This window comes from Osmerus mordax, chromosome 1 (genome assembly GCF_038355195.1).
Source record: "Osmerus mordax isolate fOsmMor3 chromosome 1, fOsmMor3.pri, whole genome shotgun sequence".
NCBI classification, from domain to species: domain Eukaryota; kingdom Metazoa; phylum Chordata; class Actinopteri; order Osmeriformes; family Osmeridae; genus Osmerus; species Osmerus mordax.
In genome coordinates, this window is record NC_090050.1 from 1098821 (window position 1) to 1159768 (window position 60948).

Sequence of the window (60948 nt, forward strand, 5' to 3'; positions counted from 1 at the left end):
CGGCTCGATTGGTCGTCGGCTGCCGCCACCGCCACCAGTGTCTGGACTCCGTGGGGGATTCTTCTTCGGGCGTTGGACAGGCGCCCTTTGATCTATATAATTCCCCGTGGGGTTCAAGCTCCAAACACCATAGTACATTTATTAGTCTGTAATAAACATCTTTCACTCATCCAAGGTCTCTCCTGATTGAAATAGGGTGAGGTGAAGAGTAGAGTGGGGGAAAAGAGGAGCAAAGAAAGACAGAGGTGAAGAGGGGATAAAGGGGCAGGAGGTGAGAGAGAGGGTGAGGAGAAAAAGGTGAAGGTGAGGGGGAGAGAGGGGGAGGAGAGGAGAAACAAATACATGTTATGTTTCTGTTCAGTCCAGTCCTGGTTTTGTGTGTGTCTGTCCAGTCTGTGTTCCAGGTCACATACCCCAACACACCTTGCCTTGCCTTCAAGAGTACTAATCTGCCTCTATCCCTGTGTACCACAGACATCAACAACTACCTAATTCCATCATCTACAATCTAGGGCTCCCTCCTCCCTCCCTCCTGTCTGGGACCCACAGACCTCACCATCACCCTCTGTGTCTGCAGTAGACCTCACCATCATCACCCTCTGTGTGTCTGCAGTAGACCTCACCATCATCACCCTCTCTGTGTCTGCAGTAGACCTCACCATCATCACCCTCTGTGTGTCTGCAGTAGACCTCACCATCATCACCCTCTGTGTGTCTGCAGTAGACCTCACCATCATCACCCTCTGTGTCTGCAGTAGACCTCACCATCATCACCCTCTGTGTGTCTGCAGTAGACCTCACCGTCATCACCCTCTGTGTGTCTGCAGTAGACCTCACCATCATCACCCTCTGTGTCTGCAGTAGACCTCACCATCATCACCCTCTCTGTGTCTGCAGTAGACCTCACCATCATCACCCTATATGTGTCTGAAGTAGACCTCACCATCATCACCCTCAGTGTGTCTGCAGTAGACCTCACCATCATCACCCTATATGTGTCTGAAGTAGACCTCACCATCATCACCCTCAGTGTGTCTGCAGTAGACCTCACCATCATCACCCTCTGTGTCTGCAGTAGACCTCACCATCAGCACCCTCTCTGTGTCTGCAGTAGACCTCACCATCATCACCCTCTGTGTCTGCAGTAGACCTCACCATCATCACCCTCTCTGTGTCTGCAGTAGACCTCACCATCATCACCCTCTGTGTGTCTGCAGTAGACCTCACCATCAGCACCCTCTCTGTGTCTGCAGTAGACCTCACCATCATCACCCTCTGTGTCTGCAGTAGACCTCACCATCATCACCCTCTCTGTGTCTGCAGTAGACCTCACCATCATCACCCTCTGTGTGTCTGCAGTAGACCTCACCATCATCACCCTCTGTGTGTCTGCAGTAGACCTCACCATCATCACCCTCAGTGTGTCTGCAGTAGACCTCACCATCATCACCCTCTGTGTCTGCAGTAGACCTCACCATCATCACCCTCTCTGTGTCTGCAGTAGACCTCACCATCATCACCCTCTGTGTCTGCAGTAGACCTCACCATCATCACCCTCTGTGTGTCTGCAGTAGACCTCACCATCATCACGCTCTGTGTGTCTGCAGTAGACCTCACCATCAGCACCCTCTCTGTGTCTGCAGTAGACCTCACCATCATCACCCTCTGTGTGTCTGCAGTAGACCTCACCATCATCACCCTATATGTGTCTGAAGTAGACCTCACCATCATCACCCTCAGTGTGTCTGCAGTAGACCTCACCATCATCACCCTCTGTGTCTGCAGTAGACCTCACCATCATCACCCTCTCTGTGTCTGCAGTAGACCTCACCATCATCACCCTCTGTGTGTCTGCAGTAGACCTCACCATCAGCACCCTCTCTGTGTCTGCAGTAGACCTCACCATCATCACCCTCTGTGTCTGCAGTAGACCTCACCATCATCACCCTCTCTGTGTCTGCAGTAGACCTCACCATCATCACCATCTGTGTCTGCAGTAGACCTCACCATCACCACCCTCTCACCCTCTGTGTGTCTGCAGTAGACCTCACCATCATCACCCTCTGTGTCTGCAGTAGACCTCACCATCATCACCCTCTGTGTGTCTGCAGTAGACCTCACCATCATCACCCTCTGTGTGTCTGCAGTAGACCTCACCATCATCACCCTCTGTGTCTGCAGTAGACCTCACCATCATCACCCTCTGTGTCTGCAGTAGACCTCACCATCATCACCCTCTGTGTCTGCAGTAGACCTCACCATCATCACCCTCTCTGTGTATGCAGTAGACCTCACCATCATCACCCTCTCACCCTCTGTGTGTCTGCAGTAGACCTCACCATCATCACCCTCTCTGTGTCTGCAGTAGACCTCACCATCTTCACCCTCTGTGTCTGCAGTAGACCTCACCATCATCACCCTCTCTGTGTCTGCAGTAGACCTCACCATCTTCACCCTCTGTGTCTGCAGTAGACCTCACCATCATCACCCTCTGTGTGTCTGCAGTAGACCTCACCATCATCACCCTCTGTGTCTGCAGTAGACCTCAACATTATCACCCTCTCTGTGTCTGCAGTAGACCTCACCATCATCACCCTCTGTGTGTCTGCAGTAGACCTCACCATCATCACCCTCTGTGTGTCTGCAGTAGACCTCACCATCATCACCCTCTGTGTCTGCAGTAGACCTCACCATCATCACCCTCTCACCCTCTGTGTCTGCAGTAGACCTCACCATCATCACCCTCTGTGTCTGCAGTAGACCTCACCATCATCACCCTCTGTGTCTGCAGTAGACCTCACCATCATCACCCTCTCTGTGTCTGCAGTAGACCTCACCATCATCACCCTATATGTGTCTGAAGTAGACCTCACCATCATCACCCTCAGTGTGTCTGCAGTAGACCTCACCATCATCACCCTCTGTGTCTGCAGTAGACCTCACCATCATCACCCTCTGTGTGTCTGCAGTAGACCTCACCATCATCACGCTCTGTGTGTCTGCAGTAGACCTCACCATCAGCACCCTCTCTGTGTCTGCAGTAGACCTCACCATCATCACCCTCTGTGTGTCTGCAGTAGACCTCACCATCATCACCCTCTGTGTGTCTGCAGTAGACCTCACCATCATCACCCTCTCTGTGTCTGCAGTACACCTCACCATCACCACCCTCTCACCCTCTCTGTGTCTGCAGTAGACCTCACCATCATCACCCTCTGTGTCTGCAGTGGACCTCACCATCATCACCCTCTGTGTCTGCAGTAGACCTCACCATCATCACCCTCTCACCCTCTCTGTCTGCAGTAGACCTCACCATCATCACCCTCTGTGTCTGCAGTAGACCTCACCATCATCACCCTTTGTGTGTCTGCAGTAGACCTCACCATCATCACCATCATCACCCTCTGTGTCTGCAGTAGACCTCACCATCATCACCCTCTCACCCTCTGTGTCTGCAGTAGACTGAGAGAGAGAGAGAGAGAGAGAGAGAGAGAGAGAGAGAGAGAGAGAGAGAGAGAGAGAGAGATTGTGTTGCATTGTTAACTGTGTCACCAAGTAAGATCCTTTTGACCCCTCCGGCTTCGAACTGATTGAATAACTCACTTTCCCAAAAACCTTGAGTCAAGACTGAGTTGAGCCAGGCCATCGCGCCACCAAATTGATTATGTTGTAGTTTAGAGAGAGAGAGAGAGAGAGAGAGAGAGAGAGAGAGAGAGAGAGAGAGAGAGAGAGAGAGAGAGAGAGACAGAGATGCATGCATGCCCAAACATGATGGGAGAAGGCAGAGGTTTGAATGAGAGGGGGGGAGTAGTAGAGGAGGAGAGAGGAGGTAAGGAGAGAGGAAGTGAGGAGGAGAGAGGGGGAGGAGTAGAGGAGGAGAGAGGAGGTAAAGGAGACGGGGTGAGGAGGAGAGGGGGAGGTGTAGAGGAGGTAAAGGAGACAGGGGGTGAGGAGTAGAGGAGGAGAGAGGAGGTAAAGGAGGAGAGAGGGGGAGGAGTAGAGGAGGAGAGAGGAGGTAAGGAGACGGGGGGTGGGGAGGAGAGAGGGGGAGGAGTAGAGGAGGAGAGAGGAGGTAAAGGAGACAGGGGGTAAGGAGGAGAGAGGGGTAGAATTTGATCCTGGGTAAGGTGTGTTGTGACTCGCACTTGAGATCCTTTTTCTTCACCTGAATCTTGACTGGAAGGAGAGAGAGAAACATATAGAGAATGTACACTGTGTATATGTGTGAATGTGTGTAATATTTGTACTGAATATGTAAATATATGTTTGTAAGTGTGAGTGGAGGAGAATGTAGTACACCACTGTGTGGTGTGTGGGGTGTATGTATGTATGTATGTATGTGTATGTATATAGGTTTACATAATAATAATATTATAGTATGTGTATGTTTGTAGGTGTTTGCTGTATACTGTACAGTATGCTTGTGTTGTCAATATTTGACCTATAATATCCTAACTTGCCAATAAAGCACTTACAGTTTTTCTCAATTGCTAAAACACTAAAACCCATTGGCTGAACAAAGTTCTCAGTTGCTTGAACTCATGTAGCTAATTGTGCAGTCTGTTGTCAATACCTTAAACCATTTCACATGGTAAAACACAATTTGCAGATCTCACATAGACTTTTCAGCAAAACTCTAAACACATTCTCATTCTCAAAACACATTCTGCACTCTAATGCACATGTCATCCATACTAGTAAACACAAATGGCAACAATCAAATACAAATAGAGAAAACATGTCATTGACAAAACACAACCACTCAAAATTGATTTAACTCGTTTCAAATTATGTGACACAACCAATATAAGCCAGTTCAGAGAGCAAACAGGTTGTTGAAGGTGGGAAAATATTGCTTGTGATGTCGACGAAGTGCTCTGGCCTGACCCAGCCCAAAGACAAGAAGAAGCACATTGATCACATGTTTACTCCTTAGATTTTTGTCCCTTTTACTGTAGTATTGTATACTGTAGTACAGTGCATTGTAGGCTGTATACTGTACAATGAACAAATTGTATGGCCCTGAACATTTATGGTGCTTTCCATTTGTTACAGTAACAGTACTGACTGCTCAATAGATTTTGACTGGTTGCAGGTTCATATCAACAAAGAACAAGAGTGAGTTGTGAGTAGTGAGATGCAGGGTACAGTACTGTATAGGGGTACAAGGAGGAGAAAGAACAAAAAAAATTGCAAAGAGCAAAGCAGAGTAGTAATTTCTGATACATTTAGAGCTACTATGATAGAACACATTGCATTTAGTTCTCACGCGGGGAATCAAGATTAGTGACGTCATTGTCCACCCCCACAATCCTATATTATCAGACCATTGCCTGGTCACCTTCAAAATGGACCTCTGCCAGAGCCTTGGAGGCACTAAGAATATTTCTATTAGCCGCTGCATAACCCCAAACACAGCTCTGGAACTGGCTAATATTCTACCCGCTGCACTAGAAGCACTTGACGTCCCAAATAAATCATTAAATGCTAAAACGAGGGATATGAATTTAGTTATTCAGCTATCCCTAGACTCTGTTGCCCCACTCAAACCAAGGAAAAGAAAAGACAAGAAACTGGCTCCATGGTATTCAGAGGAAACCCGCACTCTTAAGAGGTCCACTAGAAAACTAGAACATAAGTGGCGTACCACTAAATTGGAGGTTTTCCGCCTGGCCTGGAAGGACAGCCAAATGGAGTACAAGCAAGTCCTCATCAGGTCCAGATCAGAATATTTCTCAAAGTTGATTAGTAAGAACAAACACAACACTAAGTTCCTATTTGATACTGTTGCAAAACTCACTAAGAAAAGTACACTCTTGTTAGTTCAGATCTCTCTCACAATGAGTTCTTAGATTTCTTTGACCAAAAAATCTATGCAATAAGGGACAAACTACAGACTAGTCCTGGAGGAGTGGCCATCAACACTGAATTTTCCTCTATACCAAGCATGCTGCATGTTGAGGCACTCACTCACTTTAACCCTATTTCTATGGAAGCGTTCATCGAGCTGATAGACTCCTCGAAACCCACTAGCTGCCTTCTCGATCCCCTCCCTGCTAAACTCTGTAGAGAACTTCTCCCTATTATTGGACCACCCATGCTTAGTATTATTACAGTTTTTCTCAGTCGCTTTGGTGCATTTCTCACATCACTATTTACATTTGCACAACAGTTAGTTCAACTTCAACAACATGTAGTAATTTGTGCACATCATAGCAGCAGTTTCTCATTCCTTCCAACAAATTGCAAATGCGTTTGGACATGCATCAATTGCTTTCATACAACTCTCTGCTGTTTTATAACATTATCATTTGCTTATGTCATGTCAGTCAAAATTAACTATACTTGTGAATGCTGAATAGTCATTCTATATAAAACTAATAGTCCTCATTTCATTGTTTGAGTCATTATATACAAAAATGTTGAACTAGTTGTCAAAATCTGTCAAGCTAATTTTACAAAGTTAAAAGAAAATGTAAACACATTTTTTCCTGAAAATGTCTCCTAAATTGAACCATTTCTCTCAGGTGAATCTCAGCTTTCACTGATGAGAAGGAGTGTGTGAAGCATCAGTTGCAGCCAATGATAAGCCACTTCTCTACAATCACTGTCAGAGCTGAGTCCCATAAACCCCCACTTTAAAGCACATATGAACCAAGCAGGACATACTGTGTACCATTTCTACAATACCGTGACACAGAAATGGAAGGTCAGCCTCGAGGAAGAGGGGTGAGGGTGCGGGGAGGAAGGGGAAGGGGACAAAACAGGGGAAGAGGAAGAAGAGGCCAAGTACATAGGCGGATCCCTGATGTTGTTGATGCATGTTGTATTGCAATATTGTTTACCGTTGTGCACAGCTGTACCCAAAGGGAGTTTTGCAGTTTGTACTAATTGTTTTGAGAACTGCATTAACTGTTGTGCAAATGTAAATAGTGATGTGAGAAATGCACCAAAGCGACTGAGAAAAACTGTAATGAATCTATTGTAACTGGCCAAGTCCCCAATGATTTCAAACAAGCTATTATTAAGCCTCTTCTTAAAAAACCAAACCTGGATCCAAGTTGTCTTAGCAACTACAGCCCAATTTCAAATTTGCCATTGCTCTCCAAAATTTTAGAAAAGCCTGTGGCACAACAGCTCACTGAGCACCTCTCCACAAATCAGCTTTATGAACCTCTCCAGTCTGGATTTCGTCTCCACCACAGCACTGAAACTGCATTAGCCAAGGTAGTTAATGATCTACTGTTACGCCTGGGACACACTGGCTGCCAAGCGCCTGGACGCGCCGCGCAGCGCCACGATCGGCTACGATCGGCTACGACTGAGCAAAAGCTGTTCACACCAGACGCGCATTTCTCCGCGCCGGTCACCAAGCCTTTCTGCTACTCTGAGCTTTCCTTTACGCTGACATGGTACATAAACATGGCATTGGCTATATCCCAGCATTGATCCTTATCTACGTTGTCCTTGTCAAATTGTTGCTGGGGGTCATACAACTCCCTGTGCTTTTCAACTTTGAGAATTCATTTGATGCTGATTTAGAAATCGACTTGGGGGTTCTCTCTCGATAGGCTATGTCTGCACGCGTGTGTGTTGTGTGCAACGCGTGACAACTCGTTTCTCTCAAGCAAACAAAACAACTACGGGCATGCTAGCTCAACAGATCAATCCGGTTATTTTAATTCGTTTTCATCAGGATAACCACACGTAAAGGACGTTCGTTACCAACATTGTGTAATTATAAAGTCTACAACTTCACAAATGTGCACCGTAGTCTACAATTAATGGAGTAAAATCTTAATAACATGTTTTTTTATTCAAATATATCAACTAATATGGTGTATTTCATCATCCTGCAGCCGATTTCACCAACCGTCTCTGGAGGAGGGGATCCCTCTCTGAATTGCTCCTCCCAAGGTTTCTTCCATTTTTTCTCCTGTTGAGTTTTTCTGGGAGTATTTCCTTGTCTTCCTTGAGGGTTTAGGTTGGTTGAGGGGCAGTTCTATGGGCGTATGTGAAGCCCTCTGTGACATGCTTGCGTGTAAAAAGGGCTATACAAATACATTTGATTTGATTTGTTGTCGTTCATCAAAAGACAATGACGGATAAATATGACATTTGTTTTGACATTACGCAAAAATGTACTTCTCCAATTGCTTAAGCACAATTTTGAAAACAGGGCTCACTTTGTCAAAACACAACACACGATTCACACAACTAGACACACAAGTAGCAGAACACCTCCAATCTTTTGCAAAATGAAACACTTCTTTCAAAACTATACAATCATGTATAAAAACCAACTGGACTCAGTTACACACTGTAGTGAAAAATGTAAAACACTTTTACACTAACTATTCTTTTCTAATGATATAACCTGCTTGATTTTGTCAGAGATATTGTTCCAGTAGAGCACGTACAAGTACATAAATATGTTGACCAAACACAACACACAAGACTAGTACTGCACACTGCTGAAAATATTTACTGTATTTCTCAACATTGTCTACGTAAAGGTTGCGTTTTGCACAGAATATCAGAACATATTTCAAATTGAAAACTGTATAGTAGGCTACATACTGTAAACACAGCAAATACATTTGTGGAGACAAATGAAAGTGTTCAGCAAATTAAATACAGTACATTGTTTCCATCATGGACTGCCGTGAATGTGTACAAAGTACTGATGTAGTGCATATAGTAGGCTACATGTTACTGTACTGTAGACAGTAGAGAATAGTAGTTTTCATCTGTGCTCTTGTTGAAATGGGCTCCCCCTCTCATCCTCACTCTCCCTCTTCCTCTTCCTGCAACATTACCTTCCATTTTTGATGAGGACAGGTACACTGACCGGTTGCCTTTTTATAGTGCTTACACCTGATTGGTATGTTTACAGTTTAGCACTTTAGTGCTTGTACACCTGATGCCTGTGTTTGATCCATTTGTTTACAGACGTAACATTTTACAAGGCAGTGTCTTGAAAAGGCAATTAAGGGACATAATCTTATATTTCTGTGTCTAATGTAGAAAAGTGTGTTTAGTGATTTGCAAAACACTGTGTGTAGTATTTTGCAAATAGTGTGAGGATGAGAATGTGCTTATAGTTGTGCAGGTCTGGGCTTCTGTTTTGCTCCTTGAGTGTCAGGTTTCACTAACTGTGTGTTATTTGACATTTTTGTGTCTAAGCAATCGGAAAAAACTGTATTGTGTGTGGAAGCACTAATCAGTGGTTCACAATGCAGCCATGTCCTCGTGCTGCCCCCTAGTGGTGCTACAGGACACTTGTCTCATTGAAACAATGTCAAGACTTTACAAGAGTTTAGGTCCTCGATGTGTTTCTTCTGGTATTGGTCACCTCTTCAGGGGCCCTAGCAGTAGACCAGCTGGACACAAATGAAGGCTCTCCAGCAGCCTGTTGGTCATGTGATTAGAGAGCTGGGGGAGCTGCTATAGAGCAGTCAGAGACACACCTGGTATGAATACAGCCTTGGAGAGGAGGGCAGGAAGTGATCAGTTCCCCCATAACCACCCAGGGTGGAGGGAGGACCTACATACCAGACGTAGGTCAACCAGGTGTTCCACCCTGGAGAAATGGAGAAGCCCAGTATTTAGTTGTGGCTGGGAGGGATCAGCCAGGGGCTCAGTATTTCATGAGTACAGTGGGAGAATTCTGAACTATATGATATGTGTATCAGTACTACAGGATTTAATTGAAACAATCTATGTTAAAGTTTGAGCAGGAAAAAGATGTAGCCTTCAACTTGTACCTCATAAACAAGGTAGAGCAGGTAAATGATGTAGGCTACACCTTGTACCTCATCAACAAGGTAGAGCAGGTAAATGATGTAGGCTACACCTTGTACCTCATCAACAAGGTAGAACAGGTCAATGATGTAGGCTACACCTTGTACCTCATCAACAAGGTAGAGCAGGAACATGATGTAGGCTACACCTTGTACCTCATCAACAAGGTAGAGCAGGTAAATGATGTAGGCTACACCTTGTACCTCATCAATAAGGTAGAGCAGGAAAATGATGTAGGCTACACCTTGTACCTTATCAACAAGGTAGAGCAGGTAAATGATGTAAGCTACACCTTATACCTCATCAACAAGGTAGAGCAGGTAAATGATGTAGGCTACACCCTGTACCTCATCAACAAGGTAGAGCAGGTAAATGATGTAGGCTACACCCTGTACCTCATCAACAAGGTAGAGCAGGTAAATGATGTAGGCTACACCCTGTACCTCATCAACAAGGTAGAGCAGGTAAATGATGTAGGCTACACATTGTACCTCATCAATAAGGTAGAGCAGGAAAATGATGTAGGCTACACCTTGTACCTTATCAACAAGGTAGAGCAGGTAAATGATGTAAGCTACACCTTATACCTCATCAACAAGGTAGAGCAGGTAAATGATGTAGGCTACACCCTGTACCTCATCAACAAGGTAGAGCAGGTAAATGATGTAGGCTACACCCTGTACCTCATCAACAAGGTAGAGCAGGAAAATGATGTAGGCTACACCTTGTACCTTATCAACAAGGTAGAGCAGGTAAATGATGTAAGCTACACCTTATACCTCATCAACAAGGTAGAGCAGGTAAATGATGTAGGCTACACCCTGTACCTCATCAACAAGGTAGAGCAGGTAAATGATGTAGGCTACACCCTGTACCTCATCAACAAGGTAGAGCAGGTAAATGATGTAGGCTACACCCTGTACCTCATCAACAAGGTAGAGCAGGTAAATTATGTAGGCTACACCCTGTACCTCATCAACAAGGTAGAGCAGGTAAATGATGTAGGCTACACCCTGTACCTCATCAACAAGGTAGAGCAGGTAAATGATGTAGGCTACACCCTGTACCTCATCAACAAGGTAGAGCAGGTAAATGATGTAGGCTACACCTTGTACCTCATCAACAAGGTAGAGCAGGTAAATGATGTAGGCTACACCTTGTACCTCATCAACAAGGTAGAGCAGGTAAATGATGTAGGCTACACCTTGTACCTCATCAACAAGGTAGAGCAGGTAAATGATGTAGACTACACCTTGTACCTCATCAACAAGGTAGAGCAGGTAAATGATGTAGGCTACACCTTGTACCTCATCAACAAGGTAGAGCAGGAGTAGACGGCCGGGCAGTTCAACCCAGTGCGCCACAAACAAAGAGGTGTTACCCAGATTAAAATATCTGTTTAACAAGGTCTTTAAAAACAACTCAGAAATAGTAGAGTTCCACTTCTACTGCAAAAAGTGTTAAATATACAAGCAAGACAACATCAAAGACAAAAACATTGCAGTGTGAAACTGTAGCGCTCCCATTGAAATCAGTTCATTGAACAGTGCAAGCTTTTTTATCAACATACCAATTGCACCTCAAATTCAGGCACCACTTTAGAATCCTCCGATTCAAAACAGCATGAGCTACAGACACCAAAGTGAACATGTCACCTTGGACATACAGTTAGGTCCATAAGTATTTGGACATTGACACAATTTTCGTCATTTTGGCTCTGTATACCACCACAATGGATTTGAAATGAAACAATCAAGATGTGCTTTAAGTGCAGACTTTCAGCTCTAATTTCAGGGTATTTACATCCAAATCAGGTGAACGGTGTAGGAATTACAACACATTTTATATGTGGCCCCCCCCTTTTTAAGGGACCAAAAATAATTGGACAAACAAACATAATCATAAATCTAATTGTCACTTTTAATACTTGGTTGCAAATCCTTTGCAGTCAATGACAGCCTGAAGTCTGGAACCCATAGACATCACCAGACGCTGGGTATCGTCCCTGGTGATGCTCTGCCAGGCCTCTACTGCAACTGTCTTCAGTTCCTGCTTGTTCTTGGGGCATTTTCCCTTCAGTTTTGTCTTTAGCAAGTGAAATGCATGCTCAATTGGATTTAGGTCAGGTGATTGACTTGGCCATTGCAGAACATTCCACTTCTTTGCCTTAAAAAACGCTTTGGTTGCTTTCGCAGTATGCTTCGGGTCATTGTCCATCTGCACTGTGAAGCGCCGTCCTATGAGTTCTGAAGCATTTGGCTGAATCTGAGCAGATAATATTGCCCGAAACACTTCAGAATTCATCCTACTGCTTTTGTCAGCAGTCACATCATCGATAAATACAAGGGAACCAGTTCCATTGGCAGCCATACATGCCCACGCCATAACACTACCTCCACCATGCTTCACTGATGAGGTGGTATGCTTTGGATCATGAGCAGTTTCTTCCCTTCTCCATACTCTTCTCTTCCCATCATTCTGGTACAAGTTGATCTTGGTCTCATCTGTCCATAGGATGTTGTTCCAGAACTGTACAGGCTCTTTTAGATGTTTTTTGGCAAACTCTAATCTTCCTGTTTGAGACTCACCAATGGTTTACATCTTGTGGTGAACCCTCTGTATTTACTCTGGTGAAGTCTTCTCTTAATTGTTGACTTTGACACAGATACGCCTACCTCCTGGAGAGTGTTCTTGATCTGGCCAACTGTTGTGAAGGGGTTTTTCTTCACCAGGGAAAGAATTCTTCTGTCATCCACCACAGTTGTTTTCCGTGGTCTTCCGGGTCTTTTGGTGTTGCTGAGCTCACCAGTGCGTTCTTTCTTTTTAAGAATGTACCAAACAGTTGATTTGGCCACACCTAATGTTTTTGCTATCTCTCTGATAGGCTGAAAAATCAAAGCAAACCTAACGATGGCTTGCTTCACTGATGGTGACAGCTCTTTGGACTTCATATTGAGAGTTGACAGCAACAGATTCCAAACACAAATACCATACTTGAAATGAACTCTAGACCTTTTATCTGCTCCTTGTCAATGAAATAACGAACTCCCTTTATGAGGGAATAACATACACCTGGCCATGGAACAGCTGAGCAGCCAATTGTCCAATTACTTTTGGTCCCTTAAAAAGGGGGGGGCCACATATAAAATGTATTGTACTTCCTACACCGTTCACCTGATTTGGATGTAAATACCCTGAAATTAAAGCTGAAAGTCTGCACTTAAAGCACATCTTGATTGTTTCATTTCAAATCCATTGTGGTGGTATACAGAGCCAAAATGATGAACATTTGTCAATGTCCAAATACTTATGGACCTAACTGTATATGATGGTGAAATATATCAAAACTTATCAAAACTAGGTGGAATTCTGTCAGATCCAAACAATTTGTCTTTTCATTTCAATTCTGACGGCTCACCTGTGTACATGTCTTCCACATGTTCAATATGGCCGATACAGCTGAATTTAAACAAGCTCCCTCCCAGAAGGAGATCTCAGAAGGGAGTGCTTGTGGGTCTTTGGTTTGGTGCTCAAGAGACACTCCTGTCCATTTTCTCTGACTCTTTGTTGGCCAAAACACTGGCATCCAAAGGTGTGTCTTGGAGAAAAACTGGAACATGTGTGAACAGCAAGTTTGTTGGACTATGTGGTTGTGTAGATGTAAAGGCAAGACCAGCCATGAAAAACACCACACAGTTGAAAGGGTACTTTGGTTGTGGCTTCTGTTTACATCCTGGTACTCCAGTAGAGAAACAGGTGAGGTACACTGTGCTGCTACAGAACATCCTGACAGAGTGGTAAAGAACATGCTGGAAGATACATAGCAAGCAGTAGAGAAACAGGTGAAGGTAGTCAGGTGGAGGAGAGCTGGAGGGAGATACAGGTGGAGGTAGTCAGGTGGAGGAGAGCTGGAGGGAGATACAGGTGGAGGTAGTCAGGTGGAGGAGAGCTGGAGGGAGATACAGGTGGAGGTAGTCAGGTGGAGGAGAGCTGGAGGGAGATACAGGTGGAGGTAGTCAGGTGGAGGAGAGCTGGAGAGAGATACAGGTGGAGGTAGTCAGGTGGAGGAGAGCTGGAGGGAGATACAGGTGGAGGTAGTCAGGAAGTAAATCAGACTAAACTGTAGAGTCTGATTCTCGTGTCTCTGGTTCAGATGGCCCATCTGTTACATTCCAGCTGTTACAGTGCTCTTGGAAGATGACACTAGTTTTATTTAGACTTGCTTCATGTAGAAATATTAAATGTTTTTATAAAAATTGTCTCTTTTGTAACTGATGGATTGTCTAAATGTTTATTATATGAATCTCTTCTGATAACCAGCCAGTTACTCCTCAACTGTACTCATCACTCCTGCTCATGTCTGATGTCTTATCAGTCTGTCAGCCTCTGTTCTGTAGAAACCATGTCAGGAATGAGGAAATGCAGTTGTTGTGAACATGTCCCTCCCTGTAACAGATGACAGAGCTAACCAGACCGGTTGAGGTAACAGAGGTCGTTTAGTCTGAGAACATTTGAGGCAAAGTTAACCCAGAGATGGACACTTGGTGAGACTGAGGGGGTGCAGTCTACAAGATGCAGTCTGTGTATATAGGAGAGGTCTACAAGATGCAGTATGTGTATATAGGAGAGGTCTACAAGATGCAGTCTGTGTATATAGGAGAGGTCTACAAGATGCAGTCTGTGTATATAGGAGAGGTCTACAAGATGCAGTCTGTGTATATAGGAGAGGTCTACATGATGCAGTCTGTGTATATAGGAGAGGTCTACATGATGCAGTCTGTGTATATAGGAGAGGTCTACAAGATGCAGTCTGTGTATATAGGAGAGGTCTACATGATACAGTCTGTGTATATAGGAGAGGTCTACATGATGCAGTCTGTGTATATAGGAGAGGCCTACAAGATGCAGTCTGTGTATATAGGAGAGGTCTACATGATGCAGTCTGTGTATATAGGAGAGGTCTACATGATGCAGTCTGTGTATATAGGAGAGGTCTACATGATGCAGTCTGTGTATATAGGAGAGGTCTACAAGATGCAGTCTGTGTATATAGGAGAGGTCTACAAGATGCAGTCTGTATATAGGAGAGGTCTACATGATGCAGTCTGTATATATAGGAGAGGTCTACAAGATGCAGTCTGTGTATATAGGAGAGGTCTACAAGATGCAGTCTGTGTATATAGGAGAGGTCTACATGATGCAGTCTGTGTATATAGGAGAGGTCTACATGATGCAGTCTGTGTATATAGGAGAGGTCTACAAGATGCAGTCTGTGTATATAGGAGAGGTCTACAAGATGCAGTCTGAGTATATAGGAGAGGTCTACAAGATGCAGTCTGTGTATATAGGAGAGGTCTACATGATGCAGTCTGTGTATATAGGAGAGGTCTACATGATGCAGTCTGTGTATATAGGAGAGGTCTACAAGATGCAGTATGTGTATATAGGAGAGGTCTACAAGATGCAGTCTGTGTATATAGGAGAGGTCTACATGATGCAGTCTGTGTATATAGGAGAGGTCTACATGATGCAGTCTGTGTATATAGGAGAGGTCTACAAGATGCAGTCTGTGTATATAGGAGAGGTCTACAAGATGCAGTCTGAGTATATAGGAGAGGTCTACAAGATGCAGTCTGTGTATATAGGAGAGGTCTACATGATGCAGTCTGTGTATATAGGAGAGGTCTACATGATGCAGTCTGTGTATATAGGAGAGGTCTACATGATGCAGTCTGTGTATATAGGAGAGGTCTACAAGATGCAGTCTGTGTATATAGGAGAGGTCTACAAGATGCAGTCTGAGTATATAGGAGAGGTCTACATGATGCAGTCTGTGTATATAGGAGAGGTCTACAAGATGCAGTATGTGTATATAGGAGAGGTCTACAAGATGCAGTCTGTGTATATAGGAGAGGTCTACATGATGCAGTCTGTGTATATAGGAGAGGTCTACAAGATGCAGTCTGTGTATATAGGAGAGGTCTACAAGATGCAGTATGTGTATATAGGAGAGGTCTACAAGATGCAGTCTGTGTATATAGGAGAGGAGTTATAAACATAATGGGATATATCATCATGCTTTCCTTCATTAACCTGCATTGAACAAATCTACACTTCCCAAGGTGCTGGTTTGTCACTCAGGTCATTTATATCAGTCAAGCATCCTAGGCCTCCTAAGACATGATCCTGACTGAACCATACAGACGGGTCATTCTCTCTCTCTCTCTCTCTCTCTCTCTCTCTCTCTCTCTCTCTCTCTCTCTCTCTCTCTCTCTCTCTCTCTCTCTCTCTCTCTCTCTCTCTGATCCTGACTGAACCATACAGACAGGTCATTCTCTCTCTCTCTCTGTTGATGATCCTGACTGAACCATACAGGTCATTCTCTCTCTCTCTCTCTCTCTCTCTCTCTCTCTCTCTCTCTCTCTCTCTCTCTCTCTCTCTCTCTCTCTCTCTCTCTCTCTCTCTCTGTTGATGATCCTGATTGAACCATACAGACAGGTCATTCTCTCTCTCTCTCTGTTGATGATCCTGATTGAACCATACAGACAGGTCATTCTCTCTCTCTCTCTCTCTCTCTCTCTCTCTCTCTCTCTCTCTCTCTCTCTCTCTCTCTCTCTCTCTCTGTTGATGATCCTGATTGAACCATACAGACAGGTCATTCTCTCTCTCTGTTCCTTTCAGACAGAACAGTGCAGGGGGGCACATAGGGACCACCGCCCTTTTCTAACCATTTCTCTTTATCCTCTCGCTCTCTCTCTTTCCATTCTTGCCTGTTCAGGTACTATTGAAACCATTTCATGTATGAGTAAAATGCCGTTTTAACTGACACTTCTGTGGTATAAGAGAACATTATTATTCCTACCCTCTCTGCTCTCTGACAGTAAACTTAGTAACAGTGATAACTAAATTACATCTTCTGTGTTGCCAACCTCCGTGTTCTGTGTAAACTATGTAATGAATGAGGAAACACCTGTAGTTTAGCCCAGGCAGCACCAGCAGTTATGGATCCCATGATAAAGACATGACCTGTCCCTTATAAATATAATCATTCCACTCATGACACTTCACACCAATGAATCATTCAGCAGTGTACAAAGAAAAGTAGAATGGAGCAACAAAAACACACTAAGCTAAACTTAACCCTATGCTGCCAGTGCTATAAACTAAACCTTACCTGTTAGGACCTCTGCAACAAAACCTGTTTTTGAGCTAAACTTAACCCTATGCTGACAGTGCTAGCTAGTTCAATCTACTGTCTGGAGGTGCTCAAAATGAAATATAGAAATATATATTTTCATTGCCACATTAATCATAATGACATTTTGTATTTATCAATTATTCTTCATGAAAATGTCATTTTCCTGTCACTCAGCACCCTTCCCCCTCTCTATCCCCACTGTAGAGTTTAGTTTGATTCTCATCTATCTGGTTTGACCCATTTCTACATTCCAGTCCTGTGCTGCTACAGGGCTCTGTAGAAACCATGTCATGCATGAGGAAATGTAGTTTTACTTAACGCTCCCAGAAGAAATCATGGGAGTTGGGTGGAGTTGTGAGTCTCATGACTTATAAGAATGATGGGTAAATACGACGTGAATCTGAACACATTATTTAAAAACCTCTGCCAGTCTGATGTACAATCACCCATAATCATTCCAGAAACATGACTTGTCACCCTGTCACATGATCATCACTGTACTGTGTTCTGTACTGTAACTCTGGATGTTTGTCCTCCCTCACCTGCAGCCTACTTCACCTGCCCTGCCAGAACCCTCCTCTCTCTGCCCTGTCTCTGATCACCTGCCCTGCCAGAACCCTCCTCTCTCTGCCCTGTCTCTGATCACCTGCCCTGCCAGAACCCTCCTCTCTCTGCCCTGTCTCTGATCACCTGCCCTGCCAGAACCTTCCTCTCTCTGCCCTGTCTCTGATCACCTGCCCTGCCAGAACCCTCCTCTCTCTGCCTTGTCTCTGATCAGGGTCTTTCTCATGCTCAGGATACTCTTGCACAGTGCAAATGCAACATTCACCAATGCACAGAGGAACACATGGAACAGGTTTACACTAGATGGTGTATTGAATGAAGGTTTATGTCATCATGGGTTGTCATACACTATCCATCTCTTTGACCCACAATCAAAAGCTGTTAGCACTAGCTCCCCAGTCTATTGAGGACCAAAGCACTCTAAATATGATATAAAAATATAATATTCTTTAAACCCTTAATGACACATACAGTGTTGTTGTCAAATATCCTAGTCTGTCTCCTCCCTGGACACTGATAACTGATAACACAGTACATCCTCTTCCTGTTGATCAGCACAGGTGGGAGGTCCTTAACCACTGACTGACATTGTTGCCAACACACAATAGCCTATGATAACATTTACAGACACAATAGACATGTTTAACAAACATAAAATAATGTTATATTGTAGCCTAGGATCTATGCTGATAAACAAACACATGTCCAGTATTTGAAAGGATAAGACATCCGACCAGGAATAGAGATGCTAATTTACTTAATCATAACCTGACCTGGACTGACAGTAAATCTTCACTCTCCAACATATGAATAAACACCTTCTACTGACCTTTATAAAACTCTGATTTCACCATCAGCTTCCTCTCTGTGCTCCATCTGGTTCTGTGTGTGTCTGACAGTAATGCTGACAGTCTGATCACCTGGTGTGCTACCTTGTACTGATCTGATCCCAACCTTGAAGACTCCTCTTACTGCTGTTGTTATTGTTCCTGTACAGTACATATTTGAATGTGTCACACCCACATACATACACCCACATACATACACCCACACACACTTCTGTTTGGACCAGTTGATCCTGTTTGGAGTCTCATTACTGGAACTTACTTCGATAAGGGTGCATGCATGCCCCAACAAGAGGGGAGAAAGGGGGAGGAGGAGGAGATGATGGAGGAGGAGAGGGGAGGAGGACAAGTAGGGTTAGCTGCTAACGTCGGCTGGCTAGAGTGTGTGATGCTGCCTGAACAAAGTAGGGCCTGAATAGAAGACAACTGTACTACAGAACAAGATAGGGAGGAGATGGAGGACTAGGTTCTGCAGAGAGAGAGAAAGACAGAGGAAGAGAGAGACAAGGAAGGGGGAGAGAGAGAGGAAAACAGAGAAAGAGTACACAGAGAAAGAGAGGAAAGAGAAAGAGAGATACAGGGAGAGAGAGGGAAAGAGAAATACACCAAGAGACAGAATGGGATTGACAGGGGAGAGAGAGAAAGGAAGAGAGACAAATAGGAGGGAGGGTTAGGGAATGAGAAAGAAGAGGACAAGATTGAGGGAGGTAGAGAAGACGAGACAGGTAGATACAGATTCTGTGACATTCATTGTAATGTCCTGCTGAAAGGAGAAGGCCTCCAACTTGGAATATGCCACTAGTTTAAGTTAAACTTGCTTCATGTATAAATTGTTAAATGATAAAAAATATTCTCTTCTCTTTTTTGGAACTGATGTTTGTAACTGACGTATTGCATTTCAACCTGACTTCACAGTCTATTCGTAACATAGTGTACGTCTTTCTGTGTCCCTCGATTTCGTATACAATGTTACGAAAAACCGAGGTGGCGCTTCACCCGAAATGTCACGTAAAATTTGTGTAGCTTATCGTAAATTAATATTCAAATACTGCATTCATATCCACAATAACAATTATACAAATATAAAATATATATTACTGTACAATATTTACATATTGCTCTCTGCTTTAAAGCTCAATTCTGAAGTGCTTTGCCAGCACCCGTTTGTGGCATTTTAACGGGACGGATCTTCAGTATTTTCAGTATGGAATTACGCCTTGACCTTCATCAATCGCCTGTCAATCAAAATGTGACATCCTTGGTTACGGCGCTGACAAGTGACGTCCATTGCTTTAGAAGTTGGCGGTAAGTACCTACCTAAAGATGTTCAGATTTTTTTTATTTATTGTAAATGCACCCTTTCAGGCCGAAAATGTGTAATCATTATGTAATAGTTAAGCAAGTAAACTCAAGGTAACCATGGGGATGCTCCAACGTGGAGTTCTAACTTAATTTTGTGAAAGTGCATGGTAATAAATGCATGTTAGCCATGCAACGTTAGTAAAATGGCTAATTAACGGTACGCTAGCGTGGTCAGAGCATTCATGAAGGCATTCAGTTATTTACTTATATTTTATCTTATTGTATATTTTATTTAATTCTAATTCCACTTAGTACTGCTAGTTTATGTACCCTTAGTATAGATAGTCCACATATTTAATTTTTAGGTTCCTATATGGTTATTGTATGCACCCTCCTGCCAAAGCAAATTCTTTGTCTGTGCAAACTTTCATGGCGAATAAATCCCATTCTGATTCTAATTTAAATGAAAATACTAATAATATCTATTTATGTCTCCCCTGTCCCCCTGTGTGTGTGCACCTTCCCCTTCTTTAATTGTACGTTTTGCTCCTTCCCAATATCCTCCCCTGTCTTTGCCCCCCCCCCCCCCCCAACACAAACCTGTCTCCTCAGATTCATCTGTCATCTCTCTTTAACATTGACCTCCATATTCTATTTGTCTACTTGTCTGCCTCTCGTCTCATTGCCTGTTGTCCATCTGTCTGTCTGTCTTCCTGTACTGTATATTTATTGTCTGTCTGCCTTGTCCTTTTGTCCTTCTGTGTGCCCGCCATTTCTGGCCCGCCCCAACGGTTCTTTTAAGAACCAAAGTTCTGCTGTCAAGTAAGTTTAACATTGAAACAATAGTAGGTACCATAATATGACCGTCCTTTATGCTACCAATATGTAATACATGTACAATAGAAGTCCCCTGATATGTGTAGTGACCTACAATTTTGTAAATAATTTTTTGACACAAATATTACAACTATCTAAGATATCAGTTAAGATTGAAATATGTTGGCCTGTAATTTACTTTTCCATAGTATGGCTTCAAAGGAAGATGCTGAGGATGCTCATCTTAGGGAGCTTCTGAAACAAGGTCAAGCTTATGCCAAGGACCTTAATCCTGAACCGGTAATAATGATGATGAAACTAAAACTGTGTGAACAATACACTAGTACCTGAACTTGGTCATTATTCCAGTTAATAACATATATCTTTTTGTAGGCTAAGAACAAAAAGAGAACCACAAAAAACAGGTTCAGGATTAGTTGGAGAAAGAGAGATGTGCGGGGAGCATTAGTCCCACAAACTACCAAATGTCGATCTTCAACTGGTAAGTTGAATATTTAAAGGTTCTGGAGTAATGCAGCATTATAGGATGCATTTCTTCTGAATAATTGTTCTCTCAGCACCCAGGGCTGGAACGAAGAAACGCAAGGACACTGTCAGTAACACACAGGACCTTGTTGAGGACAGGGATCATCAGGAATCAGTTCTTTGTGAGTAACAAATGTTTTTATTTTAGTTTGAACAAGTAATGTCAAACTCAAAAATACCTCTTCAGTTAATGTTCTGTACTACCAATTTCTTTCATCTACAGATTCCCTTCTTCAAGCGGTCAAAGAAATGTTACTTGATGGTCAGCCAGCAGCCCCTGAGTGTGAGAAACACACAGAGGCACAAGATTGGGGAATTCGAAATGCCTGTTCTGCAGAGAGGTGGAAAGTGTCCCGCCCGCATCTCATCAACAGCATGCTGTCAGATGAGGCAGTATTGCCCACCACCTGCCAGTGGTGTAGGCAAGGAGTGGCTGTGATGAGGTGTAGTGAGTGCTTACCTCACCAGTATCTGTGCATGGCCTGTGACAAAGAGCAACACACCAGACATGTTCTGCACAACCGGAGATCCCTGATCTCAGGCTACCTCCACCCTGTGCCTCCCACCTCATTTGTCAGCCAGGATGCTGACGGGCAATATTCCCTTACCCACCAAGGTATGGTGTTTGGTCATGAAACCTCCTCTAAATGTCTAATGTAATCTAACATCAATACTGTAAAATGTTAGATATGGCTTGAGGCACTTATGCAATGACTATTAGGACATTAGACGCAAGATTACTAATACACAATTCCCAAGATTATACACAATCCCCATGCTGTGTCTTTTAAATATCTTTGTAGCTCAACTTCTACCTTTAGAGGTATCAGCCTGCCAAACCTGCCAGCTCCCCATGACTGTTAGTGTGGGGAGGTCCATTGTTTTAGTGACCATGAATGGTGAGTTTTACACATTCATTCACGAACAATCATTTTATTAATCTCACGTGAACATGCATACTCTTGCAGGTAGCAGTGAATATCAACAAACACAAATATATTGCTGTTAAATTATGTCCAGTGACATTATTACCACTTTAGGTCGCTATGATCTTGTCCTCCCTGAAGCACATTGTGAATGTTGTGCCTCTCATTGGACACCTGCGCTGGAAGACGTTGTGCGTTGTGTGTGTGAAAAACTCCACCCCCTTTCTTGCCCGAGAACCAATCGAAATTCAGCTCCCACTGCCACCTCACCACACAAGACCAGCCAACCACAAACGGCTTGTACACAACCATGCTCACACTTGCTCTCTTGCACACGCACCCCCACACCTCCCTCTTCACACCACTACCACTGATATCTAATAACATCTGCTACCCAAAAAAGGCATTACAATATATTTGCATGTTTCTATTCCCCTTATTTCAGGCAGTAAGACTCAGTAGTAGTTAATGAACACTTTGTACAATACATATTTGGGTGTGCTCAAGCCTTCGGCGAGAGCACAACCTTTGTTCTCTCACATATATATTATTATTATTATTTTTATTTATTTTTGCCCCCCTAAAACTCAGTCAATATTTGGCCTACATAGACAACGTAGGTGTCAAAAGTTTCGTCTTGGTAGCGATTGAGTTGCTTCTATTGGAATTTACGTTCCGTTGCATGGTTTAAGCTTCAGTTAAGTTTTTGTGGCGAAAAGTGAAGCTAACGGTGGCTAATTTGCTAGCCACAGTCACTGACGTTACAACGTCACTGCGTCACTAACGTCACGAAAACACGCGTGACTACCTTTGCCAGAACATTCGTTTAGCATCTGTTAACTTGGGGGATAGCTAGGCTAACTATAGCTTTACTGCAAGGCAGCTGCAGAAACGCCACAAGAAAAGAGGCCAGGGTGATAACTATTTACTCATTTTACTTTGTGATATGACACACAATTGTGATGTGTAATGTACAATATAAACTGATATTATTAAGGAAGTACATCTACTTTCGGAAACAGTAGTCTACTATTTCACTGAAGTATTAGCATCATGACATTAGCCTGTGTTTCCCGGGCAACACATACTACAGTGGTCTATGATGTAGTGTTATCTGTTTTCAATCGTTAAAATAAACATTCCTCACATATACATTTTCGTTGTAGGATTTATTCTGACATTAGAAAACGATTTGTTGGTGAAATTACCATTACCTGTGGTTTCAAACCAGTGTAGCTCACTGCAACGCTGTAGCCTACGCGAGACACACTACAAAAACATCTAGCTACAGTACACAGCTGTTTAGGAAGTCAAACGGCGACAGAAAATGTTCGGCACTCCCCTTACTTAAATCAAAAGTCTATCTAACTACTAACCTGAACTTCATTGCCACAGCCTAAACGTTGTCAATTTGTTCATGAAAATAATTAATTTCAGCCTAAACCGTACAACGGAACGTTAAATCCAATTCAACCAACGCAATCGCTACCAAGACGAACACAGCAGTAGTCTAGTACTGTACCGTAGAAGTACAATTTACCGGGGCAGCTTCTCCACACAGGGCTATATCGCATTTTGCGTTGTTACTAACAATGATCGCTACCAGTGAGCTTTTTATGAATGAGCAATTTTCCACTAAATAAATGTCAAGCTTATTTACGTTTTTGGGGGCATATTTTCAGTTAGCAGATGGTACTGTTTGAATCGCGATTCTATCTTCTGCCGGTAAAGTCGTAGAATAATCTTCAAAGGGGGTTCTTTATTAATGAATGAATGCAATATGAGTAGGCTAAATGCCTGAAAATATCACGAGAAGGGACAACTTAAAAGGACGTTTAAGTCATAGAGATTAGGTCCATTTTCATGAAAAAAATAACGTCAGTGACTGTGGCTAGCAAATTAGCCACCGTTAGCTTCACTTTTCGCCACAAAAACTTAACTGAAGCTTAAACCATGCAACGGAACGTAAATTCCAATAGAAGCAACTCAATCGCTACCAAGACAAAACTTTTGACACCTACGTTGTCTATGTAGGCCAAATATTGACTGAGTTTTAGGGGGGCAAAAAGAAATAAAAATAATAATAATAATATATATGTGAGAGAACAAAGGTTGTGCTCTCGCCGAAGGCTTGAGCACACCCAATGATGGTATTCAATGACACAAATCTGTGTTCTAGAAAGAGTGGTCTGGAGTCGCAGAGGTCCGATAATATCAGCTTTAATGCAGCAGTTGGAAATCAACAAGTACAGAGCTCTGGGGTTGTCTAAGTTTCCCTACCCGCAATAGAGTTTTGGCTGGTTCACGAAGTCCAACTGGCTATCTGTCCCTCCCCAGCATATATTTATACAGTGCAATTGAAACACAAGTATCAAAAAAGGGTTGAGCTTGTTCTCTCGTGCATCAGGGAGTTGTTCTTGCCTACGCGTCCCACCTGCTCGGGTGCCGTCTCCACCCGGTTTCAAGGTTGTTTCTGAAAATGAAGAGATAGAGACACAAAGAACAGCCTGCTTCCCACACCCAGTGTGAGACCCAATGTTTAAGCCTGAGCACACTTCTAAGTTCATAACTTTAATAAGCACAATGCATAACTTTAATAAGCACAATATATTCTTTACTTCTCATACAAAAAATTGAGCCTTCTCATACACAAATAGACAGATACAAACAGATGGGTTATACTTACAGCAAAACAATGATTGTCCCCGAACTACCTCCTAGTTAAGTTACTAAACCATCTGGGCTGCGTTTCCCGAAAGCGTCGTAAGCGTAAATTGATCGTACAGTCCATCGTACGATGGATCTTAGTTGTATGGGCCGTTTCCCGAAACCATCGTAGCTAAAGAGGCACGTAGATTAACGAGAGCTCCAGACCAGTCGTAGATCGCTAAGTGCATCGTATCACAGAGACTCAGTGGAGACACACGTAGGCCGACCATGAAAACTACATCAGACTAATGCTGAAAGTTACTTCCGATTGAAAATAATATTATTTTGGTTCTCTTTCTACCAGTTACGATGGAACTGGGATATGTGTTAGTGAACCATACAAGTTTAAGTGCCAAAAAAATATCTGAATACGGTTTATTCTCAAGTAAATTTAGGTTACACAAAATAATTTGATTTGGTGGGTTTGGCGCATGCAATGAAGGTAGATTTAACAAACAAATGTCAGTCTTATTCGAAATACTATAAAATTGAAATATGGCTGTTGTAATGTGCAATAGTAACTAGAAATGCATTAACGAAAACGCTTTTACGAGTGCAATAACACAACAACAACAATTGAACATTGAAGTTGATATGATGTTTATTATAATTATAGGGCTGGTAGCACGCCAAGCCCGGTGGATGAAGAGGCTGGTGGCAGAGCCGAGCCTGATGTTAGGAGATGGTGGCGCCCAGGAAATGGAAAGTGAAGGATTCATTATCTATGTGTCTATTCCAATATGTAATGATAGTATTCAATGACACAAATCTGTGTTCTAGAAAGAGTGGTCTGGAGTCGCAGAGGTCCGATAATATCAGCTTTAATGCAGCAGTTGGAAATCAACAAGTACAGAGCTCTGGGGTTGTCTACGTTTCCCTACCCGCAACAGAGTTTGGGCTGGTTCACGAAGTCCAACTGGCTATCTTTCCCTCCCCAGCATATAATATACAGTGCAATTAAAACAGAAAGATGAAAAGAGGGTTGAGCTTGTTCTCTTGTGTATCAGGGAGTTGTTCTTGCCTCCGCGTCCCACCTGCTCGGGTGCCATCTCCACCCAGATTCAAGGTTGTTTCTGAAAATAAAAAGATAGAGACACAAAGAACAGCCTGCTTCCCACACTCAGTGTGAGACCCAATGTTTAAGCCTGAGCACACTTCTAAGTTCATAACTTTAATAAGCACAATGCATAACTTTAATAAGCACAATATATTCTTTAATCCCTCTTTTGATCTCTGAAAACACCAGAGATCAATCAACATAGCCCGGACCAACCACCGTCTCCTCGTCCTGGTCAGCCAGCCCCAGCAACGGCATTTGGAACCCCGTCTTTGGGTTCTCCACAGCCGAGACAATGATTCGGTTTCACAGGGACCTGATACACGGGATACAGCAACAATCATGTTGATATTGATATAGCACACTGTTAAGTAAAATAGCGGAAACCATCTTAGTCCAGTACAATTCTAGTGTGGTCAAGCAGTATCACTCTTGGCCTAGTCGTAACCCTCTTTTCCGGACTCTCACATTCGTAGCAATAGCAAAAGGTTCACTGGCCCTTCTCCACCAACTCCTGCAACGTACGACTGGATTCTGGAGCAGCACAACACATGCTCCAGTGGTACCACGTACTTCCTTTCCCCAGCACCCTTAGGGCGTGCAAGGTTCTCTTGATGACCTTGAATGGTCCTGTCCATAAATGTACAACAGGCTTCCCCGAACATCGGATGATGTATTGGGGCAGGTGGGGCAGGGTCTTCAAGGGGAAGGGGGGGGGGGCAGACCACTCCTAGGTCTGATGGGGCATAGGGGCAGATGGGGCAGGGTCTCCAAGGGGAAGGGGTAGATCATCCGGTGAGAAGGGGGGGGGGACAGGGTCTCCAGGGGAATGGGGCCTTAGAACAGGGGTTAGGTAGTCAGACCCGCCGGTCTGACTCGTCCTGAAGTAGAAAAGAGTTACAGTCCCAGCATCACCTTATCTACCATGATCAAGCAGTAACTGAGTCAAATGAGATGCGAACAGTCGAACACCAATGATTAAACACAGATATTGAAATCAAGAACCCATTTGAGGATTTAAAGTGGATATTTTTTAAGTTCAAATAAATCCCTCCTTTCACACCCTTATAGGGTGTGACAATAAACCCAAATTTTAAAAATATCCCATTACCGATTACACAATGTTGACATACAAATCAACAATAATGATGAGACTGCAGCGTTATGGCCAAGTGGTGTGGACACACTGGACACAGTGGGAAAACCCTAATGATGTTATAGGGGAAAACCCACCGTCACTCCAGAGTGGACATTCGACATCCATGTATCCACGGCAGACCTGGACATGCTCACAGGCCCCCTTCACCACATACATACAACTTTAGCCAAGCTTTTAGAATTGTAATAAAATAAAATAAATTCGAAACAGAAAACAGAAATAAGACAGGATATTTTAAAGCTTTCATAAGATCCCTCCTTTCATTGATAACTTTAATCAATACCCAATCTCCTCGTTTGACTCCTCCACTCTTTGGTTTACTGCTTCACCTGGAACAGAATTTAGCAGAAGACATCTCTTTTCTCGTGAGCATTTTTTATAAAATTGGTTAACCATTTGATTCGCCTCTTCATCATGCTATGTGAAAGGTTTAAGTTATGATCTCCAATAAATCAATTCAAATGGTGTTATGCATCTGGTATAGGACTGGGAAAGACTTCAATTCACATAGTAAACATACTGTATCTATAATTACCAGGCAGTATTGACCCTTCAGTTTTCTTATTGTTGAGCAAACACATGTAACAGCATCTAATAAGACCATACATCATCATTTGATATTCAACTCCTATTAGTCATGCCTAGAAATTACAATATGTTTCTTTGTTCCCTTCTTTAGAAAATCAACTGTTAGTCTAATTTCTTTCACTCCAAAAAACCTTTTCTGTCTTTTAAAACAGTTAAGTTTAATACCAATATTGTTTTAGATTCTCTATTTTACCAAATCACAGCTCTTTTTATCAAAGATATGATCAAAGCAATTTTCATTATGCCAAACCAGAATCCGTATGCTTCTTAAATGAAATATAAACCAAATCATGTTCTTAATGTAGCTATTAACCAAACATTTTTCCCAACTATATTTTCTATAAAGGTCAGATAGGTAGAACTTCATAACTCGTTTTGCTGCAGTTCAAAACGAGCCAATTAGCTCAAACCATCATAACCACAATTTATCAGACTTGATGAGTCTTCCCAAATTATTTCAGAACTGAATGTTATAATAACCCTCTTCATAATACAACATTATCACAGCCTAACTGTTTATCCCAAACAGTATGCCAGTATGATCATCTCTTCACATCCACAAAAAGTTCTTGTTTTATTTCATAACCTTCCATGATCCTCTCTAAACCAATCCTTTATGTAACTTTCCAATTGCTTCCTCATAATTTTTCACATACATTTCCTCAAACCATTCTTTGACCAACACAGCTGTTTAGCGTTTACCGTCTATTCACTTAATTGGGTGTGCTTTGCCTTCGGCGAGGGCACAACCTTTGTTCTCTCACATATATATTATTATTATTATTCTTTTTGCCCCCCTAAAACTCAGTCAATATTTGGCCTACATAGACAACGTAGGTGTCAAAAGTTTCGTCTTACGTTCCATTGCATGGTTTAGGCTGAAGTTAAGTTTTTGTGGCGAAAAGTGAAGCTAACGGTGGCTAATTTGCTAGCCACAGTCACTGACGTTACTAACGTCACTGCGTCACTAACGTCACGAAAACACTCGTGACTACCTTTGGTAGAACATTCGTTTCGCATCTGTTAACTTGGGGGATAGCTAGGCTAACTATAGCTTTACTGCAAGGCAGCTGCAGAAACGCCACAAGAAAAGAGGCCAGGGTGATAACTATTTACTCATTTTACTTTGTGATATGACACACAATTGTGATGTGTAATGTACAATATAAGCTGATATTATTAAGGAAGTACATCTACTTTCGGAAACAGTAGTCTACTATTTCACTGAAGTATTAGCATCATGACATTAGCCTGTGTTGCCCGGGCAACACATACTACAGTGGTCTATGATGTATCTGTTTTCAATCGTTAAAATAAACTTTCCTCACATATACATTTTCGTTGTATGATTTATTCTGACATTAGTAAACGATTTGTTGGTGAAATTACCATTACCTGTGGTTTCAAACCAGTGTAGCTCACTGCAACGCTGTAGCCTACCCGAGACACTAGTGTGAGTAGCTAACAAAAACTCCTCAGCTGTTTAAGTCAAACGGCGACAGAACATGTTCGGCACTCCCCTTACTCAAAAGTCTTTCAGTAGGGAAACTATCTGACTACTAACCTGAACTAAAAGACTCCACAGGGTTGACTGGGAAGTCACACAGGGTGAAGGGGCTGGGAGGGAGTGAAAACTCATACAAAAATCATAAAAGCCATTGAAGATAGCCTAAGTCCTGCACCGCAGACTTGTCCCCTCTGGTTGTGGGGAATTGGATGTGGTCTGGGATGTGGCAAAGTAATGCAGTTGTGACAGCCTGCACAGATCTGGAAGAAAACTTCCAGTGGCCTAGAACTTTAACACTGCCAGTAGGGTTGCAGGGGTCAGTGCAAAGGACCTCCTTGTTAACCTCTGCAGGTCTGCTTCTATGAGGTTCAGGAGCATCATGATATCATGATGTCATCTGACATATCTTACACTCATAATGAGTATAATTGATTAACCATCAATTAAAGTAGAGTTGATTATTCATGTCAGAAACAATGATTCCATGTTGAAAACATGGGGTATTCATGTGTTTGTCATTTGTCACAATGTCATTTGTGGCCAATATGTGAGAATCATGAGATTGAGAAAGCTGTTGGCCTATGCAAGATTGTAGATATAGTCAACACTAGAAAATAAGACAGTAAATATATTGGATTGAGATGCTTGTATTTGTACATTGAATTATTTAGGCTGCTAGCTGGGACATGCCATGTGTGATACCATTTATATGCATGGTTTTTAACCTTGTAGTTCAATCAAGTAGTAAATATAGGACTCTCTCTCTCTCTCTATATATATATATATATATATATATATATATATATATATATATATATATATATATATATATATTTATTTTCTTATGGAAAGTGGAGTACCAAGAAGAGTTAAAAACCAAGGCACAAGTAATTTGAGAAATAGTTGTTTTATGGGAGTTTGTTCTACCTGCTCCTGCTCCTCACATGGATCTAAAAGGTAAACTGTAAGGATGTAAACATGTAAGGATTGGACAGGCAACACTGAATATATGATACAATACACAATTCAAGCTTTACTTAATTTAAATAAACATTGTATGCTTAGGCTATAAGGTAACCTAAATTTGACACTACCTTGTTGATTGGGCAGAAGAATAGGCACAGAAATGGAGGGCCTTGTGAACTTCATCTCTTCAAACAAGAGCTTCCTCACCTCAATTTTGAGACAAGCCCACTTAATTTCCAAGACCTCCTCTTGGTATTTAGCATCCTGTGTCGCTGATTGCAGGGTCCTGACACCGGTGTAAAACTCAGATGCAGCATAGTTTGCACGTTCACCTTATTGTCTTTGCCTTCATGTAGCATCATACAATGTACATTGAAAAGTACTAAAATAAGTAGCCAATAATAAATGTAAAGTTTTCTGTAGCGACAGAAAATATTTTTTTGTGTACCGTAATTCGTCAATTATTTTGGTTAACGTTTTAATTTTAAAGTCTTAAAGTTGCGTCAGAAGAATCACATTTCAGTACAATGGACAGCGTCTTGTTAAGTGCAACTTAAGAGACACGTACGATGGTTCTCCTTACGAGCATGTTCGGGAAACGCATGGATCGTTATTTTGATCGTAGAGAACACTCGTAACAGCTACGATCCATCGTTATCGGGAAATGCAGCCCTGACTGGTTCATGTGTGTGTGTGACCCCGCCCATCTCACCCTGGCCTCCTCCAGGTAGATTGAGCCCAGGTGCAGGTAGATGGGATGTGTGTCTGAGGCGTCCACCACTAAGTCCAGGGTCCTCTCATAGCCCTCCTGAGCCTTCCTGTGCTCCCCAGTCTGGTAGTGCAGGTGACCGTACAGAGCCACACGTCTGGGTCCTGCAGAGAGGGGAACCATCAGGAGAGAGATTACACATCAACATCTGATTGATTTGGTTAACACATGCGTGGTGTGCTTGCAGGTACTGAATGGACATCTCCCTACAATCTCTGGTGAGTCTAGGTTTACTTTAAATGATTATTATTCATATAAACAACAAAGAGCACATGATGATGTGTCAGTAGATGCTCCTGGTCTGTAGGTTGTTTGAGGCACCTGGAAGCTGTGGTTGAGCGCCTCCCGCAGGCTGAGCTGGGCACTGCTGTACTCTGCCCTCAGCAGCTGCAGCCTGGCCATGGCCCCCCTCTGGACACAGCAGCTCCTGGACCAGAGCCCGCTGAGACATCTGAGCCATCTGAGCTATCTGCACACACACACACACACCGTTACGTCACCAGACATCATGTCTCTAGTTCTGGTCTGTATGATGTCTGTGCTTTGTTTGTTCACTCCCTTCCTCTCCCTCAATCTTTCCATCTGATTGGTCCATTCCGGTCCCCTCCCTGGTCCAATCAACAGCCTCCCCTATCACAACCATCAGCACGACCTGCCTCCCATAGAAGCAGCCAAAAAGGGTATTTGATGCAGCCCTAGACACTAAGACAACGCCAGCCCCCCTCGGTTGGAACATGAAATCTGTTCCAGGGAAGAGAAACTCTAAAATACGAATAAGAAGCCCCGTCCCCCGTTGTCTCCAACTAGTAACAGAAACAGTAACAGGAACCATATACAGCATCAGGTTTACTTTATTTGTAAATTCAAACACACTTCATAACAGAAAGGTTTTTAACCTAGCTTTGAATGTTGAAATGGTGTCAGCCTCCTTAATTGAAACGGGGAGTTTGTTCCAGAGAAGAGGTGCCATTGCAGTAATATGTTACCGGCCTCAAGCCTAGGGGAACTTGGGCCAGCACAAACAGGTTCCTTACGCTTGAAAAGTGAAGGAACAAACACAGGTGTCAAGGCATGGAGTTCACTTTTATTAACAATCAATAAAAACAGACTACAATAAAAGACAGGCTACAACAACCATTTCATATTCACTGCCAAATGCATAATTAGTCAACACAGGCGACCACAGTCCGTTGCCCAAAACCATGTTAAATCATAATATACAAACATCAAACACACACACAGACATCTTTTACCAACGAAACACCCCATTACTAGTATGCTTGTTTTTATATCATCCACACTCATTTGCAGCAGTTTAAAACCCACAAGAAAAGGTTATATTACCTTGAAAAGTGAAGGAACAAACACAGGTGTCAAGGCATGGAGTTCAAACAAAAGCTCCCCAATTCCTTCTTTTATCCTTCCCTGCCTTGCAGGATGCCTCCACTGACACCTTGCTGTCCCTAGTGGACTGGAGTGAACCAAGCATGATCGGGTGCATGTGTATGTGTGTTTTGTGTATGGGCGTGCGGCTCTGAGAATAGCCCGCTACACTCATGGCAGTAGTCCAATCGGGATGTAACAAAAGCATGTAATAATTTTTCAGCATCAATCTTTGAGAGGAAAAATCTTATTTTATCGATGTTATGTAGATGGAAAAATGCAGTTTTGGTAATGTGCTAAATATGGTTCTATTGGATAATATACATCTATTGTTCCAAATGACAAATTATGTGGCCAAAGATTGTGCTTGAATATTAGCTTCCAGTATAGAAGGACCTGTTGGTGGAAAGTCGAAAGTTTCAAAGGCATCTTAGAAATTAGAACAGTCACATTTTAAAATAAATGTAATGTAAATGTAATCCAAATATTGTAATGTCTCTTTGGAGCCAGTTATTCATAATTGAGTGTGCTCAAGCCTTCAGCGAGAGCACAACCTTTGTTCTCTCACATATATATTATTATTATTTTTTTTATTATTTCTTTTTGCCCCCCTAAAACTCAGTCAATATTTGGCCTACATAGACAACGTAGGTGTCAAAAGTTTCGTCTTGGTAGCGATTGAGTTGCTTCTATTGGAATTTACGTTCCATTGCATGGTTTAAGCTTCAGTTAAGTTTTTGTGGCGAAAAGTGAAGCTAACGGTGGCTAATTTGCTAGCCACAGTCACTGACGTTACTAACGTCACTGCGTCACTAACGTCACGAAAACACGCGTGACTACCTTTGCCAGAACATTCGTTTAGCATCTGTTAACTTGGGGGATAGCTAGGCTAACTATAGCTTTACTGCAAGGCAGCTGCAGAAACGCCACAAGAAAAGAGGCCAGGGTGATAACTATTTACTCATTTTACTTTGTGATATGACACACAATTGTGATGTGTAATGTACAATATAAGATGATATTATTAAGGAAGTACATCTACTTTCGGAAACAGTAGTCTACTATTTCACTGAAGTATTAGCATCATGACATTAGCCTGTGTTTCCCGGGCAACACATACTACAGTGGTCTATGATGTAGCGTTATCTGTTTTCAATCCTTAAAATAAACATTCCTCACATATACATTTTCGTTGTAGGATTTATTCTGACATTAGAAAACAATTTGTTGGTGAAATTACCATTACCTGTGGTTTCAAACCAGTGTAGCTCACTGCAACGCTGTAGCTTACGCGAGACACACTACAAAAACATCTAGCTACAGTACACAGCTGTTTAGGAAGTCAAACGGCGATAGAAAATGTTCGGCACTCCCCTTACTTAAATCAAAAGTCTATCTAACGACTAACCTGAACTTCATTGCCACAGCCTAAACGTTGTCAATCTGTTCATGAAAATAATTAATTTCAGCCTAAACCGTACAACGGAACGTTAAATCCAATTCAACCAACGCAATCGCTACCAAGACGAACACATCAGTAGTCTAGTACTGTACCGTAGTAGTAGTAGTACAATTTACCGGGGCAGCTTCTCCACACAGGGCTATATCGCATTTTGCGTTGTTACTGACAATGATCGCTACCAGTGAGCTTTTTATGGATGAGCAATTTTCCACTAAATAAATGTCAAGCTTATTTACGTTTTGGGGGGCATATTTTCAGTTAGCAGATGGTACCGTTTGAATCGCGATTCCATCTTCTACTGCCGGGTAACGTCGTAGAATAATCTTCAAAGGGGTTGTTTATTCATGAATGAATGCAATATGAGTAGGCTTAATGCCTGAAAATATCATGAGAAGGGAAAAACTTAAAATGACGTTTAAATCATAGAGATTAGGTCAATTTTTACACCGGTCTGCACTAATGTCACGAAAACACGCGTGACTACCTTTGGCAGAACATTCGTTTCGCATCTGTTAACTTGGGGGATAGCTAGGCTAACTATAGCTTTACTGCAAGGCAGCTGCAGAAACGCCACAAGAAAAGAGGCCAGGGTGATAACTATTTACTCATTTTACTTTGTGATATGACACACAATTGTGATGTGTAATGTACAATATAAGATGATATTATTAAGGAAGTACATCTACTTTCGGAAACAGTAGTCTACTATTTCACTGAAGTATTAGCATCATGACATTAGCCTGTGTTGCCCGGGCAACACATACTACAGTGGTCTATGATGTATCTGTTTTCAATCGTTAAAATAAACATTCCTCACATATACATTTTCGGTATATGATTTATTCTGACATTAGTAAACGATTTGTTGGTGAAATTACCATTACCTGTGGTTTCAAACCAGTGTAGCTCACTGCAACGCTGTAGCCTACCCGAGACACTAGTGTGAGTAGCTAACAAAAACTCCTCAGCTGTTCAAGTCAAACGGTGACAGAACATGTTCGGCACTCCCCTTACTCAAAAGTCTTTCAATAGCTGAAACAATCTGACTACTAACCTGAACTTCATTGCCACAGCCTAAACTTTGTCAATCTGTTCATGAAAATAATTAATTTCAGCCTAAACCGTACAATGGAACGTTAAATCGAATTCAACCAACGCAATCGCTACCAAGACGAACACAGCAGTAGTCTAGTACTGTACTGTAGTAGTACAATTTACCGGGGCAGCTTCTCCACACAGGGCTATATCGCATTTTGCGTTGTTACTGACAATGATCGCTACCAGTGAGCTTTTTATGAATGAGCGATTTTCCACTAAATAAATGTCAAGCTTATTTACGTTTTTGGGGGCATATTTTCAGTTAGCAGATGGTACTGTTTGAATCGCGATTCTATCTTCTGCCGGAGTCGTAGAATAATCTTCAAAGGGGGTTCTTTATTAATGAATGAATGCAATATGAGTAGGCTAAATGCCTGAAAATATCACGAGAAGGGACAACTTAAAAGGACGTTTAAGTCATAGAGATTAGGTAAATTTTTACACCGGTCTGCCAAATTCGTTTTGATTCAGCCTGTCAGCTGCCTCTTGCAGGGGAAATGAGAAGACATCATATTTCATTCTACACTTCACTCGTATTTTGAGTTGTAAATGAGCAGCAAAAAAAAGATGCTTTTAAATCTATGTAGTCTTTATAAATAATAAGTAGGCCCGATGCATTTTTATATAAAATATACAGACCCCTGTGCAACCGACGCAAGCAAGCACACCCTACAATTTCCCCAGAAATTGTATCCTCTCTAGTTAACTTACATTTATTTAGATTGCTATAAAAGATTTTCTACGTTTTCTAAATTCAAAGAAATGGCGGATCTGCTGCTGGGCGTAGATGTTGCAAAGGGACGTTCTATTGAGCTTTGCCTCTTTAATACCCTCTTCAGCAGCTTGTCTAGCTCTGGTCCAGAGCTAGTGTTGTTCACCACCACCCTGCCAACACCCATCAATCTGGGAGACAAACAGCAAGGATGTCCTATATTGAGGGTGCATTATGCTGCAGGACACTTGCGGGGACACAGTGCTTCCATCATTAGTGGACACTCACCTGTACATCTCTAGACTCTGGGTAAACTGAAGCACATTGTTGTAGTTCCCAAAGAGGTTGGAGATGCAGACAGTGGAGATGATAGTCCTCTTGTTTTATTTGTCCACTCTGCAGGTTTCTGATGGGGAGGAATGTCTGCTTCAGCATTGCACTGACATTGTTGTGTGGCAACAATGTGACATGTTACACATTGCTGAATTAACCCTTGTGTTATCTTCGGGTCATTCTGACCCATCAGTCATTGTGACCCACAAATTTACCTCATACAAAAACAAAGTGAAGCATTTTCTTTTCACTGTCAGGCTGTCTCAGACCGCCCACATTGGAATGGTTAAAAGAAAATTATTTTTATTTGTTTTTGTATTGGGTAAAATTGGGTAAACACAACGATGGTTCGTTATGAACCTTTGGGTCATGTGACCCGAAGGCAGCACGAGGGTTAAGCAGGATTTTAAGAGGACGTTAGTGGTAGCAAAGGGGAAGTCAAAGTGATTCGAGTGCAACAGCACTTGGGCAGGCAAGTCGACATCTTACGCCTGCAGCAGAACAAGGGTCTTCCACTACACTGCTGATTCCACTGCAGAGGCCATAGAGGAACACATTTCTCAGGTATTCCAGAGATCTCTCTTCTCTTTCTCTCTCTTACTGAAACATTTATTCCTCTATCTCTCTTAATTACTCATATTTCTGCTGTCTGTTAATGTGATTCTTGTTTCAGACTACTGCCGTATGGGACCCGGCTTATTTCTTCACTGAGTGTAAGAAAGGCTATAGGAGACCGACTACGCTTGGCACTTTTATCTGTTAGAATTATTAGAAATGACAGTTGGTCTTCTGTTAATACCGCTCTAAGTTTTATTGATATGCTCGCAGTGAGTAATCTTTAATTTAGACAAAGAGTGAGATAGTGATAAAAGTGTTTGTTTTGTTGTTCTTAGTCCTCTGATTGTTTAACCATATTTAATTCTGTACAGTTTATAAATAGTCTATGCAGCGGTCGGACCATTGTGTGTAATGTTTAGTTTTGTTTTCAACAGTGGTCTGATTTTATTAATATAATGTCATACCAATATGACATTATTTGTCATATGCTGTGTCGGGAGTGTGATGGTAATTGTTTACGTTCTGTGTTGTTTCAGCACCACACTCATGTAAGAAAACTTTAATTTTCTAGCAATAAATCAGCAAAAGAAAGCCGTTTCAAGAGTTGTGTTCTGACAGACACCCCGGGAGCGAACAACGCCCCAACAAGATACACATATATCTAGTTTTCATTTCTCATTTACACTGAGACTCCAGCAGCACAGGTCATGCCTTCACAACAGCAGACCACACACACACACACACACAAGTCCTAAGTCAACGTATAGGTACATTTGTTTTAAATTAATATATTTGCAGTACTACTATATAATACTTGCAGTTCTACCAAGCGCTACATCCCCCCTACAAACCCCATCCCTGCCGTAGCCCGTGGTAGCAAACACCTTCCCTGAACTGATGACCATCACCTGGGAGAGACGTTCACAAAGAAACGCCTCATCAACAGGACACACTTTATTGGTCACTGTAGATAACATCTGTTTTGTAAACACGTTCACAACGGGTGATCTGAGCATGACGCCTCCTTGTGACAGTGAGGTCTGAGTTGTAGATGCTACATCCCTCATTTTTCCTATCCATGCAGTTGAGCACGGCAGACAAAGACATCCAGCAGCCTCAAACTCACTCCCCTCCCCCCTTTCCAATGTAATAAAAGTATTTTTTTTGAAACAGTTTTGTTAATGGGGTTTCATTTATTTAAACAAGATATACATTTTTGTTAATAAAATGGTCAAAAATAAGAAAACGCCTAGATTTTTGCCATAAGGTAACTCCTTGCCTTTACTGTACGCAGACATATCATGCTTTCTGTTTTGCGTAGTCTCCCATCAAAGGCCCATTCTGAGCCAGGAAAAACCCTGTAAGTTAGGCTTAGTGAAGCCAGGTAACTAAAAGATATCCCAGGTATATTGTACTTGCTTCGTATAGGCCACTGTAAACGTAAAATATCTGTTACATTGTTGACTCTAATACGGTTCCCCTAGGATTTGTTTTAGGGGGGGATGGAAGACCTACATTTTGCTTCCCATTCATTTTCAACGGAAGTCATGTGACAGGCCCTGCAAGGCAGTGTGAGATACCTGGCAGCATGAACAGGTAGCCTAGCAAGAGAAGCAAACCCTATTCTATACGTTTATTAGAGCATTTGTGGACGAGCAACCTTTAGTCGCAACAATTGAGGCAACGCGCAAGAAGCGAATTGCCTGAATGTGTGAAAACAGCTTTATTTCGCACATATTTTTTTTTAGTTTTTTGGAATATATAGCATATACATTTTGTCATACTTTTAGGGGGGCGGGAGGTCGTTTTGTGGGGGCGAGCCGCCCCTCCAAAACAATGGTAGGGGAAAGACTGTGGTTTCTCTCCTGTGTCTCCTCATGTGTTCAACCAGATTGCTACTTTGAGAAAATAATTTGTTACATTCCTCACATTGATAAGGTTTCTCTCCTGTGTGTGTCCTCATGTGCACAACCAAATGTGACTTCATACGAAATATTTTGTTACATTCCTGACACTGATATGGTTTCTCTCCTGTGTGTATCCTCATGTGTCCAACCAGATTGCACTTCCGATCAAACAGTTTGTTACATTCCTGACACTGATATGGTTTGTCTCCTGTGTGTGTCCTCATATGTTTTAACAGATAACCACTTTGAGCAAATAGTTTGTTACACTCCTGACATTGGTACGGTTTGTCTCCTGTGTGTGTCTTCATTTGTCCAACCATATTACACTTCTGAGCAAACTGCTTGTTACTTTTTTGACACTGATGTATTGTTTCTCCTGTGTGACGTCTCTGTGGCATATGTTCCCTTGGCAGAGCCTCATTGTTTTGTGTTCTGTTCAGAAGAAGCAGCACTCCATGTTCCTCCTCCTCCAAACTCTGAACTGTAGGACAGTCTGGAGCTTCAAAAGAGAAGGGCTGAGAGTCACTGTCCAGTTCTGGTGCTGCATAGTCTTGTACATGTGGCTCTGCTTTGATTTGCTCCTCAGTTGTGTTGGTGGGTAGAGCGTCTCCTTCTCTGTTCTCCACTTTAACAGTTTGGTCAAGATGTGAACATTCAGAAAAGACTTCCTGATCCCAGTCATGTTTCACACTGGTAGAAGTGAACATGGAGTGTGTAGTTTCAGACTGCAGTCCTTGGAGCTGCTCTTCCTCCTGACTGGTCCACAGCTCCTGTTCCTTTATAATCTGTGGGGGCTCCGGGAGAGAGAACTGCTGCACATCTGGGGGGAAGAAGAGGCAAGACAACAGTTAGATGTGGCCTGCTTCATTGTTCAGCAACCTAGATTGACAGCTTAAGAGACCAATTTAAACTCAAGTATGTAGACAGATCTCAGCATAGGGTCTCTGGGATGGTCGCCCAAATAGAAAGCACTCCACCCAACCTTGATCCAAAGATGTTAAGACTTCCTAATCAATTACACCGCCACTATTGTTTCACATTGTACAACTGATGTCAACATATGACTTAGGGATAACGCATATCTATCCTTCTGAGAAGCTCATGAGTGATGTTTGTCATTATTCATTGATTCAGTAGTAGTTTAATACATGAAAAATATTATTTTTAAATAATAATCGAAAATAAAGTGAAGCATTTTCTTTTAACCTTCGGGCTGTGGGGGGTCTGAGACAGCGCAATGGTTAAAAGAAAATGCTTCACTTTCTTTTTGTATTAGGTAAAGTTGTCGCAACATGACGGTGGGTCACAATGACTGAAGGGTCACAATGACCTGAAGGTTACACGCGGGTTAAATAGCTGCCAGGTGCGCCCTCGGACATTTATTTCCTGCATTCCAAGGCTGCGATTTTCTTTTCTATCAGCAGATGTCGCAAGGCCTCCCGTATATAGAGTCTTATGTTATTCAGACAAAGTTAATGTATAAATATACCTAATATATACAGTTTATATTAAGAAATATAATTATGTGCAGTGATAGCAAGAATGTAAATATCAGGTGCATTTGTGTCACATACAATTGCGTGTAGGCCATGGTATAAGCGCAATTCTTATGTCCCATTACTTTAGAGCAGCAACAATAATTTACAATGGTATATTGCAAATAGGCCTAAGCTATGTTTTGTAAAGAAGATAAATGTAACTAATAAACACATTTTTGCCTGTATTCAAACATGGGTCAAACGAATCCTTAGCAGATGAAATCACCAATGAAAATGGTCAATCTGTGTGTGTAAGGCGAATTAGTGAATATTCAAACTATAATTTGCAATCAGTATTTTCTACTGAAGGAGCTATTGAAATTGCCTCAAACATTCAAAAGTCTGATAGATCCGGTTATCCTGGCAAAACAGTTATTGTTCTTTATTTATTGACACGGCACAGCCCAAGTATTGCAAAAATTCGATAAGTGTATTAGTTTGGAACTTCTAAGCTAGAAGCTACGATCTCTGCTTGCTCTCCCGTTTATCCAGCCCTAAAATGTTTGCTCCCTGAACAATAAATTGTTGGACTGTGGATTGTGTGTTTACAACAACACAAAATGGTGCAAAAACTCTGTGCTAGGTTTTAATTAAGCTACTGCTCATCGCTGGTGGAGCTGGTTTGGATCTGATGGATCTCTTGGTCCAGACCCCCAAAAAACAAATATAGCCTACATTTAGCCCTGGTTCGCTAACAGAGCAATCACATCAAAGTTCGTTTTCACCAAACTCTCAAAAAAAGTTCCCTTCAAGAGGTTTCCCAATAGCTTTGTCAACATTCAGAGTACATCTTTAGTGTGTTCGTTAAAATTTTTTGGCAGATGCCATAAGATTTTTTTCCTTTTAGGCCAACATACCGACTAAATACAAGAAAATAGGTTAGTCTTGGCCATTGCATTGTGCTCAGCTTCTTTGTTTGAGCTGGTAAACCGTGAATGCTGTGTCTGGTAAGTGGGGTATCCCATCCCCCTCCTAAAGATTGTAGAGCAAATCAATTTAGGTCCTCAAGTAAATGAATGTTTCAAACAAAACAGCGTTCCTCCAGAACCATGGTGCTGCATGAAACAACACAAATACATGACTACATAGAACTGAACAAGACCTACACATTTTTACAGTGCACATGCAAACGTGTGCAACAGGACAATATAGGCTGGTCAAGACACAGTGCAGTGCCGACCAGTAGCCTACACAATTCTAGTGAGGAGCCACTTGCTTCAAAACCAGTTTGGAGCAGCTGACGAGCAGTCTGTATGCAGGGAACAACATAACAGAGATGTGGTTTTAGTAGCCGAGGTGGGGGCAGATAAGAGAAGTTCGCGGATGGCCCTATAGTTCACCGAGCGCCTCCTTGGCGTTTGCAATGGGGCAAATGTAGTCTCACAGGACAGTTGTAAATTCCAGTGGTAAATAAAATAGACTGCATCTAAGGGTGTGTTCACACTTTGTTTGGTTTGATAAAAACGAACTTTGATGCGATTGCTCTGTAAGCGAACCAGGACTAAATGAAGGCTATAGCCTAATTGTATTTTTGGGTCTGGACCAAGAGATCCAAGACTCAGGAGAACCGAACTACAAGTGTCATAAAGAGCTGTGTCACAGCAGTCATAAACTCCACCAGCAATGCGCAGTAGCCTAATTCGAAACTAGTATCAAGTTTTTGCATTTTGTGTTGAAATATTTTGTTACATTCCTGACATTGATATGGTTTCTCTTCTGTGTGTATCCTCATGTGTCCAACCAGATTGCTACTTTGAGAAAATAATTAGTTACATTCCTGACATTGATACGGTTTTTCTCCTGTGTGTGTCTTCATGTGTCCAATCAGATTACACTGATTACACTTTCTGAGAAAACTGCTTGTTACTTTGTTGACACTGATGTAATGTTTTTCCTGTGTGATGTCTCTGTGGCTTATTTTCCCTTGGCAGAGCCTCACTGTTTTGTGTTCTGTTCTGGAAAAGCAGCACTCTATGTTCCTCTTCCTCCTGAGCTGTAGGACAGTCTGGAGCTACAACAGAGAGGGGCTGAGAGTCACTGTCCAGTTCTGGTGCTGCATAGTCTTGTACATGTGGCTCTGCTTTGATTTGCTCCTCAGTAGAGTTGGTGGGTAGAGAGTCTCCTTCTCTGTTCTCCACTTTAACAGTTTGGTCAAGATGTGAGCATTCAGAAAAGCCTTCCTGATCCCAGTCATGTTTCACACTGGTAGAAGTGAACATGGAGTGTGTAGTTTCAGACTGCAGTCCTTGGAGCTGCTCTTCCTCCTGACTGGTCCACAGCTCCTGTTCCTTTATAATCTGTGGGGGCTCCGGGAGAGAGAACTGCTGCACATCTGGGGGGGAAGAAGAGGCAAGACAACAGTTAGATGTGGCCTGCTTCATTGTAAGCAACATAGATTGACAGCTAAAGACCAATTTAAACTCAAGTATGTAGACAGATCTCAGCATAGGGTCTCTGGGATTAGGGCTGAACGATTAATTGCATTTGCGATTAATATCGCGATGGGACAGTACGCAATTTTTTTTATTGCAAAGGCTGCGATTTTACTTTGGTCACGTGACACGCGAGAGTAATGCAGTTTGCAGACGAAGGATCAATTTTGCACATTACACTTTACCTTGACCTGTACGATCATGGCCTCGGGTTTGACAGAACCTGAGACTACAGTCACTTTGCCATTTTTGCCTTTAAAAAAAGGTATTGTGCAAAACCTGCCTGGCTAACATTGCAACCTCACGGAGCAACACCACCAACCTAATTCGACCCTAAAAAAACACCACAAGCCATGTTCGATGCATAGCTAAAATTCTGAACACCAGTGTGTAAAATAAGCCAAATAACACCCGACAGGATCACTGATCGAAATGTTCCAAAGCCCAACTCAATGTAGCCTACTACAAAATTACTCAAGCAGTAAGCGTTCATCACGAAATATATGATACCCCTCGGTGATACACATACAGTAGGATCACTATGGCTGACGGTGTCATACTGTTACTGTTAGGCTACTGACTGGATCAGAAATGTTCAGACAGTGTTTCTTTTTCTTTTAAGATTTAACCTATAGATGCGTGAGTTCTAAATATTTCCGACTGTCTCCACAGCAGGGCTCTAGAGTTCGACCAAAATTTGTACGGGTGCGACAACAACAAAAAATTAGGTGGTTAGGTGCACCGGTGCACCTAACCACCTCGCATCCGCTGTCTCTCCACAAACGAAGCGTTTGTTATCCTTTGACGGAACTGACACTCATGATTGGATCATATCGTGGTCTAAACCAATCAGAGACAAAGATGGGGCGGGTCTTTGCCTCTGATTGGCTGTGGTCCAGATATTCCTGTAGCTCCGTGCTGTGTATTTGAAATTACGACCTGAGCACCAGAGAGTCAGTTTAGCAGACCTGGGCATTGTACGGCCCAGTGTTTCTTTTTCTTTTAAGATTTAACCTATAGATGCGTGAGTTCTAAATATTTCCGACTGTCTCCACAGCAGGGCTCTAGAGTTCGACCAAAATTTGTACGGGTGCGACAACAACAAAAAATTAGGTGGTTAGGTGCGCCGGTGCACCTAACCACCTCGCATCCGCTGTCTCTCCACAAACGAAGCGTTTGTTATCCTTTGACGGAACTGACACTCATGATTGGATCATATCGTGGTCTAAACCAATCAGAGACAAAGATGGGGCGGGTCTTTGCCTCTGATTGGCTGTGGTCCAGATATTCCTGTAGCTCCGTGCTGTGTATTTGAAATTACGACCTGAGCACCAGAGAGTCAGTTTAGCAGACCTGGGCATTGTACGGCCCGCGGGCCACAACCGGCCACTGGCTGTCTCAATCCGGCCCGCGTGAGGTAAATCAAAAATGTAAAATAAATGTGTTGAGCGGTAGTAAATATGTAGTCCTGAAAGACTACAGTGATCAGGCGATTTACATATGTGCGCTTGCGCAACCTCACCGACAGGAGAGTTAGCTGTTGGTTAGCCCTCGAAAATGAAAAGCTAAAAGGTTGATACAGAATGTATCAACGTTTTAACAAGACATGGACTTCTAAGTATCTGTTTACTGAGGTCAAAGTGAAAGCTGTGAGAGAGAAAAAACTAACGCGGACATAATAAGAACTTGACTGATTCAGTGGGCGCGGGCTGATGGTTTGCTAGTTGAACTGCAGACCCTGATCATCACCTGTCTGCTGTCCTTCGCGTATTCACCTCAGACATTCAGCCAGATTTCGATGCACTTGTTCAAGCCCACTGGATTTCTCTCACAGAACAAAATGAACTGAAAAAACGTATTGCTTTTTCTATAAAGTTGATTAATTGCATATCTTTAACATACTGCAAAACAACTTTTCAGTGTTTGTGAAGATTAACTAGTTACAAATAAAATGAAACACTGTTGTTGTTGTTTTTACTGTTTATTACTTCTATAGTCTTTTCCTATTTGACCGACACCAAAATCTGAAATATTTATATAAATATTTACAGAATATCCTTATTCTTCTGATAACCAGTAGCAGCTAATCAAAATATATAATTTACTGCTTTTTACAATGGGGGAAAATGAATAGTGAGCAGAATTAAGTTCAAGTTATCGTTGATGCCGCCCTCCAACACATTTCTGGTTTCTCATGTGGCCCCTTGTAAAAATGAATTGCCCACCCCTGAGTTACGGAGCTGGGCCATGGAGCTAACCCATGGAGCTAGGATGTTGATGCTAGGGAGAGTGTGGCAATATGATTTAGCCAAGGCCAAAGGGCAAGAAGGCCAAATTACAGGTGTTGGCCATCTGAAGGGCATGCGACAGCAAGGTGGGACCCGCTATAAGACTTTGAGCCATGAAATGTTAGGTCTCAGTTCAGGGAAGCGCTTTTAAACAGTAGCACTTTCTATTTTTAAATGTTTTATTTTGCTTAAAATGTTTTAATTTGGCAGCTCAGTGAAGCACTTAAAATATTTTTATTTTTATATACAGTATGATTGTGCTTCATATAAAAAATATATTTACCTACACCTTATTCTTGTTTAAGATCATTTACATAATATATATGAATGTATATGGAGCGTGATAAAAAGGTGACCTTGAAATTGTGGCGACGCAAGGAAAAATTTGGGTGCACCTAAATTTTGTGCTGGTGCACCTAAATAAAAAAGTTAGGCGCACCAGTGCAACCAAGGCAACAAGTTAGTCTGGAGCCCTGCACAGCGCAAGTTATTTTTCTGAAACGATAGCTAGCTAGCTAGCTTTAGTTAAGAAAGTGCAACTAAAGCTTACGTTTCTAGTAGGGAGTCAGGTGGCAGAGCGGTTAGGGAAGCAGGCTTGTAATCAGAAGGTTGCCAGTTCGATTCCCGGCCATGCCAGATGACGTTGTGTCCTTGGGCAAGGCACTTCACCCTACTTACCTCGTGGGAATGTCCATGTACTTACTGTAAGTCGCTATGGATAAGAGCGTCTGCTAAATGACTAAATGTAATGTAAATGTTGTTTAGCTTTGACTTACCAAAATATTTTCGATGAGGTAGGCTACAGGCGGTATGTTCTCCTTAGTTTTTCTGAACTTTGTGTGTTATGTTGCTGACTGGAGATCAGTAGGCTAGTATCTATATTTATATATATAATAATACATCATAATAATCACATATTAAATTGCAAATGAATCGCGATTATCTTATTTTCCGAAATCTTTCAGCCCTATTTGGGAGAACATCTTTTGGGATGTTCTCCCAAATAGGAAACACTCCACCCAACCTTGATCCATAGATGTTAAGATTTCCTAATCAATTTCACCGCCACTATAGTTTACACATTGCACAACTGATGTCAACATATGACTTAGGGACACAAATCTATCCTTCTGAGAAGCTCATGGGTGATGTTTGTCATTATTCATTGATTCACTAGTAGTTTAATACATCATGTATTTTTTTAGATGGAGGTGTTTAGTAAATATGTTGTTGATTTCCTTAGAAGTCAAGTCTTGGAAAAACAATGATAGCGCAGGGTAAACAAGTCTCGAGATACCTTCAACCTTGGTTAAGAGAACAAATACATACAGATCCTGCCACATATTTGGTATTTTTAAGCCTAGGCAAAGCCTGTCTGGTTAACATATCTTTAGTAATATCAATACTAGAGGTGCTTCGATCAGGATTTTTGGGGACGATCACCGATCGCTAGAAGCAGTATGAGCCGATAACGAGTACCGACCACCAATTAAGGGGTCTATTTAAAGCCTTCTATTCATCATGTAGGATTATTTAACTATTCTTAACAACAATGTATATTAAGTATAACAATGAAGAGATGATAAAATATCATGAATTAACAACAACTGTTTATTTAGTGGCAGGAAACATGTTTAACATATTCCACTCTCTTTCTTAGAGATGCTTTTTAGAGACGCAACATAAACCATAGCAGCCTATGCCGGGTTATTGAAAACCGCTTATAAATAAACAAATGTAACTATCCTTCCAAAAAATACATTACAAAAACAGAATAAACAGTCTTTATAAATGTTAACTTTAGACTATAAAATCTACAACATAAAAGGCTATAGTCAAAATATTGTTTCACATTTTTCAGCATTTAGGTAGGAGATAAAGGACCATGGGCAATAAAGTGCACAGCAAGAAGAAAAAAAAGTGATCAAGGACATACAATAGCCTAAGAAAAGGCTTGTATGTCCTTGTTGTGGTGATACCCAACCTAATGTAGCATAACCATAACAATATTCTGGTTATCAGTTAATGTATTAATCTTTGTTAGTCATTCTGACTCTGCAACTACACTCACTCATCAATTAGGGTCGCTAGTAGCAGGTATACCGTTTTAATAAAAACATGCCGAGTTGTGCCGCTGTTAACTGTGGCCAAGTCTTGTTAGATCATGTTATATCCATTTAATCGATTCAAAGAAAATAGGCATAATCATAGTTTGGTTTTGTAGGTTGAACATAGAAAACACATTTCTACATTGATGTTAAATTTAAGGCAGTATGAAGACATTTAGTTTAAATAGAAAGTTGGCAGTAGGCTACGCAAGTCTGCATTATGGAAGATTTCTGTTACCAAAATAACTAAGCTTTCTTTGCCTGGCGAGAACAACAACGGAGCCAGGTATTCAAGTTAACAGTTTATTTAATCCGATACAATGCGTTGGAAATCATACTCAAAACACGAAGAAAAACAACAACGTGGTGAGTCCCATATAGAATAGCCCTATATTTCTAAAAACCAAGTGAAAGGAATACTATACAGTGATAGCATTGATTTTCGTAAAGTTTGCATCATGTATCTGATTCTTAATCAGACTTTAACCCCATTCTACAAGTTTTCGGACTCTACTGCAATTAGGGCTGCAACAAACGATTATTTTGATAATCGACTAATCTAACGATTATTAGAACAATTAGTCGACTAATCATACATTTTTTCTCTGATTAATCACTAGGCTTTATTGCACTTTGAGCCAACTGAACAGGCCAATCTCTTTTTGTCCAATTACTCACTGTTTTTCATTGAACATAACCCTGTTGTCTTACAAATGAAGGTCTTAATGCTTCTGCTAGCGGCTGGTGGGGGGGGGGGCAAATAAACAGAAAGCAGCACTTCGAAACTGGGCAAAACAACCACCACTACTTTTTAAACAACTATATATTTAAGAAGAGCAAGACAATATGATACAAAATTCAAGTTACAAACATAAGTACTACTTTGCAGCGTCGCGTTAGGGACCGGGTGAAAACTACCCATACAATTTTGAAAGATTATAATTAATTTATAATATTTTTATGAATATAAAACCTCAAACGGACACCAGAGTATTCTAACAATGTCTGGTATACTTCCACAGCCTTTACTTTTTCAATGAAGTTTCAAATAAAACTAGAGGGGGTACAATTTCTGGGGAAACTGTAGGGTGTGCTTGCTTGCGTTGGTTGCAGGTGGGTCCGTCCCCTTAAGTTTTTCCCTTCTAGTGATATTTTCAAGCATTTAGCCTACTCATATTGCATATTTCATTAATAACCCCCTTTGAAACAAACTGAACACCCTTTGAAACAAGCTATTGTAACAACGTTGTCACCGGCAGTATTTCAGATGGAATCGGGATTCAAACAGTACCATGTACCATTAGCTGCTGTTGCTAGCCAAACTTCACTGAGGGGACTGTTTGAAAGCGCCGGAAATTAGAATGTTTCTTTTGACATAAAGTTTAGGCTGTGGCATTGACGCACCACACAAGCTTGAGTTTAAATACATTATTTAATGTGACATTACTTACTGTACATGCAAGTCTTGATTTGCTTAAATGTACATGTATGCTGCTGCTAGTACACCACGGCACGATACTCGCTGTGCAACAGCACATCTATGCACGTTGTATCCATGCGTCGTTGCTAACGTTTGCTGATGTTGTGACGTTAGCACCGAGTTCCCTTTGTTGACACAAGGCACTTTTTGCCACAAAACTCAATCGCTACCAAGACAAAACTTTGACACCGACGTTGTCTATGTAGTCGGTATTGACGGATCCTTAGGGGTGGGAAAATAAATAATAATAAATATATATGAGAGAGAACAATGGTTGTGCTCTCGCCGAAGGCTTGAGCACACCCAATGATAGAAAATCACTTTGAAAATAGCTTAGTCCTCGCAAATCTTAACTTTTTCAAAATTGTGTTTCAAAATCTCTAATATAAACCAGATTATTCTAATAATGTCTGGCCTACTTCCACACCCTTTACCTTTTCAATTAAGTTTCGAACAAAATGATAAGAAATCGCTAATCTCTGATAAATGCATGAAATCCTCTCTAATCTTAATTTTTTCAGAATTGTAATGAAAAATCTCACACATACACCAGGTTATTCTAATAAAGTCTGGCCTACTTCCACAACCTTTAAATCAATTGCTCATCTCTGAAAATAGCATTAAATCCACACTAATCTTAGCTTTTTCAAAATGGTGTGCCTGTTTGTGCACATTCTGAAGATTGTTTGAACTGTGAATTTGCACTGTCAGTTCTGTTTTTGAATAAAGGGTTGGAAATTAATGCTTTTTTGTTTTTTGTCCGATTCATTGAAAAAAGAATCGACAGATTAATCGATTTTTAAAATAATCGTTATTTGCAGCCCTACTTGAAATGGAAATGCAATTGGCAGGGGTGTTTAGCTTATTGAATATTGTCCGCTGCAAAGCAGAGCTTTGTCTTTGAAAATGAGAAGTCAAATGCTGTTTTCATTTACATTTTCAAATATATAGAAAGTGCATTTTGAATTGAGACTTAAATAATGCTTGCACAAATGGAAAATAAAATTTTCACGTTTGCATTAACATTTGAATATAGTCCACTGCCGTATTTGATTCTATTTGTGGTGGTAGACAGGGGCGGAGCAGGATGTTGTAAACATTAGGGGCTTAGCCCAAACCTGGGTCCTTGTATCGTTTAGATGTGAGTGTAAATATAGACCTCAACAAGTAACAAGAAATTGTTTAGCATTAATGTGAGCGCTGAAGTTTTTTTTAGCTTTATAAACATTGTTAGACTCATTGTTATATTTGCCAAATGTATTTAACTATTAATATATTTAACTTGAATATATCAGTTTTGGACATATTTGTGCTGAGAATTATAATACTAAGATCCAATCCCAATGTCCCCCCCTGAACCCTCACAGACTTAGTTCACGTCACCTAGTAAGTGAAGAGTGCCAGAGGATGCAAGGGCAATTTTATTAATTGGAATGGGACAGCACTTTGCTGCATTATCTGCAAAATAGAAATGTTCTTGGATCAGATCTGATGAAAGCATATTTGGAATCAAAGGACAACCTACACAGTTCTGTGGGAAACAGTCAAATCTTTTGACTGTGGGATGCTCTAAGCCCTCACAGACTTTGAAAGAACACGCCTCAAAGTCTGTGAGGGTAGACATTGGGATTGGGCCTAACCGTTCGTAAACTCCGGATTGTCATCAGTATTACCATACTACTGCCATGGCAATACTACTTCTCAATCAAGTATTGCCAGGCAATACTTCTTAAGTATACCTTATCATTTATTTCATGTAGAAGACTAAAGTAAACTGTAATGAAAACCTAATTTTATGTCGTGAACAATCTGCTGTGATAAATGAAACTTTCAACTTTTGATTTGGCAGCGGACATAAAAGTCCTGGGGCCGTATTCACAAAACATCTTATGGCTAAAAGTAGGGGTGCACCGATCCGATATTAAGATTATGCTATAAGCAGCATGAGTTAACAGAACCTTTAGATTCGTGAGTTCTAAATATTTACGACTGTCCCCACAGCAAGCATAATACTCGTAGCAATGCTACTAGCATGCTAGTGTTACCTTTTAGCCTTCTCATTAGTACATATTGAAGTATACAGCGTTTGTCGCAGTTTTTGTCTATCGGAAAATATTCCGTTGGAATTTTCAAAATCGTATATGCGACGTTACGCTGTGAGACCCGCATTCGAACGATTACATATGGGAGACGCTACTCCTTAACAGGTTAACGGGTAAGGCCGTGTTCACACTTGACTTCTTTTTTCAGAAAAAAGCGCTGCCTTCAGCGCCTTTTTACATGCAACCCTATGGGAAAAAGAAAAAGGCAGACGCCTTCTTTAAAAAGCGGCCGCCTTTTAAAAACTTCTAAAAAAGCGCTGAGCCCGACGCCTTTTTGAGTTCAATTTTCTGAACTTTTCAGAAAAGCGCTGGGTGACGTCAAGCGCCTTTTTGACAGCTGACCAATCAGGACGAGGAGAGTAGGTACGAGTGTACCTTCCCTAGTAACCTTCTACCTTAGTTACCAGGCTATGGCTCCTCAAACGCCAAAGCTAAAGCAAGTAATTGCATTTTATTGGCCATAGTAGCTAGCTGTCAATAAGTAACCAACAGAAAATAACGGATAATAATGTATCGCTAGAATGTATGATTCCCGTTCAGGTTACAAAAATTCTTGTCAGAAATGCGCTTGACGTCACCCAGCGCTTTTCTGAAAAGGCAGAAGGCGCTCAAAAGGCGCTGAAGGCAGCGCTTTTTTCTAAAAAAAGAAGTCAAGTGTGAACACAGCCTTAATCTACACTGTAGATTCTACAGTATAATAGAGTCGTTGAGCTGCAGGAATTCGGCGTGCTCCTAGCATTGTGCTTTTGGATGTGCTTGATTAAATTGGTAGTATTGTACTTTGCAGTACTACCACCACCCCTCAAAACATTTACTTTGCAGACATTGCAAACAGCGCAGACGAACTAGTTGGCGTGGCAAGCGTGAAATATCTCCACACAGCCGAATCTTTGGCTCGCTCCATGTTACTTTTAAGTTTATCTGTCCACTGGTTGGACACGAGCTGTACACCGCACGGTGCAATGCTTCAATCTAAAAACTTCCATGGTTCACACACACCAGCAACAACAAATAAATAAGAAAATTATAAAATAATATATTTTTTTTTAACATGTTTACAATGTTTGGTAATTGTTTGATTACTATTGTATGTTTGACCAATACACTATTTTGTTTCCACTGCTACATTTTATTTATTTTAATACGTTTGATTACATTCTATTTTCGCATTTTGAATGCACAATTGTTTTTTAAATAACAATAACAATTCAGTACATTACATCTGTTATTTTGTCTTAGTTAGTAAAGTCTGGTGCCTTTAGTCTCTTCCACATGGTGGAAGGAAGGTATAAGGTGGGAGGTATACAGTTTATTTTGAATTCAACAACAGTATCGGATCGGTATCAACAGATACACAAAGCCCAGGCATCGGTATCGGGACTGAAAGTCGGATCGGTGCATCCCTAGCTAAAAGTAGAGCTCTCCTAACTTGCCGCTTTAAGAAGAAACTCAGTTCTAAATAATGGGTGTGTCAGTCCTTATTTTAGGACACCTCATTTTTTACTCTAAGAGTATTTCACAAAGCGTTTTTGCACTAAAACTAGCTCCAAAATCTGTTAAAAGTTAGGGGGAGTCAAGAGGACTCCTAAGTCACTAAGACCAAATCACAAACAATACTAAAATGTCTGTTGCTCCCAATCCGCCTTGGAACAAAACATTTGAGAATTTCATGATAACAAGCTTTTGAAAAGGTATCGTTGGGTATTATGATTGTAGAAGAGTTATCAGGGATACAGTCACTTAGGCCAGTGGCGGCCTTAGCTTGTGTGGCTCCCTGGGCGAACCCACTCTCCGGCGAACGGGGGAAGAAGGGGCTGAGGGAATCAATGGAGATTGAACGTCACCTGACTTAGAATGGCCCACTTTTGACAATAGGGGGCGCCACAGGCCACACCCAAATGTCCAAGTTATGGCATTTCCGCCCCATTGCTCCAATTCTTTTGTACTTAAGCAATCACCCTTTCCAAGCAAGAAGATACAATATTTGCACATTTGAGCTGCTTGCAGCTACATTTTTAATAAAGTAATAACATGGATAACATGACACTAGTCAGCTAGACTAGCTCTGGACTGCACATAATAGCCTATGGTTTGAGAGCGCGTTTATATATTCAAAAACAAGGTAGGAGACTAATATGGAGTACATCATGCAACATAAATGATACACATTGTATAGTATCTCTACTTTCTTTCGTTGTGGTAGGTAGTAACTATTCTTTAATAACAAATTGACAGAAAAAAAACGGTATTGGCCGATGATCGGGTCTGCCTTTTAGGCATATCCGTAGTGTATTTTAAAAACGGAATGTTATAATGTAGGTGTGTATCTATCTACACATTACATTACAATGCTGTGACAACGTAAATTGATACTATATCGACATTTTCGTAAAATTCCCGTCGAGTGTCAAGAGCTAGGTGGACGATAATGGGATCACTTACAGTACTTACGCTAATGGTATACCCTTATTTTGACACGACAACTAGGTCTGACCGTGGTACATCAAATAAGATATAATGAATATAAACCCAGCAGATTATAATCAATTGTAGTTATTAATATCGAACCTGTTCGGTGAAGCTTGATCTCAGGTTGAGTAACAATGTCCAACAACCGTTGCAGACGTGCGCTCTCCTCCTTTGAACGACAAATCTCCTCTTCTAACTCTGCAAATGATTTTTCAGCGGTCGCAATTATCTCCAAAGTTGCCGTTGTTAATCGCTGAATGACAAAATCCCTGAACACATGTAGTTTAGACATTGTGTGAAAAATTAGGATAGTTTACGAAACTGTAGCTCAAGGAAGTTAGCTTTTTCCTTCAGCTCGTTCTTTCTAACCGGATGTAATAACGCAAGTTGTTCCGGTGATCAGTTCAATTGCTTCTTCGAACCTTTTAAAAAAAAGATTTATTGCCAAAACAGAACAAAATACAAAACTTTCGCAGGGGAAAGTGAAGGATTCAAAATCTTTGTGTCTATTCCAATATGTAATGATAGTATTCAATGACACAAATCTGTGTTCTAGAAAGAGTGGTCTGGAGTCGCAGAGGTCCCATAATATCAGCTTTAATGCAGCAGTTGGAAATCAACAAGTACAGAGCTCTGGGGTTGTCTACGTTTCCCTACCCGCAACAGAGTTTGGGCTGGTTCACGAAGTCCAACTGGCTATCTTTCCCTGCCCCAGCATATAATATACAGTGCAATTAAAACAGAAAGATGAAAAGAGGGTTGAGCTTGTTCTCTCGTGCATCAGGGAGTTGTTCTTGCCTCCGCGTCCCACCTGCTCGGGTGCCATCTCCACCCAGATTCAAGGTTGTTTCTGAAAATGAAAATATAGAGACACAAAGAACAGCCTGCTTCCCACACTCAGTGTGAGACCCAATGTTTAAGCCTGAGCACACTTCTAAGTTTCATAACTTTAATAAGCACAATGCATAACTTTAATAAGCACAATACATAACTTTAAGACATGCCTCCTTCATAAATCCTGTTGTTATATTCACTCGTGCACAGTGCCCGTGATGCATTCAGTGATTAAAATGCCACACATATTAATAACTGGGATCATAGTTAGTGCCGTGCCTGATATGCAGCTGGTGATTACAGTTCTAGAATGTGTTGTAATGTATTATACATTCTTTAATCCCTCTTTTGATCTCTGAAAACACCAGAGATCAATCAACATAGCCCGGACCAACCACCGCCTCCTCGTCCTGGTCAGCCAGCCCCAGCAACGGCATTTGGAACCCCTTCGTCGGGTTATCCTCAGCCGAGACAATGATCCTGTTACACAGGGACCTGATACATGGGATACAGCAACAGTCATGTTGATATTGATATAGCACACTCTTAAGTAAAATAGCGGAAACCTTCTTAGTCCAGTACAATTCTAGTGTGGTCAAGCAGTATCACTCTTGGCCTAGTCGTAACCCTCTTTTCCGGACTCTCACATTCGTAGCAATAGCAAAAGGTTCACTGGCCCTTCTCCACCAACTCCTGCAACGTACAACTGGATTCTGGAGCAGCACAACACATGCTCCAGTACCACGTACTTCCTTTCCCCAGCACCCTTAGGGCGTGCAAGGTTCTCTCGATGACCTTGAATGGTCCTGTCCATAAATGTACAACAGGCTTTCCCGAACATCTGATGATGTATTGGGGCAGGTGGGACAGGGTCTTCAAGGGGAATGGGGCCTTAGAACAGGGGTTAGGTAGTCAGACCCGCCGGTCTGACTCGTCCTGAAGCAGAAAAGAGTTACAGTTCCAGCATCACCTTATCTCCCATGATCCATGATCAAGCAGTAACTGAGTCAAATGAGATGCGAACAGTCGAACACCAATGATTAAACACAGATATTGAAATCAAGAACCCATTTAAGGATTTAAAGTGGATATTTTTAAAGTTCAAATAAATCCCTCCTTTCACACCCTTTTAGGGTGTGACAACAAACACAAATTTAAAAATATCCCATTACTGATTACACAATGTTGGCATACAAATCAACAATAATGATGAGACTATGCAGCGTTATGGCCAAGTGGTGAGGACACACTGGACACAGTGGGAAAACTCTAATGATGTTATAGGGGAAAACCCACCGTCACTCCACAGAGTGGACATTCGACATCCATGTATCCACGGCAGACCTGGACATGCTCACAGGCCCCCTTCACCACATACATACAACTTCAGCCAAGCTTTTAGAATTGTAATAAAATAAAATAAATTCGAAACAAATAGAAAAACCAGAAATAAGACAGGATATTTTAAAGTTTTCATAAGATCCCTCCTTTCATTGATAACTTTAATCAATACCCAATCTCCTCGTTTGACTCCTCCACTCTTTGGTTTACTGCTTCACCTGGAACAGAATTTAGCAGAAGACATCTCTTTTCTAGTTAGCATTTTTTATAAAATTGGTTAACCATTTGATTCGCCTCTTCATCATGCTATGTGAAAGGCTTAAGTTGTGGTATTACATATGATCTCCAATAAATCAATTCAAATGGTGTTATGCATCTGGTATAGGACTGGGAAAGACTTCAATTCACATAGTAAACATACTGTATCTATAATTACCAGGCAGTATTGACCCTTCAGTTTTCTTATTGTTGAGCAAACACATGTAACAGCATCTAATAAGACCATACATCATCATTTGATAGTCAACTCCTATTAGTCATGCCTAGAAATGACAATCTGTTTCTTTGTTCCCTTCTTTAGAAAATCAACTGTTAGTCTAATTTCTTTCACTCCAAAAAACCTTTTCTGTCTTTTAAAACAGTTAAGTTTAAGACCAATATTGTTTTAGATTCTCTATTTTACCAAATCACAGATCTTTTTATCAAAGATATGATCAAAGGAATTTTCATTATGCCAAACCAGAATCCGTATGCTTCTTAAATGAAATATAAACCAAATCATGTTCTTAATGTAGCTATTAACCAAACATTTTTCCCAACTATATTTTCTATAAAGGTCAGATAGGTAGAACTTCATAACTCGTTTTGCTGCAGTTCAAAACGAGCCAATTAGCTCAAACCATCATAACCACAATTTATCAGACTTGATGAGTCTTCCCAAATTATTTCAGAACTTAATGTTATAATAACCCTCTTCATAATACAACATTATCACAGCCTAACTGTTTATCCCAAACAGTATGCCAGGCTCTGATAAAACTCTCAAATAAAACTTAAAACCAAATTATAATTAAACTCCAAATAAAAATACATTTATTTATTTTCTCTTTCTCATTTTTAACCAAATTACATCTAATACCTTTATCAAAACTCTTAAAAACCCTAGATTTTACTATTTTGACTTAAAATGTTATCCCATATACCTTCAAAGTATATTCATAGTTTCCTCTTCAAAACATCAGTGTTTAAACCAATCATCTCTTCACATCCACAAAACGTTCTTGTTTAATTTCATAACCTTCCATGATCCTCTCTAAACCAATCCTTTATGTAACTTTCCAATTGCTTCCTCATAATTTTTCACATACATTTCCTCAAACCATTCTTTGACCAACACAGCTGTTTAGCGTTTACCGTCTATTCACTTAATTTTGCTCTAGTATAACTCTTCCAATTGTATTAGAACCTATTTATAAACCAGGGGTATACCCTCTGGGATAACCTTTGTAAGATCTCGACGTAACTGACTCTTTTAGCCCCCACCTTCCTCCAACTCTCCTCGGGATTTCTTTAACTTCTTGGTCAAAGGAAAAAACACACTACACTCCTCTCTATTTTTATTAAACTCAATCTGACTCCACACAAATAGACAATGTTCAGGGATTCTAACCCTTGGAGAGGACTCTAACCTCCCTCTGGACAAAGACAACGAGTTCAGGGACTCTAACCCTTGGAGAGGACTCTAACCTCCCCTTGGACAAAGACAACGAGTTTAGGGACTCTAACCCCTGGAGAGGACTCTAACCTCCCCTTGGACAAGACAACGAGTTTAGGGACTCTAACCCCTGGAGAGGACTCTAACCTCCCCTTGGACAAGACAACGAGTTTAGGGACTCTAACCCCTGGAGAGGACTCTAACCTCCCCTTGGACAAGACAACGAGTTTAGGGACTCTAACCCCTGGAGAGGACTCTAACCTCCCCTTGGACAAGACAACGAGTTTAGGGACTCTAACCCCTGGAGAGGACTCTAACCTCCCCTTGGACAAGACAACGAATTTAGGGACTCTAACCCCTGGAGAGGACTCTAACCTCCCCTTGGACAAGACAACGAGTTTAGGGACTCTAACCCCTGGAGAGGACTCTAACCTCCCCTTGGACAAGACAACGAATTTAGGGACTCTAACCCCTGGAGAGGACTCTAACCTCCCCTTGGACAAGACAACGAATTTAGGGACTCTAACCCCTGGAGAGGACTCTAACCTCCCCTTGGACAAGACAACGAATTTAGGGACTCTAACCCCTGGAGAGAACTCTAACCTCCCCTTGGACAAGACAACGAATTTAGGGACTCTAACCCCTGGAGAGGACTCTAACCTCCCCTTGGACAAGGACAAAACACAAAAACGGTTGATTTCCCACCACTGTTCGTTTGACTAGGTACGATGAAACATAGTAATCGTCTAAATTTGGTTCTCAGTTCCGAATAGCAGTACTTTGAATTAACAGGTGTCTGCTTACCTTTTTTTATGTTGAGGCCTCTGACGATTACGTCTGTCTCCTCGCACCGGTGTATGGGTCTCTCCCCCGATTCGTCGGTTGGGCCGGAACCCTCTGGACTCCCTCTTTTCAGCGTCGGGGTCACCATTTGAAGGATTCAAAATCTTTGTGTCTATTCCAATATGTAATGATAGTATTCAATGACACAAATCTGTGTTCTAGAAAGAGTGGTCTGGAGTCGCAGAGGTCCCATAATATCAGCTTTAATGCAGCAGTTGGAAATCAACAAGTACAGAGCTCTGGGGTTGTCTACGTTTCCCTACCCGCAACAGAGTTTGGGCTGGTTCACGAAGTCCAACTGGCTATCTTTCCCTGCCCCAGCATATAATATACAGTGCAATTAAAACAGAAAGATGAAAAGAGGGTTGAGCTTGTTCTCTCGTGCATCAGGGAGTTGTTCTTGCCTCCGCGTCCCACCTGCTCGGGTGCCATCTCCACCCAGATTCAAGGTTGTTTATGAAAATGAAAAGATAGAGACACAAAGAACAGCCTGCTTCCCACACTCAGTGTGAGACCCAATGTTTAAGCCTGAGCACACTTCTAAGTTTCATAACTTTAATAAGCACAATGCATAACTTTAATAAGCACAATACATAACTTAAAGACATGCCTCCTTCATAAATCCTGTTGTTATATTCACTCGTGCACAGTGCCCGTGATGCATTCAGTGATTAAAATGCCACACATATTAATAACTGGGATCATAGTTAGTGCCGTGCCTGATATGCAGCTGGTGATTACAGTTCTAGAATGTGTTGTAATGTATTATACATTCTTTAAAAGAGAATATACATACAATACAAATGTTTTCAAAGTGCAAGAAAGAACTACCTAAGCAGTAAAACAAACAAAAACAAACCAAAAGGGGAATTACTTGAAATACACAAGTCAAAGGCAAAAAGGCTATGGAAAATAAAATTAAAGATTTAGGAGTGGCACACAAGGGAAAGTGAAACAAAACAGTAGTTTCCGAGATGTCACTACACATTTTTCTTGCAATTACACTAGATTTTATCTTTTTCAGTGATGAGCTTCTTCGAACCTACAGATCCCTGGCGCCATCTGCTGTGGTGGAGTGATCATTCGTTGCTTGACTGCATAGACCCAGAGCCATAGACAAATTATGTTTTTTTTTCCATTTCAATGGCTCTGCATAGACAGATTATTAAGTAGACCAAGCATCAAATATTTTTAGAGATGGTGTCCCAATGGTGATCAATTGCAAAGCATGTAGCCATATTAACATGATGAGGTACGTTCGCTAAAAATAATGTGCATGTTTACTCAAAGCAATTGAAATAATTTTCTTTTGATAGCTTGAATAGGGATCAAGGTTTAAAAAAGCAGTCTAATGAAAGTTACTTGTAATCAAATTCAGCATGCAGTAGGGAAGTATATTGGTCATTGTTTAGCATTGTGTGATATTTAATCATTCTTGAAAAATGAACAAATACAATTAAAATAATATATTCCATAGATTGTTGGCAGGAAAAGTATAAACTATAGAAAGATGGGGGTGTACAGTTGTAAACAACTGGTAAGCCTGAATATATTTATATTAGAATAGAGGCTAACACTTAAAAAGGAAGTAAAAGTACATCCCATTGAGAGCCAAGTCACACTGAGAGCCATTATGTTTTTGGTTTGTTTGTTTTTGTTTTTTGACACTTTGAGCTGCCATACCGTAACAACCACAAAAGTTATCAATGTCAAAAGACCTAGCACCCAAGAACATGTAAGCCTCAATCAGTACTAGTTGGGTTAGTAAAGATTAAGACAAAATTGGAAAAAATCAAAAGCAACTTCTGAAAGATTTGACTGGCCGTTCATTTTAAATAAAGGTTGTTAAAATGACCTTCAATATCAATCTCCAAATACGTTAGATCTCTCTCTGTGTCATGAAACCGACATAACCCACATAAACAAAATAGATTAAATACATTTTAAATTGGAAGGGTTTCTCTGGTATAATTTACTGTTACTTATGTTTGTGTGTACTTTTGTGTGTACCCTTATGTGTGTACCCTTATGTGTGTACCCTTATGTGTGTACTCTTATGTGTGTACTCTTATGTATCTACCCTTATGTGTGTACCCTTATGTGTGTACCCTTATGTGTGTACCCTTATGTGTGTACTCTTATGTGTGTACTCTTATGTATCTACCCTTATGTGTGTACTCTTATGTGTGTACCGTTATGTGTGTACCCTTATGTGTGTACCCTTATGTGTGTACTCTTATGTGTGTACCCTTATGTGTGTACCCTTATGTGTGTACTCTTATGTGTGTACTCTTATGTATCTACCCTTATGTGTGTAGCCTTATGTGTGTACCCTTATGTCTGTACTCTTATGTGTGTACTCTTGCCCTTTACCCTTAACTATCAGTGCTGCAAACTGGGGTTAATGTTTAGATTAAAATAGGATAGATTTGATTGTTTATAAAACACCTATATTGTTGTATTATATTTATTATACTAAAGCATACAAAAATCTGTCTGCTTGTTCAAGTATCTTTGCGTTTGTGTGATATGAGTTAAGTGTGTAAGGCAGTTGTCTGCACCCTCACTGTTAAGTTACACCATTCACTGTAGACTGTTTACTGTCTATGAGGTACACTGACAGATTTACCCTCTTCAAACATTCTCTCTGTCTCACGCACCCACCTCCCCCTCCTCTCTTTGCACTAAATTATCTTTCTTTTTATCTTTCCTTTTAGTCGCTGCTGCAAAAAAGCAACAATTTACTTTCTCAGACCACTCTGAGGCTCTGTCTGGGGCTATATTTCACCATGCACACTCAGCTCTCTTTTCTCCATTTTAAGTCTCTTAATTGAGGAGGATGAATAAGACATGGCAGAAGCCACCACATCACTGGCTATTCCTGAGATTCCTGAAACAACTTTTGGCATCACATTGTAATGAAAAAAATACCGTATTAGTCTCTTTAAAAGAGACTTTGTTTACGCTGGTGTGTTTCCCGGGCTGCAGCTGAAGCATTGTGACTCACCAGAGACCCTTTACACAATGTAAAACAGGGGGGCTACATGCCTGACAGGTAACACACCTGCAGGCTATCTGACTAATATTAATAGATAATGTTGTGGCTAAATTCAGAAGGTTTTAAGGATACGCAAAACACTCTTTTCAATCAAACTGGTTTATTCAGGCTTGAAGCAGGTTACAACAAGTGGAGCAATGAAGCAGATAAGCACAAAGTCAAAATACAGTGGATCATTTATAAATGATAAATAAATGATAAAATGACCCCAGATGTCCTTTCCTGACCCAAGTCTGGCACTATTTAATGATCCATATAAGGATGTGAGATCTCCATCCCCTCCCTTATCAGATGGTGAATTAAGAATGTGTTTACCAGGTCATTTTAAGGAGAAGTGGGTCTAAAGTAATCTCTTAATCTTTTTCTTACCATGTTGTGCTACAACTAGATTTATAGTTATTTAAGGGAATACATTCTTGTGTCAAATTCATGTATTTGGGTTTTACTTGGAAATATCCGGCAGTTTCTGCCACCACAATAATGAAGAGAAGGAGCTTACCTCTCAAGCTTTGGGAAGGAAGCTTGATCTCTC

At 41.3% G+C, this 60948-nt stretch overlaps 2 protein-coding genes across 3 annotated transcripts; one reads left to right on the forward strand and one right to left on the reverse strand.

Moving 5' to 3' along the window:
- Nucleotides 1-19579: 19579 nt before the first annotated feature.
- LOC136946519 (uncharacterized) lies at nucleotides 19580-22463 on the forward strand. The gene is made up of 9 exons (XM_067240894.1): nucleotides 19580-19716; nucleotides 20516-20535; nucleotides 20739-20829; nucleotides 20923-21031; nucleotides 21108-21197; nucleotides 21299-21691; nucleotides 21879-21974; nucleotides 22116-22199; nucleotides 22447-22463. Exons 3-9 carry the CDS (start codon nucleotides 20740-20742, stop codon nucleotides 22461-22463), a joined length of 879 nt encoding a protein of 292 aa, XP_067096995.1. The 5' UTR covers nucleotides 19580-19716; nucleotides 20516-20535; nucleotide 20739.
- A 14778-nt stretch (nucleotides 22464-37241) lies between these two features.
- On the reverse strand, nucleotides 37242-52985 carry LOC136942778 (zinc finger protein 271-like). 2 transcript variants are annotated; one of them, XM_067235753.1, is made up of 3 exons: nucleotides 52726-52985; nucleotides 41687-42079; nucleotides 37242-39029 (listed from the first exon to the last, which is right to left on the reverse strand). In XM_067235753.1, the coding sequence occupies exons 1-3, from the start codon at nucleotides 52916-52918 to the stop codon at nucleotides 38089-38091; spliced, it is 1527 nt and encodes a 508-aa protein (XP_067091854.1). In that variant the 5' UTR covers nucleotides 52919-52985; the 3' UTR covers nucleotides 37242-38088. The 2 variants fall into 2 exon arrangements, with proteins under 2 accessions (XP_067091854.1, XP_067091862.1); XM_067235761.1 differs by having other exon boundaries at nucleotides 41615-42079.
- Nucleotides 52986-60948: the final 7963 nt, after the last annotated feature.

Coding starts and splice junctions, on each gene's coding strand:
- LOC136946519 (XM_067240894.1), top strand. CDS start 20,740: ATGGCTTCAAAGGAAGATGCTGAGGATGCTCATCTTAGGGAGCTTCTG. Junction 21,692..21,878: donor ATATTCCCTTACCCACCAAG/GTATGGTGTTTG, acceptor ATATCTTTGTAG/CTCAACTTCTACCTTTAGAG. Junction 21,975..22,115: donor TGTTTTAGTGACCATGAATG/GTGAGTTTTACA, acceptor TTACCACTTTAG/GTCGCTATGATCTTGTCCTC.
- LOC136942778 (XM_067235761.1), bottom strand. CDS start 52,918: ATGTCTAAACTACATGTGTTCAGGGATTTTGTCATTCAGCGATTAACA. Junction 42,080..52,725: donor GATCAAGCTTCACCGAACAG/GTTCGATATTAA, acceptor CTTCCCCCCCAG/ATGTGCAGCAGTTCTCTCTC. Junction 39,030..41,614: donor ATTACATCAGTGTCAACAAA/GTAACAAGCAGT, acceptor TCTTCCCCCCAG/ATGTGCAGCAGTTCTCTCTC.